Below are 72089 nucleotides of genomic sequence, written 5' to 3' on the forward strand. Positions count from 1 at the left end.
CATCTGTCATCTCATTAGAAGCATGCACCGATGTTGTCAGGCATGTATACAAGAACACAGGGGCCATACAAAGTGCAGCGTACAATTTTGAGTTGCTGCAATTAAATTTTGGCAAAATGGACTAGCCTGCCACATCATTTTTCACTCAGATTTTTGGGGCGTCTTTGAATTCAGGGCTCTGTAGGTTGATCATTTTCATTTCCATCAAGCGATGTGGCATCCTTTCGTTCTTAACACATTACCCAGTCTATATCAGTATAGATATCCAGGAGGATTTCTTTTTCCCATTGAGATCTGATGTGTTTTCAAAGTGTTCCTTTAATTTTTTTGAGCAGTTTATATATATATAATATAAAATCTTCTTTCACACAGTTAAACATACATCAGCAACTTCACATTTTGTTTTTCGCTTTTCCACAATGTATTTGTCAATTTCAGGCTCACACATACAAGTTCCTTGAAATCTGCTCCAGCCCACTAAGCAGCTCACCATTTACAAATGACAGCCCCCCCGACCCCCCGGATGTCCATAACGAATGTCTTAGTTCTTTTCACCCTTGGCTGGGACGGTGCTTTTCCGGAAGAGCCGAGTCACCCCCTTCCGAAAGCGCTGGTCGCGCACACTGTAAATGATGACATTACAGCAGCTGTTTGAGGTCAGAATCCAGAAGGCAAAGAAAGAGAAGTTGCACCACTGGTAACCAATGACGTTACCCACTACAAAGGCTGCAATTGGAGAGAAGGAGGCAGTGAAAGCAAAGGTGAGGATGCCAATGGTTTTGGCCGCCTTGATATCGGAAAAAGAAGGTCTCTGTGCGACACTGTCACCCCGCACTCCCCCTTCTGCCAGCTGCTTGCGTTTCTGGGAGTATCTCCTAATGCTGGTAAAAGAGAGGATGTTGACCACTAGGGTGCCACCCAACAATGTGAAGTCAAAGACAGGAAAGAGCAGCATGATATTTCCATTTGTTGGTGGAGGTCCTCGGCCCCCTGCCACGGGGGCATAGTTACACATGCGGCTGCATTTATTATACTCCACAGTAAATGCATCACTCAGGGTCATGGGAGCCAACGCTATGAGAAAGCTGCCAGCCCACGAGAAGGCAATAAAGAGCAGGGTGCGCCGACGGGTCACCATTGTGTCTTTGTGGAGCGGCTTAAGGATAGCCACACAGCGTTCAATCGTCATAAGGAAAATGGTGTTGATTGAAACAAATGTGCAGCCGGCGAACATGGGGCCAATCAGCTTGCAGGGCTGCCAGGGTCCGCTGAAGCCACCTGCCTGGCTGTCCTCCCCTCTTTGGTACCATAATGGTGGAGAGCTGGTCACCATCAGTGTAATCTCAGTGTAGACAGAGAAGGGCACCACAAGCACACCAACCATCATGTCTGCCAGGGCCAATGACACTGTGAGGAAGAAAACAAAAGATAGTAAACAGTATAGCGCACTAAAAGGGGACATTTACACAAACACACACATTGTTTTATCTTGGTAGAGTAATATATGTATTGCTCTATTTTCCCCTGTTGTATTATTAATATGCAGCCTTAGAATGCCTAATCTCACAGACTTACCACTGTTTATAAGATATTATTTTATATAACTTCTCCCCACCTTCCCTTCTATATCTATAACCTCAGGCAATTAGATGTAGTAAAAAGACAATCAGGAGTTAAGTTACACATAAAGTAATGTATTACTGATAATATTCATAAATAATAACAAAATGCAAAGTACATTTGAATATTGGCAACCATACAACCTGATAAAATGGTGATGTGTAACTCAGGTGGCACACAGACTTGTAGTTACTTAAAATGTCTCTAGTTAAGGCATCATTGGTGCTCAGCTTTCAGCCACATGTTTGTTCAATATGGCTGCTGAGCTGTGCTCTTCATTGTGTTGTCTTCATCATCACAGGTTAGCAAGAGAGATGCTTCTTCATCATATGTTGGTTAGAGAGAGAATGTGGTTAAGCACATACATTTATAAATGTTCTCTCCAATCCCTAGAACCAATAGGACATCATGGTACTTAGAGGCCTCTGAGACAAGCCAATTCCAAACAGCCATACCTCAGACCAATGGGTGAAATAGAACATCTTAACACCTGACCCCCCGAAACAAACCATATGTTAAACATCCTGGCTTCCTTGCAGGGGGTTGAAAGACTTTAGCAGAGAAGTACTCATCAAACTGGTTTAAGACACATCCCCCCAAATCCTGTCGTAAAATTAGTCTGAAACGGGGGGGCAAACACAACTACCTCTCACCAAAGTAACACTAAATTACATTGGTTTGCCTAAATTATAAATAAAGACATATAAAACATTTATCAAGTTATATACAAAATCTCACATCACAACACACATAAAATGAAATATTCAGCATTTTGAAGTACAACCAGCATTACTCTGAACTTCTGATCTTCTAATAGTGATGACCAAAAATGGGCAGGTTTGGTGAAACTAGATAGATAGATAGATATGTAAAGCAGTCCAAAATAGATATCAGGGGACCCTAAAACATGGAGATCCGTCGAAAACCAGAGATCAAAATTTTTGATGAATCTAAAGCTTTTGCTTCTCCCCCATAGACAACAGGTTATGGTGGGGAGGGCGCAAAGCAAAAGACTGAAATATCATATTGCCATAATTATTCAGACCATCTGCTATAATCCTTGAAATTTTTGTATTGATCATCGTTGAGATGTTTCTTTGCCTTGTTTGGAATCCACTTGTAGTCAACTCAACTGAATGGTCATGCTTAGGAAAGGCACACACTTGTCTACAGAAGGTCCCACAGTTGACAATATGTACCAGAGCAAAAATCAAACATAAGGTTGATGGAATTGCCTGAAGAAATTAGAGACAGGATTGTGTCGAGGGACAGATCTGGGAAATGCTAAAAAAATTCCTGCAGCATTGGTTGCCTCCATACTGTAATTCTTAAATGGAAGACATTTGGAGTAAACTTTTTCTAGACCAGGGGCCTCATGTATAACGCCGTGCGTAGAACTCGCACTATAACATGGCGTAAGCACAAAAGCTGAAATGTGCTTACGCACAGAAAAATCCAGATGCAGGAATCTGTGCGTACTCCAACTTCCACGTTCTTCCGCTACATAAATCCCGATCAGCGTGAAAACTAACGCTCGTGCACGCGCATTATGTAACGCATAATGCATAATGCAAATCAATATAAATCGCCCTTAAGCGCAGCCTTCTGTGAAAAGACAATGGGAAAAGCACGGGGGGAAACATAAGAATTTCAGCGAATACCAAGTGGAGGCAAATGAAAAACATACTATTTGTTCAAATAAACCATTGGTATAATCAACAAAATGAAGTTGATCGAGTGACATAGCGTGTTGGAGAAACTTGAAAGCTCACATTCACAAATCGCACAGTGCCGGAAATAAAAAAGAAGTCACATATCAAAGTTGCCGTGAAAAGAAGAGTTGTAGCCCACTGTCTGAGTGTCATATGAAAGTTTATTAGGGTACAGAGAAAAAAGGCACACAGTGAGGAAAAAGCACGAAATGTCAACTTCAATCTCGACATTTCCACTTTAATCACGTAGTTTATTTTGTCCTTAAAGTAGAACATTATAAACTTCATCTTAAAATCGTTTAATTAACCAGTTTCTCAAATCACATCGTAATTAAAGTAGCACGTTAAATGTTTTGTTTTGTAATTGATCTTCTATGTGCTCTATGTGTGTGATCCACTACTTGCTTTTTAAACTGGCTCTCTTCCTCCAAATGGACACAGAGTCAATTACATTCGTAATATTACAGCTCTCTGAATAACTAAAATACTGAGATGTATACGTGATGTCATTTTCATGATGATAGGAGTTAAAGCACGTTATTAAACATGTTTCACTTTGATGAAATAATTTATTGCAGCAGTACAATCAGGAGCGGCTCTAGGCTTGTGGTGGCACTGGGCAGAGGAAGAATCGGTGGCTCCTTCGCCCGCCCGTCAGTAAGGTAGCTTATGCACAGTGGATGGCTGCATAGCCGCCTCGTGCTCATGACACAAGCATTTAACTTTTGCCGAAATTTGTCGCTGTGTTTTTAGCTGTGTTGTTATTTTCTCTTTCTGTTTTATATTCAATATATATTGGTGTAGCCGTCACTGCAGTCAGTGCTTTTCTTTACCCAAGTAACCGATCGCCATACAATCAGCTCTGTAATAGACGTTAAGCCATCTGTAAGCTTAGCGCCGATTCTTCAAAACGTTTAAAGAACATTGAAAAATCTTCGTAGTACATATTTAATTATTCTATCCTTAACGACACTCCAAGTGAAGAATATAGATTATTTAAATGAAGTTAAAGTTTTATCTGTATAATTTAATAAACATATTTTGCTGAATTTCACGTTATAAATGATATTGTTTCTGTTTCTGAACCGCGAGGTCCGTACAGGAAAGGCTTTAAAACATTTTGCAGTGGCTGAAGTACCGCGTGTCCTTAAAGCTGTATACCAATAATTCCCTTTCCGATCAGCTGCTGCTGTGATTCACACTCAGATACAGTGATATAAATACTCTGAGTGGTGCAGTGAGAGAAATATTGAAAAAGATGATCCGCTGTGGCAACTCCTAACAAGAGGAGCTGAAAGAAGAAGAAGAAGTGAGAGTAACAACGCTAAAGCAGTTATGGTCTTTGGAATACTATGGCTGTTCCCTCTACCATTATATTGTTACAAGTTAATTACAATCAGATGCATTACACTAATAAACAATATGTGGTTAGTTTCGGTGTATTTATAAAGCCGCGTCATGAAAATAAGGTGTAACCACACAGGAACAGTAGCACTGCTTTGACGCTGGGTGCCGCCAGTCTGCAAAACCGAGTGGAGAACTTGCGTACGACAAGGTATGAGGTACCGTGGAAAAGTGCGTGGATTTACGCCAAGTGTAGGTTTTATACATCGCGATTTGAACGTGGAAGAGTTCTTACGCAACATTTCTGTGCGTACGCACCGTTTATACATGAGGCCCCTGGCTACCCAGGTGTTGAAGTGTGAAATTTTGTATAAAAGTTGATAAATATTTTGAATGTCTTTATTTGTAACTTAGACAGAGCAATGTAATATTAGTGTTATATCATTGATAAGAACAGCAGTGGTTTGATGTTTAAGCACCCCCCACATTTAAGACTGAGTCAGGACAGTGGATTTAATGACAGGGTCGGGGAAAGTGCCTAGAACCAGTTTGGCAAGTGATTCTCTGCAGGACTCTCTCAATCATCCGCCACATGCTCAACAAATGGTTTTGGGGGCAGGTGTGAAAGGTATTGTGTGCCCCCACTGGTCTGAAGTATGGTTGTTTGGTATTGGTTTGAATAAGGGGCCATTCTGTAGTATAATACTCTATTGGTGTAAGGATTTAGATAAAGGATTTATAAATTCAGTTGCTTTCTCTCTCACACCATCACGATGAAGGAGCATCTCACACACCATGAACCGAAAAAAGACCACACTGAGAAGCATAACTCAGTAGCCATACTGAGTCAAGCATCCTGCCTGTTCTGAAGAAAACTGACTGAAAATGATGACTTAACTAGAGACATTTTAAGTAACTAACAAGTCTGTGTGCCTCCTGCAACTACACATCAGCATTTATCAGGTTGTATGCTTGCCAATATTCAAATGTACTTTGCTTATTGTTATTATTTTATGACTATTATTAATAATACATTATTTAAGTTGTAACTTAACTCCTGTTTGTCCTTTTACTCTATGTAATTGCCTGAGGTTATAGATGTAGAAGGCAAGGTGGGGAGAAGTTATAAAGTACCATACCTAATAAACAGTGGTAAGTCTATGGGATTTGAGGCATTCTGACAAAGGCTACGCATTGAAAAATACAAAATGGGAAAGTAGAATAATATAGAGCTCTACCAACACAAAACACCAAGCAAATTGAGAAATGGGGTTAGAATGGCTTTGGTAACCAAGAAGCCAATAGTCACTCTGATGGAGATGGAGATGGAGACGGTAGAAACTTTTAAAAGGACCACCATCACTGCATCGATACACTAATCTGGGTTTTGTGACAGAGTGGCCAGATGACACAAGAAAGCCCACATAGAGTTTAAAAAAGATACTTAAGGACCCTCAGAGTATGAGAAACTAGGTTCTCTGGACTAGACTGAACTGTTTGGCCTCATTTCTAGACGTCACATTACTTATAACCTATGTAATACCATTCCAACGGTGAACCACGGCAGAATCATACTGTGGGCTTGTTTTTCAGCAGCAGGGTCTGGGAGACCAGTCAGGGTTGATAGAAAGCTGAATGGAGCATAGGACATCGATATTCTTTGTGAAACATCTACTCTAGAGAGCCAAACACCTCAGACTGGGCTGAAGGTTCTCCTTCCAACAAGACAATGGCCCTAAGGACAATGCAAAGCCAACACAGGAGTGGCAAAGGGACATCTTAATGAATGTCCTTGAGTTTCTCAGCCAGAACCCAGACTTAAACCCACTGGAAAGACACGAGAATAGCCATCTGTTGGTGGTCTCCATCTAGTCTGACAGAGCTTGAGAGGATATACAGAGAAGAAAGGCAGAAAGTCCCCAAATCCAGGTATGTGAAGCTTGTCAAGTCTTATCCAGGAAGATAAGAAGAAACCAAATACCACAGGAAGGTCACTGTGGTATTTTACATTTTGTATGTTTGTTAAATTTTACAAAAATGTGTAAAATCTTGTTTTCGCTTTGTCATTCTGAGGTATTGAATGTTCCATGATGGGGGGAAAAAAAAGAATTTAAATGATTTTAGCACAAAGCGGCAACAAAACAAAATGTTTAATATGTGAAGAGGTCTGAATGCATTCTAACGGCTTTAACATAACAACATGTGAAAAAGTAACAGGGTCGGAATACTTATTAATGGCGCTATAGTTAAGCCAGTGATCAGAACCCTGCATAAAACACAACACTGCAGCTTTGTAATTCTGAGGCCTCCAATTGGAGTTCTGCGACCTCTGCCCTCTCAGGGAGGACGAGTAGCTGAGAGGCTGCTGTTTTCCTAATAAATGCTACTAAGTGAGCGAGCGAACCCCCTGTGGAATCTGAACATTTGGTCACCTGGGAGCCTTGAGCTGGTTTGTTTTCACTAAATTGTGAGTGGATTGACTGAAGAAGACATAACAAAAAGGTGACAGAAAGCAAAATATTGTTACCTTTGAGGTAGCCCTGTGGCGTACGGAACTGACGTGTCTGGAGGAAGACGGTGAGCGTGATGACATTTCCAATCACAATAGCAAATGCCAGGCCAGCCATAAACACTATGACCAAAGTCTGATTTAGGACACTACAGCAGCAGAAGGTGCAGTTGGGGGCCATGGAGTTGATGTCCTGCTCATTCCTCTTTCCTCCCATCAGTGTGGCAGGAGTGACATTCTTCTCTGCTATGGGGTCACCCAGCCTCCTGAACCCCCACAATGTAGTCAAGTTACTGAGAACAAAAGACATGGTGAAGATCTGGAATCTCTGGGTGGTGGCTTGTCTTCAATTACAAGGATGGATTTAGTTTGGATCCACTTGCTGAACCCCATGATGAATCTGTGGAATAACAAGAAGGTAGCTGCTGATAAAAGAACAACGAGTAGGCAACCTGTTACGTGAAAGTCAGCGAGATGAAGAGAATGAAAGCCTGTGTTTAGACTTAATTAGATTGACTCATTTAACATTTGGCAGAAAAAGCAATTCCCTGGGAGAAAATTGATTTCCCTGACTGAGATAACAGAGCTACACTTTGCTTAAAATTCCTTAGAAATTGAAGCAAATGTGATTTTATACCCTTCTCTATTCTGGGAAAAATACTCTTCTAGCAGCATTAGTGATGTTGAGTTCCCAGGACTCTTTAAACATTGGATGTCTCACTGTAACTAAGTAAGCACAATGCAGCCCATTCTCAGTTATTTTTGGCATTTTTGTAAAATTCTCTGTACCACTTGAGTAGCTTAATCAATATCATACATCTGTTTTCTAAGCTGGACCTTTCCATTACCATGTTATGTTGAGCCACAGCTTGTCATGGCAGCATTTGGCACAAAGCAGGAACCATCCTGGACATCCTCATGCTCACTCACACAGGATCTTTTTACAATAAGAAATTCATTATCCTTACGTCAGCACTGAGAGATCTCAGGCGGCTGAAGCTCATCTTGGTAACATCGGTCACAAGGCAGGGCACCACCAAATTTAAATGTACATTAATGCAATTTCCTTTCTGAAGCTCATCTAACACAACCTGGCCTTCAGTGGCACATCTCGGACTTCTCTCACAACAAGGCACACAATAGAGCACTCAGAGGATGACCGAGCCCAAGCAACTGACTATAGACCTTCTTCAGGTGCTCCACATGCTTGTCTATTTTTTTAACTTTAAGGTTAACACATTGGTTTGCGAGACATGAATGCTATCCAGTGACCTGAGATGAATAGATAGATAGATACTTTATTAATCCCAAAGAGAAATTCACATAATCCAGCAGCAGTATACTGATACAAAAAAAATATTAAATTAAGGAGTAATAAAAATGCTTGTAAAAACAGACAATAACTTTGAATAATGTTACCGTTTACCTCCCAGGTGGAATTGAAGAGTCGCATAGTGTGGGGGAGGGGGCAATCTCCTCAGTCTGTCAATGGAGCAGGAAAGTGACAGCAGTCTGTCGCTAAAGCTGCTCCTCTGTCTGGAGATGACACTGTTCAGTGGATGCAGTGAATTCTCCATGATTGACAAGAGTTTGCTTAGTGCCCGTTGCTCTGCTACAGATGTTAAACTGTCCAGTTTTATTCCTACAATAGAGCCTGCCTTCCTAACAAGTTTGTCCAGGTGTGAGACGTCCTTCTTCTTTATGCTGCCTCCCCAGCACACCACAGCGTAGAAGAGGGCACTCGCCACAACCGTCTGGTAGAACATCTGCAGCATCTTATTGCAGATGTTGAAGGATGCCAACCTTCTAAGAAAGTATAGTTGGCTCTGACCTTTCTTACACTAGAGCATCAGTATTGGCAGTCCAGTCCAATTTGTCATCCAGCTGCACTCCCAGATATTTATAGGTCTGCACCCTCTGCACATAGTCACCTCTGATGATCACAGGGTCCATGAGGGGCCTGGGCCTCCTAAAATCCACCACCAGTTCCTTGGTTTTGCTGGTGTTCAGGTGTAGGTGGTTTGAGTCACACCATTTAACAAAGTCATTGATTAGCTTCCTATACTCCTCCTGCCCACTCCTGATGCAGCCCACGATAGCAGTGTTGTCAGCGAACTTTTGCACGTGGCAGGACTCCGAGCTGTATTGGAAGTCTGATGTATATAGGCTGAACAGGACCGGAGAAAGTAGAGTCCCCTGTGGCGCTCCTGTGTTGCTGACCACAATGTCAGACCTGCAGTTCCCAAGACACACATATTGAGGTCTGTCTGTAAGATAGTCCACAATCCATGCCACCAGGTGTGAATCTACTCCCATCTCTGTCAGCTTGTCCCTGAGGAGCAGAGGTTGGATGGTGTTGAAGCCGCTAGAGAAGTCCAGAAACATAATTCTTACAGCACCACTGCCTCTGTGCAAGTGGGAGAGGGATCGGTGTAGCATATAGATGATGGCATCCTCCGCTCCCACCTTCTCCTGGTATACTGGACTCCTTTGGTACTGTGCTTCTTTGCAGAATCCTTGGGTACCTCTGGTTTGACTTTGTGTTGAATCCCGAATGAGGCACATTACCTGCATTTGTGAGGGAGCATCAGTTAAGGCACTACGGCCTTGTGGCATGATTCACTGAGGGTGTTACCCAAATTAAAAAATTCAGCTTAATCTATGTAGCCCTCCCTTGTTTTCATGTTTCACTAGTTTTTTATATTTTTATGTCATTTGTGTTATGTTTTTACTGTACTGTATCTTTGAAGCTGTTGTCATTCCTTGTTCCTACTGTGGGTGGAACTTCAGTAGGTGGGGCCATCATGACATCATTGCTGCTGGCTCCTCCCTCTAAGCTTTGTAAGTTGACCAGACTCACCAGAGTGAAGGACTGAGCAGTGGTGTATTGAGTTTGAGTTTGTACTTATGAGTATTGCTGTTTCTTTGGATTTTCTTGTTTTCTGTTACTTATTGTTTTGTTTCATAGATTTTGCATTTGGATATGAGTATTGGAGCTTGTTAGCTTCAGATTGCCTTTTAGCCATATCTTTTTAGTTGTTTGCTTTCTATTGATTGATAAGTTTCTTTGTGGTACTCACCTTTACCTCTTGTGAGACATCTTTGAGTTATATTTTGGGAATTTTAACTTTAAAGCCTGCTCTCTTTTTTGGGTCTGTGTAGGTCAAAGCCAGCACGTAGTAGTTGGGGAATGGCTCATTTAAGGTGAGCCTCTTTTGGGTACGCCAACTTAACAGAGGCCTCACACACCCCTGTGGTCATGTTTGGAGATGTTACTAGTCAAAAATGTCAAGTTTCACCACCAAAGAAACTAAAAGTTGAGCAAACAGCGATCATGAAATGTTTCAAGAGTTGAAGTCAGGAAATGGTGCAGTACAATTCAATTAGCATTTACTAAAATTAGTCAAATCGTAAATCAGAGTCAAAAAGCATGGCAAAAAATATTCATAAGCAGGAATTCAAAAGCAACAAAGAATTAACACAAAGGTCCTTTAGGAGAATCTGCTCCTGAACAAGCAGGCCATACACAATGATGACTGTTGGTACTGTACCTTTGACCTAAGGATGACACACACCGCACAGCTCAGTTCACCTGACCAAGCATTGGCATGACCTTCAAAATGGCACCCATAAGAAAAACAACACGGGAAAGCATTACTTATCTTCAACTTCTTTAAAAATATATTGAACAAAATACAAATACAAAGATTCCTTGCCCTCTAAAAGCCCTAGAACAAGCCTCAGTAACTTTTTGAGGGCAAAGAGGAATTATAAAAAAATCAAAACCAAAAGCCTGATCATGGCAATTTTATTTTGGGGATTTTTACGCATGTACTTTAATGTGTTTTTTTTTTATGATATTGTTATTCAGATGAAGTCATTTTGTGATTTATCACAGTTGCTAATTTGTCACTACCTTTATGTGACCGTGGCAATACTGTTTAGAGCTGCAAAGCCCCCTTCTGGTGACGTGACCCAGACATCCCAGGTTTGAGGTGTTATATTATGATGCTCCACCTATAAAAAATATATTATTATACAAGCATGGGATCAACCCTTCACTAAGATTTCTAAACTTATAATGGCAGATGCACATTGTAAAATAAGCAAATTAGTGTTAGGAACTTTTTTTCTTTCATTGACCACGAATCTGGCTTTGACAATTGGTTGGCTTTGCTCTCCCTGCGTCATTTGATCCTTGCAGATCTTGTTGCTTTTCCTCCCAAATTAAAAGAAAATCACTTTGAGAAGCTGCCCACCATAACTCTCGATCCTTCTGCTCTTAATAACACCTCTCCTCCTTATCTGCAGTTTGACTTATCTTTACAAATCCTTGGGGGCCTGTTGGGCGGCATGGTGGCACAGTGGTTACGCTGCTGCCTCGCAGTTAGGAGAGCCAGGTTCGCTTCCTGGGTCCTCCCTGCGTGGAGTTTGCATGTTCTCCCCGTGTCTGCGTGGGTTTGCTCCCACAGTCCAAAGACATGCTGGTTAGGTGGATTGGCGATTCTAAATTGGCCCTGGTGTGTGCTTGGTGTGTGGGTGTGTTTGTGTGTGTCCTGCGGTGGGTTGGCACCCTGCCCAGGATTGGTTCCTGCCTTGTGCCCTGTATTGGCTGGGATTGGCTCCAACAGATCCCAGTGACCCTGTGTTTGGATTCAGCAGGTTGGAAAATGAATGGATGGATGGATGGGGGCCTGTTGTTTCCTTTCCACTAAGTCAACATCTACACGATAAGCATCTGCAGGAGTCCTTCTTGTCATTTTTGAAGCACTTCACTGTGATCACGTCTCATCTTCCTGAATACCAATTCCAGGTCATGTATGTCCAAACAGTGCATTATGAAGTTCTAAAAGCTGCTAGTGGTGAGATATGCTTTAGCTGGCATAAAAAGTGTTGTTATTCGCAATTGGAGTTATCATTTTCCAGTGTCTAAAACGTAGCACTGACTTTTGAAATTAGCAGTCATTATAGAGGCTGTCCAACAAAGGGATCATTCTACCAATTTAAAGAAGACACCGGGGGATGAAGTTTGTGTGTTCTTAGAAAGTCACATATCCATTTTCTTTCCACCATTAAGAAGTAGTCAACCAGAAGAAGATTTGTGAGCCCATTTATCTGCCCACCTCTGCCGCCTTCCAGACTATTAACCACCTACTGGTGCTCATTCTGCCATCTTTAGATCTAGAAAATGCACCTCACAAGGAGGAAATGTCATCAAAGGTTGCATCCTGTTATCCTGAGCCTATTGTTTGCTAAACCCTTCCAGAACCTTCTGATAAATACGGCTTTTGCACCTGGGGCCTCAGATCATTTTTAGTTTACTGTGTTTTCCCTTACAAGACTTGGCTACAAATGCACGTTCTCACCTTTCCAGGTATCATTTCTGATTGGACTTGTGCCACCTACCGTATATACTCACAGATAAGTCAGGACTTGATTTTATCGTATACTTTCTGGTATTTTATAATGTCAGTCCTATAAGTCGAATGTGGGACACTGACGCTATTGGTACAAAGGATTATGAAATGCTAACGCTCACCTGAGAGAGTAACCACGGAGCACACTGCCTTTTTTTCTACGTGGGTGCGGCAATGCGCTGTATCATCGTGTTCCTAACCTCTCTCTCTTTGTCCCTTTCTCTCTATTGTGCCTACGTAACCACACAGTAATACTGAACTATTCCGAAGCGACATTTGCACTGATTTGTGTTTTTTGCATCTCACACCCTCATACACCTTTATCGTAAGAGCATCCCTTACTTACGACGGAGCGTTCGATCAGAAGAAAATATGAAGCTGGTTTTAAATGAAACGTCGTTGAAGTAGCGAAAGAAATTGGTAACTGCGCTGCTGCAACAAAATTCGATGCGTCTGAGAAACTAAAGTGAGATTGGAGGAGGCAAGAAGATGTAAAAAAAAAATTAAGCGTCTGATTTTATCATGGATTTTCCGGGTTTCCCGACCTGACTTATATGTGAGTATATACAGTAAATGTCCGTCTGCATTGTGTATGAGTGCGTTTCAGGGTGTGAGTCCGTGAGCACAAAAACCCAAACATGAATCACTCAGCTGAACTGAGACTTGGTACAGGAATTATTGCTGCAGAATGGTAGATGATTACAGAATTTGAGCAAATAGCTACTACACACTTTTCTGTATAAAGATAACTACATATGCCGTACTGAAGGTACAATATAAAGTATCGTGATGGTGCATTTTATTTTGTTCCACATAATGAAACACTTGCTACTAAAACCATGGCTTTATATAGTGAAAGTAATGTGCTGGACACAATAGATTATTTCTTAATGTACATACAATATATGTCATTTGACACACTGTGAACAGCTAGACATGTGCAGTGTCATAAATAGGATTTTGTTTCTTTGATTTTTTTTAAAGCTTTTCCTTGGCTATTGAAATCATCAAGACCTCCTCTTTCTGGGGATTTTAAAGGTCAAGGAACTTCATGGTTACTTTTCTTTTTGGTCCTGTTGTGCTTTTCAAGATGTGAATTACAGATATTACAGCTCTCTGAATAATCTAAATACTGAGATGTATACTTGATATCATTTTCATGATAGGAATTAAAGCATGTATTTTAATAAACATGGGAACACAGTGGCGCAGTGATAGTGACGTCCGGCACCCTGTCCAGAGATTGTTCCTGCCTCCTGCAAGATGCTTGCTGTGCCGTACGCGACCTTCGGTGAAATTTATTGCAGCAGTACTGTCTCTTTCAAATGTACTAACCTCCAATTCCTGTCCTTCCTTTTCTTTCTCCAAGTAACCAATCTCCACACATTCAGCTCTTTAATAAAAGCCAAGCCATCTGTAAGCTTTGAACGCCGATTCTTCAAAACTTTTAAGGAACATTGAAATATCTTCATAGTACATGTTTAATTATTCTAACCATCTATCCTTCCCTTGTCATGTCAGCCCCAGCAAGAATACAGCGTGAGGCAGGAACAATCAGTGAACGGGTGCCAGTTCCTTGCTAGCGCTCCAACACCGTGCCCTCACATGTTTGATCATCAATCAATCAATCAACGTTTATTTATATAGCACATATTCATACAAAAAAAAATGTAGCTCAAAGTGCTTTACAAAATGAATAGAGAAATAGAAGACACAATAAAAGATAAACATAAGTCAACATTAATTAACATAGAATAAGAGTAAGGTCCGATGGCCAGGGTGGACAGAATCATTAACAATATACATTATTTAAATTAAGTTAAAGTTTTATCTGTATAATATAATAAACTTATTGTGCTGCATTTCATCCCAAAAATGATATCGTCATCATATGTAAATACGCGCTTTATAAAGTGGCTCAGGTTGTGCAATATTATAACTGTATTGCAAGTTTACAGTTGAGGTGATTGTACTTATAAGTACAAAGCGTTCTACAAGGAGCAATTGATGGACTGATTGAGTGCGTTTATAGTTCTTGGGATGAAACTGTTTCTGAACCGTGACGTCTGTACAGGAAAGGCTCTGAAGCGATTGTCATATGAGACCAGTTCAATAGACAGCATGGCTGAGGCAGCATATGCTAGATGCTGTTTAATCCTCTTTCCAGTCACCTGCTGTAGAGCTGTGATTCACACTCAGATACAGCGATATAAATACTCCAAGTGGTGTAGTGAGAGTAATATGGAAAAAGATGATCTGCTGTGGCAACTCCTCTAACAGGAGTAGCTGAAAGAAAAAGGGCCAGTTAGAGTAACAATGCTAAAGCATCTATGGTATTGAGAATAGTTTGGCTATTCCTTGGACCATTATATTGTTACAGGTTAATTACAATCAGATGCCTTAAACTAATAAACAATATGCGGTTAATTTCAGTGTATATGATAAAGCTGCGTTAGGGATGTGGATCTAAAAAACAAAGGGAAACCACATTGGAATAAAAGCACTGCTTTGACGCTGGGTGCTGCCAGTTTGCAAAACCCAGCGGAGAACTTGTGTACTCCAGGGTTTGAGCTACTGTGAAAATGTGTGTGGCTTTATGCCAAATTTAGGTTTTATACATCACGATTTGATAGAGGAAACGGGAGTACGCAACATTTTCGTGCATACGCACCATTTATACATGAGGCCCCAGATGACACCTGTCGCACACATGCGATTGGGAGACAGCTGAAGGGCCTAAATGATAGTAATTCCACGCCAGACCAGGGGGCAGTGGGGTGCACTGACTGTCTCTCTCAATCTCTTGCAGACTGTTCATGGGAAATCCCGGAGGGTTCTGTCGCCACTGATGACATCACTTCTGGTTCCTGCCCCAACGGCGTCATTTCCTTTACTTGCCTTTAAAGCCACCATCTTACCTCCATAGTGGCAGTTCTGTTTTGGACTTGGATCTGTGAACATCTCTGTTCAAATTCTAACCGATTTTGCAGCCGTGGAACAATTAATATATGAGTGGCTACCCAAAACCTTCATGTTGTCTTTGACTCATTCCTGTGACACACCCTAAAGTCACATCATTTATGACCTCTGACATCGGTGTTAGTAACTGCAACTACTGAACACAACCATTCAAAGTGGCATTGCAGGAGAATGCAAAATTAAGCCATAGTTTCTTCATTTTAACCATGCAAACAAATACCCTCAAAATGGCAAAATAGTCCTCCAAAAAGCATATCATTTTTGAAATACCTGAGGCTAAAGCACGTAATTAAGACACCCTGTGTAAGTTCACATGTAAGTTTTCAGTTTTAATGAAGCCCACTCGTTCTGTAAACTTGTTTTTATTATGTGGTCTCGCTAGGCGTCTGCATTGTCAGCGCCCCTCTGGCCGCCTTAATGAGATGAGTATATATGTTTATTTAGAGAGATTTTGCAATAAAAATGACATTAAATCGCCATTACCTAACAAAATCCACATGTTGTTCAATTCCTCCTGGCTCGTTTGATTCTGTGACGCTCCTTCTCTTCTACTGTCACCCTAATCTAAACAAGTTTACGGGTTTGTGTTTTTAATCCTCGTTTTTAGGTTGATTTTGAAAAGCAGTGTTCTTAATTTTGGTATATCTTCGTCACACGTGTGCTAAGAGACTTTCTCTTTTTGTGCACCCCTCTTCTCACAAATGCTTTACTTTTCTTTTTTACATTCATTGTGCAGTATATGCACAATGGCAGTGGCGATCCTGGCTTATTTGGTGTCCCATGTAAGATCACGCCAGGAGTCCCACACAATCTACATGGCTTAGTGCAACAAATTCTTTCAGAAAAAGAACAACTGCAAAGAGCAGAAATATGTTTCACCTGCTAGACAGCAGTCTCTGAATTGTCTTAAAATAAACAGCAAATGTAGTAAGGTGTTGTACTGCGTTAGCCATTATGGATGCAGTGAGAAGACAGGCAACGTGACCCCTTTTATTGGCTAACTGAACAGATTACAACATGCAGGCTGCCTTCTAAGCTGCATATTGTTCAGTTCGCCAATAAAAGGGGTCATTTTGTTTGACTTCTCATTGCAACAAATAACAATACAACACTGGAATAGGGAAGACATGCGCACACAAGACTGCAAACGACAAAGTGCAAAACTCAACATACCAATAAATAAACTGAACCTGGTTCTGTTGCTCATAACACTTAAGGCCTGACCTCATACAAGCGTGTGTGATGTAAAGCCATCTGCGACGTCAGGAAGGTCTTAAAGAAGTGCGTTTCTTCTCCGCTCTGCTCCTGTCATCGGATGTGTGATGCCAATCCCGAGGGCTTCAGCTACGTTTCTAGTGTTCTGTTGTTTTTATTAATGACTGTCCGCAGCATGAGTGATGTCATGATCTTAGATGATAAGTCCTGCAAGCTTCTCCAGCTCCTGTGCAAATGTTCTGCCAACATGTCTGGCTAAAGACTAAACCAACTCAACATACTAAAAGCATACTCTCCTCATTTTAATTAATTTATGAATGTGTCCATTGACTTATAATTTAGGCTAAACGACAGGCCTTACACTTTATATCATTTGCTGGGTTGCTGTTCATTGACCTGAACAGTGTGTGAGTTAGAGAAGGGGTCTCCATGACAGCCACCCCTCTGTCCTTTTGGGCTCAATTCAAGGTAGCAGTAGTGAGAGGAGGAAGAGGAGTGAAGAAGAGCAAAAAAGGGATCAATGCCTACCATACAGTGTGCCCCCCCAATCATTTGCTACCCTAGGTAGGGGGTGTCTCACAACCCCAAACACTTGACACAACTACAACAAGCACGGTCCCAGGTTCATGGAAACTCTTTTATTTATCAAATAGCTTCTTACATGGCTTCTCCTTTAAATGGATCTTCTTCTTCCTTTTGGAAACACCAATGATTCTTTTTCTGTGTGTTTTATTGTCACCTCCCCACTTTCCAAGTGAACTTTGCCCAACTTCACTCCCGACTCCTTCTAAGGAAGGTGACGTGCTCCTTTTTAACCTGAACCTGGGAGAACTTTTGGGTCATGTAGGACAACTTCCTGGCAGTGGGGGACCGCCCCCTAGCAGTTCCCTCTAACATCACCCCCGGACCCTAATAGGGCTGTCCACCGCAACTATAACTCCCATGCAACCCTGCCATATACAGTATTTTTAGGGCCCTGAAGCTGTTATGGGGGCCTCTTCAATCTCAAATATTTAGAAAAAAAATTATATCCTTAATGTCAATGTTATTATTTTTATGGCTAGCATACATGAAACTTTATCCATCCATCCATCCATCCATTACCTAACCCGTTATATCCTAACTACAGGGTCATGGGGGTCTGCTGGAGCCAATCCCAGCCAACACAGGGTGCAAGGCAGGAAACAAACCCAGAGCAGGGCTTCCGCCCACTGCAGTGAAACTTTATTAGCCTTTTCATTTTTGTTTTAACTATTATTTTGCACTGAATTACACTATATGATTAATATCATTATTTTTAAAACCCCTTCTCATTCAGTGGACATGCAATATTTTTAAGTAATGTGGATTAAAGTCGGGATTAGGGCCCTGAAACTTAAGCGTCATTAATTTTAAAGTAGCTTAGGGAGCCGTAATAGATGGTATCACCACCCAGCATGATGGGGCAGCCATCCTCTGTCCTTCGAGTCGATAAAGACTCCATTAACCAACCCGAGCGGGACGCCTGTCTGTCCACACGGTCTTTCACAGAGTCAATTTGGTGACTCTAAAGTGCCCTAATGTGTGAGTGAAGGTGATGGACTGATCCCCAGCTGAGTCCGTTTCCAGCTCTTCATGACCCTGCACTGATCCAGGCAGGCTGAAAGACTGATAGCTAGAATTAACTGTGCCAGCTTACTGCCCTGTTCTTAAACTATTGTACTTGTTCTTGCAAACTTTTTTAGGCTTTTTTTTCTGGGTGGCCTTCAAATTAACCGTTATACAAGCAATCGAATGAATCAATTGTTCATTTCAGATTGAGAAAAAACGAGTCTAATTCTAAAAGCATTAGCCTATTTCTGTTTGAGCAACTCCTTTTTCTTTGACCGTGTTTTTGCAGACTACATCAAATCAGTGCGTGTCTTTCATTTTCAAACCTCATAATATGATTTAGGGTCAGCACAAAACAGAAACCAACACTGGCATACTGGGGTCAACTACATTTAAGTAGAGCTGGCACTTGCTTGAATCCATAAATGACAAACCCCCTTTGAATGCTTGGCACCAACATCCTCTTCATGAAATGTTGAAGGCAGCAGTCGCATATCCAACTGGTTAATCACGCTGGAGGGGATGGCAAAGATTTTATAAGTACTGTACGTTTGTGCCAGCAAAGGCTGTCTAAGAAGCACTTTGCAGCACTTGACGTTGTTTTTCGGTAAATCAAGTAATTGGACTTACAGTGAATGTGACTTAAATGGCCTGACATTCTCTTGCGAGTTTTCTCCTGTTTAGGTCCTCGTTGAGGTTCCTTTGATTCTTTCAAATGTTGAAAAATGTTTCTCAGTAGTCTGATCTTAATTGTCTCTGAATATCAAATCTAAATGACATTTATAAAGAAAATATGGAAGGATTGAAACCTAATATGACATTCTAAAATCCATTTAATTCAATTTAGGGTGGAAGACAAAAGTATAAGTAATACAACACTAAATAACCATTTCAAACCCCTCCTCTGATCTGTTTTTCTCCTCAGTATCAGTTTGTGCCAAGCAGTTCTAAGCCCATGGAAAAGCCATCTCAGAATCTGGGAGTATTGGACTCATCGGATGGAATGGGCCTCTCCTCAGATTGGACGGCCCAGCACAGACTCTGCTATAGGATGACCACAGCTAGTTGGCTGAGTTCTCCAGGACTGTGACTGTGTCTGACTTTAGACAGATAAATGCACACACACTGGTCTGAACACACACCACAATGACTAAGACAGTCACAGTGAGACAGTACCCAGCCGTATTGCTGGTGGTACAAAGGAGACCCTGTAGCATTTCTTGACACAGCTCTACTGAATAATTCATTGGCTGACATTGTTCATAATGGCCCTGAGATGTGTTTTAATTCTCTCCTTTGCAAGACCTCCAGGGGGTCCAGAGCTTGCCCTTTTAATGATCTTGTTAATTTGGGGGACCTCTCTTGAAGTGATGTTACCACCCCAGCTCACCACAGTATAGAAAATCGCACTGGGCATCGCAGAGTCCGAGAAGATGAGAAGGACGTCACTTCCCACAATAAAGGGACACAATCTCCTAAGGAGGAAGAGCCTGCTCTGCCCTATAGTTCTTCTGTGTTTTGAGACCAGTCCAACCTGTCATTAATGTGGACCCCCAAGTACTTGCAGGAGTGGACCACCTCTACATCCACTCCTTCAGTAGTGACCAGACATAGAGGACATACAGTTGAACCCTGGGTACTTTTAGGCAGCAGGGTTAACCACTGAGCAGACTGGAATAGGAAAATAAATAATGCATATTTAGTTTCATTTACCTTTTAGCCTTATTTTTGACTGCCACATAAGTATTTTAAGAGAAAGGAATGGGTGCAGTGTGTTCAGCAATAAATTATTTAGAACGGAAAATGTGAAAGATCTGTTCTTCTCTTACTGGTCCCTAATGCTGCCACCTTGATTATCAGCCCCTTTGTTCTATTCTGACTAATTTACTGCACTTACAGACAATGTAGGTGTACAGTCATGTCGTGAAGAGCTTCCCCACCAGCTCAGTCTGTGCCCACTCTCAATACTGGCCTTTTACAGGATAGCCAGCCCCTTAGGGTTTAGTGCAGATCTGAGATCCGAGTTTCGTGATGTGTTGTTGCTGTTATCACACAGTCTGATTGTGCTTTTCCGGATATCACTTATTTCTATCTACATTATGCTTTCTTGCCTGGGCACTGCCATTTTTTGGTGCCAATTCATAGCTTGTGCCATCTTGTTTAAACTTTCAGATATAGTTCCAGTTATAGCGGTGGGATATGTGGCGTCATCATGTTGCTGCCCCTTATGATACCAGCATAATCACCTCAGTGCCCTTATTTTGGAATGTGTTTCTTTCTTATTAGCATGAATAGAAGCTGCGTAAAAGGCCCTTGCGAGAATATTTCAGTGTTAGGACCTTGCTTGTGATTTCTTAAAGGCTTCGATAATTCCTATGTTTTGTCTGCTTTTTAAATCATTTGAAGCGTTGGGCACCATGTTTAATAGTTTGTTTTGACTTTCTTATTATTTTTGTTACTTTTCCACAACACCATTTTGTTTTCATTGTTCGGAGGCGGCACCACCATTTTGTGATTTGTTGTCTTTGGCAATGCCTCTCTTTATCATCGTGGAATGGCTGGAAGTTTCATCAGATGACGCCACTGCCATAATTTGGGTTTTTAGCATCCCAACATGAATTTTTTGCATTGTTTTCTTATTTAATATTTTCACCTTTAGTTTTATTTATTTTAATCTTTATTTCTAAGACATTATCCACCCTCATTTTATTGTGATATTCTCCTTTACAGGTACAGTACTTTAATTTTGTGCATTTTTCTGACGTGTTGGTAGCCATATTGTTTTCTAGTAATGTCAGCATTGCTAACAAGTAACACTACCATATAACGTCAATAATATAATAGATAAAAGATGGCACTGTGGTGTGCTCAGGGTCCTAGCTTTCAGATAACCTGTGTGCTTCACATTTTGTTTGATAAAAGAACCATATTGAAGGCTCAGTTTGATTTGAACTTTTTTCTTTTTCTTGTTGACTTTCTCTCTCTTATAGTTGACTGTGGACCCCCAGAGGTTTCTCCAGGAGTGACTTAGCGCGGAGTGGTGGCTCTGAGGGACTTGTACTGGCAATTGGAAGTTTGCCGGTTTGAATCCCGTAAATGCCAATACTTCGTTGGGCCCTTGAGCAAGACCCTTAACCTGCAATTGCTCCATCCTGGGTATGACATTAATTTGCATCCAGCCCTGCATGTGGGCCCTCCAACCTGCAGGGAAAAACCTGGGGGGTGGTGGCAGAATTGGCACTCTAGCCACCATAATAAACCTCCCACCGTTCCACTCCATCTGAACTAGTGTGGTGCTGAGGTGTCACCCATTGCATGGCTGCACTCGAGTCCTAATCTGGGATCCTATATTGGATTGTCATGTGGTGGGTGCAGCAATGCTCTGTATCAGCGTGTGCTCCTAACCTAACCTTATTGACTTAGATGCCAGATAATTTAGATTTTCTGTGTTTGTAGAACATTAGAACATTCTAGATGAGAACAGGCCATTCAGCCCAACAAAGCTCGCCAGCCCTATCCACTTATTTCTTCCAAAAAAACATCAAATCAAGTTTTGAAAGCCCCTAAGGGTTTACTGTCTACCACGCTACTTGGTAGCTTATTCCAAGTGTCTGTGGTTCTCTGTGTAAAGAAAAGCATCCTAATGTTCCGACCTTTCCTTTACTTTACTGTACTCTACCTTTAAATGCTTCCTTTGTTACTCTCTTCCCTCCCAGAGTTGTGATCAAATTTTTGTTTAATTTCTTTTTTAGTCATCTAAAATGGGGGAAGACGTTACCCACAAGGGAAAAATCGAACTTGTGTCCTACGCCTGTCTGTGTCAGGATGAGGTGGTGGTGCACCCCCTAGTGGTTGACAATCGCCATTTCCAAATAATGTCAAGTCCATCATTCACAAGTGGAAAACCTTCAAAACAGATGCCAGCAAATTCACCCCAAGGTCAAACCATGCAATTCTCAGAGAAATTGCAAAAAAAAAACCCAAGAGCTACATCTCGGACTCTAGATGCCTTAGTTAACATGTTTGGGGAACAGCCCGGACACAGACAGGCAGACATCGTTGTAAGTCACCACACATGCTTTATTTACATATACTACTTACAGTGAAGGACACACAACCCCAAAACACCCCCAAAGTCCAGGCCTTCTCTCGCAAAGCCTTTTCAGGTCCACCTCCACTCCTCTCCTCCGAGCTCTGTCCTTCTCCTCACCCGACTTCAGCCATTGCCAGGTGCCTCCCGATGAACTTCTGCTGGCTCTTCCTGGTGTGGTGGGAGTACTGGCTGCTCATCCGGAAGCACTTCGGGTGTCCCTGGTCTTCTTCCACCCAGCACTTCTGGGTGTGGCAGAAGTGCTGAGGGCCTGGGCTCTTCAGGCATCCGGGCGCCCCCTGGTGGTGACCACAGGCCCCTATAGGGCTGAGCTTCCAAGCTCTGTTCCCGTGGTCCCCATACCATCCAAGGCAGCTGCCCTCTTGTGGTCCGGAGGAGGCGTAGTCCCTCTTCTGGTACCTTCTGGGCATCCTGGCTGGGTACCACCCTCAGCCGCTTGCCACACATGTTAAATGTTAAGTTCATGACAGTACCATAAGTGAAAGACTGAACAAGTATGGCTTGTTTGGAAAGATTGCCAAGAAAAAGCTCTCTGAAAAGAACATGGCAGCACGGCTTAGGTTTGCAAAGTTGCATCTGAGCAAACCTCATGAATTCTGGAACAATGTCCTTTGGACAGACGAGACCAAAATGAAGATATTTGGCCTTAATGCACAGTGCCACTTCTGGTGAAAACCAAACACAGCATTTCAACACATACACCTCCAACCAACTGTCAAGCACGTTGATGGAGGGGTGATAATTTGGGCTTGTTTTGCAGCCATAGGGCCTGGGCACATTACAGTCATTGCCTCAACCATGAACTCCTCTGTATACTGAAGTATTCTAGAATCAAATGTGAGACCATTTGTCTGACAGCTAAAGCTTGCTGAAAGTGGCTCATGCAACAGGACAATGATCCTCAAAACACCAGCAAATTTACATTGGAATGGCTGAAAAGGTTGGTGGCATGGTGGCACAGTGGGTAGAGCTGCTGCCTCGCAGCTAGGGGACTCGGGTTCACTTCCTGAGTCCTCCCAGCATGGAGTTTGCATGTTCTCCCCATGCCTGCATCCATTTTGGTTTCATTTTCATTAAATAAATAAATTCACAGTGGAATTTGTTGTGTTTTGTTTTACACCCGAGGTTAGATTTAAATCATGTTAGAACCTTGGTAAGGATTCAGATGTTTTTTTTCTTATGTCTTAATACAGTATGTACAACCATACAACTGTACGAGAGTGTTCTTTCTTTTTCACATGAGTGTACATGGAAGACCACTGTCCTCACTGTATCCTGAATGCCATAGCTGCCCACTGGGTAACACTTTCCTGACTCTGCTCTCCTCCTTATTGTAAGATGCCAACTACACAGTATGGGATAGTCTGATTGGAGATAAGGAACTACTGGGAAAAACAAACCATCTTCATAACAGGAAACAGATATACGTGCCTAAACATTGCCAAATGTTCATAGAAGCTACAGTTCTGTTTAATGACCACACTCCTATGAGTAAATATAAACCCCAAAGATCCCACCCAGTGCAAACACGGCAGCTTGACCTGATACGGATTGGCACCTGGCTGCTTTCGGTTTTTCCCTTTAAAGTTCCTCCTTTATGCTCCCGCAGTGCACTGGCCAGCTTAAAGTAAACCTCTTCAGGGACGGTTTGAGTAATTTCACAAAGAGTTCAAGAAGTTGACTTGGCCTCCAAATTCCCTCAATCTGAGTGGGCATCTATGGGATGTGCTGGAAAAACAAGTCCGATCCATAGAGGCTCCATTTCACAACTTGCAGAACTTAAAGGATCTGCTGCTAATGTCTTAGTGCCAGATATCACAGGACACTTTGATAGGTCTTGTGGCTTTGGGTGCAAGAGGGCGACCTACACAATATTAGGCAGGTGGTTTTAATGTTGTGACTGGTCATAAATCTGTACAGTATATACTGTATATGTTTCATTCTACAGAGAACGATGAGTGAACTCTCTATTCTACTTGAGCTGACTATGACTAGACAAAGAGATTGCTAAGCTTGCATAGACATAAATAAGAAAGACCAAGGCCGGATTAAGACTCCCACAGGCCCTTGGGTGACTTAATGAATAAAGGTCCTTAGCAGAGAGCTGATCATACATTAAACAGTGAGGCACACATGCAGACACTGTGCCATTTAATGTGTGTTGAGACTTGAGTGAGTGAGGAAGAGGGCCGGGGAGGTTTTCCTCTGACCATTAATGTGCTCTGTGATTTCAGGGTGAGTACACAACACCCAGTATTTTAATCGAGTGAGTGAGGGGGGTTTCCATGGGAAATTCACCACATGGGGGGAGTATTGAAAGGGGTGAAAAGGCCCCTTGCCATCACAGGGCTCTGGGCATGCACCGATTAAAGCAGAGGGATGAATTCGATTAAAAAGTAATAAATCATCCTATAAACTGTGGAAGGTTACTGTGAAAGTTCAAAACTTAAAGTACTCAACTTATCACATGATCAAATCCGCACCGTCTTTTTAAGTGAAGCAGACTGTATATGTGTATACATATGTGTAAAACAGGATCTATTGTACATATTATTCTACATATAGAGCAAATATTGAAAAATGCATTAAAATGATTTCTTTTTCAATATGATACAGTAGATAGATAGATAGATAGATAGATAGATAGATAGATTTGAAAGGCACTATAGATAGATAGATAGATAGATAGATAGATAGATAGTGTAACAGATTAAGTGCTTGCTCGCACCCTTGCACCCTCAGACATCACGTCAGACACTAGGTAAAAGTCCAATAATGATATTTATTATATCAATAATGTGCACAAAGCACCCTCCACTCCCAAATACTCCAATAACAATAACAACAATAATAATAATAATAATAATCCTCCACTCTCCCAGACGCTTAGCCACCCTGCCTCCCAACTCAGCTCATTGTCTGGGATTTCCCATAGTCCTTTATACTCCTTGACCCAGAAGTGTTTGTCCCTCAGTCCACGTGACTTTCTATCACTTCCGGGTCAGTTAAAACTTCTCTTTTCTTCAACCTGGAAGTACGTCATTCCTCCCATTCACGTGACCAGGACGCACTTCCAGGTTATAGGGCACATAGCGAGGCTCGTAGACTCCTATAGCGACTCCTTGTGGTCCCCAAGGTATCCAGCAGGGCTGTGTGTAAAAACTACAAAATCCATGAGGCCCTGCTGGAACTCGGGGCACGTCCATGCTGTCGGGAGAGTTCCTCCTGGCGGCCTGGGGTTGAGGGCTGGCAACTCTTGCCGGACATCCATCACAATAGATAGATAGATAGATAGATAGATAGATAGATAGATAGATAGATAGATAGATAGATAGATAGACTTGAAAGGCACTATACTTCACAGCGGAGAAGTAGTGTGTTAAAGAAGTTATGAAAAAGAAAAGGAAACATTTTAAAAATAACATAACCTGAATGTCAATGTAATTGTTTTGTGACTGTTATGAGTGTTGCTGTCATCAAGGATTTGATTATCATTATTACTTTCGATCAGGTTTGTATTTGTAGGATGTGTTGTGTTCAAGTTACATTCCGTGTTTGTCAACCGTTGTAAAGATAACAGCTTTCATTATATATACATACTAGCAGAATACCCGCGCTTCGCAGCGGAGAAGTAGTGTGTTAAAGAAGGTACGAAAAAGAAAAGGAAAAATTTTAAAAATAACGTAACATGATTGTTAATGTACAGTGATCCCTTGCTGTATCGCGCTTTGACTTTCACGGTTTTGCTCTATCGCGGATTTTATATGTAAGCATATGTAAATGTATATTGCGGATTTTTCGCTGATTCGCGGATTTCTGGACAATGGGTCTTTTAATTTATGGTACATGCTTCCTCAGTTTGTTTACCCAGTTGATTTCATACAAGGGACGCTATTGGCGGATGGCTTAGAAGCTACCCAATCAGAGCACGTATTACATATTAACTAAAACTCCTCAATGCTATAAGATATGCCTCCTGCGCGGTGCTCGATTGTTTGCTTGTCTCTGCCTCTATCTCACCCTCTCTCTCACCCTCTCTGACATTCTCTGCGCCTGACGGAGGGGGTGTGAGCAGAGGTGCTGCTTGCACAGAAGCTGTTTGCCTAGTGGATACGGACGCTCCTCTAAGAAATGCCGCTTTATCGAGGTGCGTCCAAAAGCACACTTATTGATTTTTTGATTGTTTGCTTTAATCTCGCTCTCTCTCTCTCTCTCTCTCTGACGTTCTCTGCCTGACGGAGGAGATGTGAGCAGAGGGGCTTTTTGCACAGAGGCTGTTTGCTTAGAAGATACAGGCGCTCCTGTAAAAAATGCTGAAAGGCTACCTTCGCATTGATCCCTTCATTGCCGCTGCTTTATCGCGGTGCTTGCATACTTAAAAGCGCAACAGCCCTATTGATTTTTCATTGTTTACTTTACTCTCTCTCTGACATTCTCCGCTCCTTACGCACTTTGAAGAGGAAGATATGTTTGCATTGTTTTAATTGTGAGAAAGAACTGTCATCTCTGTCTTGTCATGGAGCACAGTTTAAACTTTTGACTAAAGGGTGTTATTTCATGTCTAGAGGGCTCTAATAATGTTAAAAACGTATTTAGAAGGTCGTAAACAGGTTTTCTATGCTCTAACTGCGAAAATATTAGATTTATAAATAAAGAATCCTACTTCGTGGAAATTCATTTATCTGTCTGGAGCGGATTAACCGCGATAAACAAGGGTTTACTGTATAACTGTGCGGAGAATATTTATAAACAGTGTGGGAGAGTTTCTAAGGGCTTAAAATATATAAAAATAATCATACAAACATATGGTTTCTACTTGGATTTTCACCTATCGCGGGGGGGTCTGGAACGCAGCCCCCGCGATCGAGGAGGGATTACTGTAATTGTTTTGTCATTGATATGAGTGTTGTTCTCATATATATATATATATATATATATATATATATATATATATATATATATATATATATATATATATATATATATATATATATACCAGCAGCAGCGAGAAGTAATGTGTTAAAGAAGGAAAGAGAAAGAAAAGGAAACATTTTGAAAATAATGTAACATGATTGTCAATGTAATTGTTTTGTCACTGTTATGAGTGTCGCTGTGATTGATATATATATATATATATATATATATAGCAAAATACCAGCCTTAGCGATGTCATGTGTTAAAGAAGTTATGAAAAGAAAAGGAAACATTTTAAAAATAATGTAACATGATTGTCAAAGTAATTGTTTTGTGTATTTGGCGGCAGCGTCACAAAGTTGTTTTCGCAGCTGCATCAGAAAATGTACCACGACGTCTGACACGCCTCCTTTTTACTGTTTTCTCACAGCTTGGATTGCTGCTGTCATATATATACACACACACACACACATACATACATATATATACATATATATACACATACATATCTTCATATCTACATATCTATATACATATCTACATATATATATATATATATATATATATATACATACCTATCATATATACACACACATACATACATACGCACACACAAATTATATATATGTGTGTATGTATGTATGTGTGTGTCTATATATATATATATATATATATATATATATAATGTAGATAGGGGTGTGTGTGTATATATATATATATATAATCTAGATAGGGGTGTGTGTGTGTATATATATATATATATACACATACATATACTTGTGTGTATGTTTGTATGTGTCTATATGTGTGTGTATAGCTTTGGTCACTGAGTGCAAGGGAAAAATAATAAAATATAGTCTATAAGTTATTAAACAGTAAAACATTAACGTTTTAAGAAGTACAGGTACATTGAGCACTACTGGAGTGGTTTCAGGTAAACTACATTTTAAAGACTGTGTAACACAACAGGTAAGTAACTAACAGCAGCTAAAATGTATATGGATCATCTCTCGGTAGTAGATCCCTTTTGAAAGGCGCTACACGACGGCTGTGGTATAGAAATTACATTTTCTATGTGAACGTTCAAATTTGTGCCTCTGGTAATGTGCCTTACCGGCATTTAAAGAAAATTAGTTTTGTGTCCTCTGCAGTGTTAAGAGAGAAGGCTTTGGTTTGGGATAAAAGGAAAAAAGGTGTAAAGAAAGGAAAGTTGCCTTTTTCTTTTATATAGTATAGAGATGTGTTCGCTGGCGTTATGATCGCCTTTTGGGGACAGTCGGTGGGTCTTGTGTAGACTGGTGAGACGTCCCTGCCATTAATGGCTGTGATGGCACTGTCAGTCCTCCACTCGTGTGCGTGTCTTCATAATCCGAGGTGAGGACCTCATAATCGTAAACGTGCAAAAGAAAGTGTGAATCGCCTTAATATTATTTTTCCATGGTGTAGAAAAGGGGTCCGTGTTTGCACTTGTCTGGGCTATAGCGCAGGGGGAGGATGAAAAAAATTAAAAGTGCTCACTTTGACTTAAGGCAGAAGCGCAGTCAGCGTCTCAAAGGCCAGCACAGCTATGCACGCGCTGGCTGCTCGACTTTTGCTGGGCAGGAGACCACAGTTTTTGCAGACACGTTCATGATATCAAAAGTCTCAGCGCTCTTTGGAGGTCATTCATATATTATATATATAGCAAAATCCCGCGCCTGCAGCGGAGAAGTAGTGTGTTAAAGAAGTAATGAAAAAGAAAAGGAAACATTTTAATAATAACGTAACATGATTGACATTGTCATGAGTGTTGCTGTCATATATATGCCTGCCTAAATAAGTCACCCTCGCTTTGCTCTTACTTTATTTACCGTTCATTTAATCATGGCTATTGGCGGAAAAATTATAAAATGGAAGGAGGATGGCTTTACCAAAACAATTATTGATGGCGAATCGATTATTCATAAAGCTTGAATTGGTGATGTTTTTCTTTGTTAACCTCATATTTTTCAGACTTCTTCTCAAACTAAGGTGGTGCGAGGGTAAAATGAATCGGGATGCGCTGATCAATGTAATCGGTGTACAGTACCAGGAAATCATGCATTGACAAAAGCTCCCTTTGCTTGTAATGCAAAGTGTGATTAAATGCATTATTTTTAACGTTATGGAGCACATGCATCGAAGCTTCTCAGCTGTGCTTGTGCTAAGAGAAGGAAAGATTTTAAAAATAACGTAACACGATTGTCAATGTAACCTTTTGTAAGTAGTGCCTGGAGGATTCAGTGTGGAAAAACTCTAGAGACAGCGTGTGTATTAACTTGTGGATTTTTCTGTGAGTATTTGGTGGCATTGCTTCGGAAGACGGCGTTAGCCGCGGAGCTCAGCTCAGAGCGAAATGAGATGAATGGGAGGGAGATGATGGCGTGACTCCCCACCCGCCTTAACTGTCAATCCCCACAAACACAGTCTCTCAAATTTGCATAAGCACACCCCTTCACCTACAATTTTAACTTAGTTACAAAGTGATCAAAACTCTCGTTTATATCCTCGTCCTCTCATTAAACTTGTATCCCGCATTACCTGTGGGCATGTGAAACGCCAGCGTAGCCTGTCTATGAACTTAATTTAAAGTTTAGGTTTACACCTTGCTTTCTTTCCGAGGTAGCAGCACTCATGAATATGGTAGTATATGTCACTCGCTCGCTTCTTATTGTTTCGCTGCCTTCTCAATTATATAATGCATGTTTTCTTAAGCGCTTTTTGGAGGTCTTCCTGGTTTTCTACGCACTGCGTTGACAGTCAGTTCACGTGATTACATGGGAGGCGTGATGATGTCACATGAAACTCCGCCTCCACGTCTTTGCAGCTCAACTCCATTACAGTTAATGGAGAAAATACCTTCCAGTTATGACCATTAGGCGTAGAATTTGAAATGAAACCTGCCCAACTTTTGTAAGTAAGCTGTAAGGAATGAACCTGCCAAATTTCAGCCTTCTACCTACACGGGAAGTTGGAGAATTAGTGATGAGTCAGTGAGTGAGTGAGTGAGTGAGTGAGGGCTTTGCCTTTTATTAGTATAGATATGTGTGTGTATATATACATATATATATATATATATATATATATATATATATATATATATATATATATATATATATATATATATATATATATATATACACATATATACTGTATAAATACACATATATATATATACACACACACACATCTAGGCTTCTCAGATGTGCTTGTGCTATCCCGTGCAATCTAACGATGTCCACAGCTTTATTTAATGTCAGCTCTGCTACCTTGTCTTTATCGGCACATTTACAGGACAAAAGACGCTGACGGAGAGGTGCGAATGGATTTAACGTGGGCTGGATCTACAAGTTTTTTCGTAGGCTCTGGTAATTCTAGTACTAAATATATTAATTTTTGTTAGCCTGCTAATTCCAATCCGTGGACCTTGGTCCCCATCCTTCCATGGCCATTTCATTCATACATAACCAGTTTGAAGTCACCCATCAATCTAACCTGCACATTATTGTCAGAAACAGAAATGCCCAGAGAAAACCCTGGGAAGGATGAGATGAATGTTCAGTTTCAATTTCCGCAAAGATATTAACCAGGATTTGAACCGAGGTGACTAAAATTACAAGTATAATGTGCTTTCATGTTTCATTAAACACAATGATGAATTTAAATGCCTATAAAATCTATGATTTCTGTCATTTAGGCTTCTACACTTCACATACTGTCTTGTATTTCTGGACCAATTCATATAACAAGGTCTGATTTAGAAATTTCTAATAGTGCCAAAGGCCAGTGGTTCTCAAACTGTGGGGCGGGCCCCCCTAGGGGTGCATGAAGTAACAAAAAAGGGGGCGCGAAGATGTGAAAAAAAAGAAAACAAAAATCAAAAATATAAAAAATACATCTATTGAAACCAAAACAAATTAAGTTAAACTGCATTTTGATACTAGAAAAATAAATATAGAGTAAGATAAATGTCGATAAAAGTTAATTAGGTATAATAAAATATGCATCTATGATATATCATTAATTAAAAAAGAACAAATTTGTATTAGTGGGCTCCTTTCAAAAAAACGTTAGGGGGTGCGCGGTTAAAACTGTTATGAAATCTCGGGTTGCAAATACGTAAAGGTTGAGAACCCACGCCATAGGCACAGAGCCCTTATTTTCATCCTAAGAGGCCATTGATGGCAAGCGTATAATGATCAATGTGCTGCCCACTGACTGACACAGACAGAGAGGTGCACAATGGGTCTAAACAGATGAGATGGGACCTCGGTAACCAAAGGGTCGGTTTTCAGAAGAGCGGGGACCTTTCTGTAGTGTTGAAAAAGCATCCCTAGCAAGTCATTTCTGTACTTCCACTGGGACAGTCATCTGGAAAGATGCACTTGGCAGCTGTTTGACCGTCGCCACAGCCAACAACAACAACAACATTTATTTATATAGCACATTTTCATACAAAAAAATGTAGCTCAAAGTGCTTTACAAAATGAAGAATAGAAAAATAGAAGACACAATAAAAAATAAAAATAAGTCAACATTAATTAACATAGAATAAGAGTAAGGTCCGATGGCCAGGGTGGACAGAAAAAACAAAAAAAAAACTCCAGACGGCTGGAGAAAAAAAATAAAATCTGCAGGGATTCCAGACCATGAGACCGCCCAGTCCCCTCTGGCCAGTTGAACGAAAGCCTGTCTGCTGCCTATGCATTGGCACAAGATCAGATGCCCTGAGCTCCTTCTGCCCCAAGCTCTTGAAGGCCTGAAAAGCATAATGGTGGCCTCTCTTGTCTCCTACTTGCCTCTCTCCCTGCCTCTTTTCTCAGTTCTTCTATTTACGTCTTCCTTCTTTAGAAAGCAAATCTGGCTTCTGCTATTCTCATTGTAAAGTTTTCTGCACCTTTGAAAAGCGTTCCTAGTAACACAAATTCATTTTGCTTTTTGTTTTTTTTTTTTGAAGCACAATTGACACTAATAGTCCCTCTGCCTTAAACACTTAGCCTGTCTGTTCCCTCGTTCGTCTGACTGCCAACTCCTAAACTCATATAGTCAGTCCAGTCGCTGGGCGCTCAGTTTATCCAAAATACTGTCAGTCAGTCAGTCATTTTCCAACCCGCTATATCGTAACACAGGATCATGGGGTTTGCTGTATTGCTTGTTTTATCTTTAATTCCTTTCAAATCTGTATTCGCTCCACAGTGGGACTGTTTACTATCTCTGTTCATATCTCAACATATTCAATGTATGGGCTTCATGTGGCTTGGGCATATTGGAATTGCACACCTTCACAAGTGCTTTATAAAGATACAGAATCAAACTGTAGTTAAACATGCAGCACATCAATCTGCTGAATATTGAAGCCTGCACAGGAGCTCCGTGCAGTAAGAAGAAAGCAGATTTTGTTTCCCCGTCATTATATGTTCACTGCCACGATGCCTGCTTTGGCACCCATCAAATAAAGTATGGCCGAACTGATTAATTTTCCAGAGCAGTACAATAATTGGATCAGTAGAATGTATTGACTTTTAAATAGAAGTCAGCCCATATTTGTCCTTATCCTGGATCTGCCCATGAGGAGCCAGCCAAGGATGTAAGTCAGGGACCAACCCTGGAAGGGATTACAGTCCATCAGCACTGCAGGCACCAACAAGTATCACAAACATTTTTAGAGGATGGCAAGAAGACAGAGGATGTTTGGAAAAGCCACATGGACACGGGGAGAATGTGTCGACTCCACAAGGAGCGGAAGACCTCAGTCATAGTCACTGTGCCACCTTGTATCATGTAATACGCTGGTGGCAATTCAGTGGCTTTGAATTTACTGTCTGGGTCAGTCAGCATGCACCACATGTGAAATGATAGCTCATGCTCAGGTACTTTATTCAAAAATAAATGCAGAATAAAAAAGATTGAGTGAATGGTGTTTTTGTGGTTGTGATGCCATGACTTATTGTTAGCTCACTTAAGTATGATCAGTCAATCAATGGCACTTTAGTATAGCTCTGTTCATATTGAGCGCTACCATAAAGACATCACACTCCCCCATGTAAATCTATCAAGTCTGTTTACTATTGTTTATGTCTGGACATCCCAGAGTTATGACCCCCTCGCCTGCCACACTCCCCTTATGGTTTACCATGCAGATGTCTTTTTAAATTCCTTTTCAATAACCACTTACCTGCATGTTGCGCTTGTCCCAATCTCTGGGTGAAGTGAATAGCTGTCTTCAAAATAAATCCCTTAATCGGCGCTCGTCCGGATGTCTAACACTCCAGTTTTTTAGCTAATCCAGCATCCTCAGGGGACTGGTGCTCACGACAGCTAACTTGTAATCAACTCCAGGCAGGATTGAAGAGTATCTCATGCAGCTCTCCGGCGTCCCAGCGATCCGTCTGAGTCTCGTCGTCTTTGTCACACACTCCCTCACTCACACACACACGCCTTCTCAGCCGCCTGCCTTTTGTCACCAGTATCTCCCTCCCTCCCTCCCACTCAACTCCCCTCCCCTCTCCTCCTTGTCACTACATATTCCTCTCAGTTTCTTTTTTGATTCCTTCTCATTGCCTCTGCATTCTTTCACACACCCCACACTCCGAGTTTCCCTGAGGTTGTAGCCCACCCAATTTTCCTCATACCTTTAGATTCCCATTTTTCTTTTATTTTCTCTCAAATTGATTGTCTATGTTAGGCCTATAAAATGAACCACCCTTGTAATTTGAGGGCAATATTTCTCCTCTTCTTACTTTAAAAAAGTCAGCGCATATGGGCATCTTGACCTTTGCTCTGAAGATGAAAAATAAAAATTCAAAGTCATGAGGAGTTGGAGCCTTTCAAGCACAAGGCAGGAACCAAGAGTGTCTATTTACAAACACCACTCAACTTGTCATGTTGTAGCGGGGCCACATAGTTAGTGTTTAAATGTCAGTTCTGAGTGCGTCTCGTTTCATTGTCCCGTTTGCTGTTTGTATGTGTATCAGTTAATGCCGTCCCCGTAAAGGAGGACGGATGATGGAAGGAGACCACAGCCGCAAACCTGGAAAACACCTGTTCTTAATTAATCAATCACCGCTGTCACAGACTATTTAAGAAATCAGGAGAGAGGAGAAAAAGAGAGGAAAGAGGGAGGAGAAGGAAAAAAGACCGTTTTGTTTCAACCACTTCAACTTGCTTGCTGTTTCTTCACATCGCACCTTTCACCAGTTTGCTTTTCATTTTCCGGACTGTCTTTCAACCTGCATCTGCCGGGGTCGATTCACCATCCACCATACGCCGAGGAATCACGGTGAGGTTGCTCCAATCGCCGGGAAAATCAAACACCACAATTGCCGCTAGTTCAGTCATCCGTATTCAGGACATTTTTTATATTCGGACTCAAGTTCACAATCATTCTGTTTATCGGTCATTTTGTTGTTCGTGTTGTGTGTTATATGTTACAGGGACAAGGGAGGGTTTTTGTATTTATATTTGGTGCTGTCTTGTTGTTGCTGGGGTGGAGGGATATTTATATTTATATCTGTTTTGTGGCATGTCTTGTTTCATTTAATACATTTAATCCGTTTAATTTTACATCCTGCTTTTGTGTACTTGCATTTATACCGTCGATTGTGGGGAAAAGTTTAATTGTGTAGAAGTACGGCTTGATAGTTAGATTTCTCAGTAAATTATCCAGGCCACAGGTCTTGGGAGGTGTAGCTGCCGGCTGGGTAAAGGGGTCGGCCGTTACAATGTGTAACTTTGCAAAGTCCACATAGATAGCAACCATCCCTGGGATTTATACTTCATGACACTCGACTTCATAAAGCAGCAGTGTAGCGGGGCTACATAGTAGTAATAGTGTTTGTGTTCGTACCACGTGCGTCTTGTTTCCATCGTCCCGTTTACTGTTTGTGTATGTCAGTGAATGCCGTCCCCCGATGATGGAAGGAGATCGCAGCCCCAAACCTAGAAAACACCGGTTTTCAATTAATCAATTACATTCGTCACAGGACTATAAAAACAATCAAGAGAAGAGGAAGAGAGGGGAGAGAAGTAGATTTTTTGATATACGACCATGAACCACCTGTACCTGCTGTATTTCACATTGTGCATTTCCATCCAGTTCGTTTTTCATTCCGCCGGACACCCTCATCATCGAGAGACCCCGGGGTCGGATCATTTTCCACCACCGCCGAGGATACACGGTAAGGCTGTTCCATTTTTTTCCGGGAATTACAAACACTTCATTTATTGGTTAACCAGTCATCTGCAGTCAGGACAATTGTTACTCGGACTCAAGTTCACGACCGTTCATTTCCATATTTCATTCATTCTTTTTTGGTATTTGTGTTGTTTGTTATATGTTACAAGGGCAAGGGAGGGGTAGTTATATTCATCTAAGGATTTGTCACGGTGTTGCTTTGGTGGAGGGATATTTATAATTTAATTAGCTTGTCTGTTTCATTTAATACAATTTATCAGTTTAAGTTTACATATCTGCTTTTCTTTTGTGTTTTTTTACACCGTCGATTGTGGGGGAAAGGTTTAATTTGTTAAAGGTACGGCTTGATTAAGATTTAACCTCAGCAATTAATCCAGGCCACAGGTCTTGGAGGTGTAGCTGCCGGCCAGGTAAGGGGAGGCCGTTACAGCAGTGTTAGCCACTGCACAAACATGGTGCTCACCATAAAATCAGTCAGTCCTTATTATTGTCTTTTGTAATATCAAAACTCCAATGCAGCGTAATTACAGAAACTTCACAAATGTGCAGGCATATGAAGCGACCTCAACATCTTCATACATCATTGGGACCAACAGAAGTCCTTCTTCCTCACCCATATTGTTTCCTGCCTTGGGCCATGTGGACTGATCTTTGAATGTTCAACCTAATCTGTTCCCAGATATCATCCAGCCATCTTCTTTTCTGTCATCCACTTTTCTTCACAAAATCGACTCCTCCAAACAACAGTGCTTTTAGTTATCTATTGTTGCCTGTCCTCCATACATGCTCACACAGCCTCATTTTACTTGCTTTGATGATATCTACAATCATTCTTCTTCTTGTCAGGTCTTCTTTGTTCTTTTTGTTGCCTGTCATATCCCTGTAAGTTATTCTCATTATTATAAAATGCGATCATTTTGCCAATATTTGCCTTCTTTAGAGTCCATGATTTGCATGAGTAAATCAATGTATTGCCTCATGTGTGCGCATGGGCCACCGTTTAAGACAGGGGTGTCGGACTCCAGTCCTGGTGGGCCACAGCGACCGCAGGTTTTCATTTTAACCATCTTCCTAATTAATGACATCAGTGTTTAGTCAAGTGCAGAATCTGTGGTGCAGCACAGCAAAGCAAGAATGAACTTCTGTTGCCTTAGGTTTAATTAACTTGGCTCAGGCCCCTTAGTTGTTTCTTTTCCTTAACTAGTAGCCAAACAATAATGAGACACAAAACAAGCTGCCACATGACCAGCTCACCTGGTGCCCATCACACAATATCTGAAAATAAAGAATGATGAAGATCTAAGTCAGATCTCTGAGGTCACCAAAACATTCTGATGGCGTTCTTAGAAACAACAGATATCAACAGTTTTGGAAATGTCTGCTGTGGCAGAATAAGAGCAGCAACAGGCCACTGAATTAAATAACGGACTTAATTAACAGCAAGAATCATCTTCTCATTAAGAAACTGGTTGGAGTGGAATTGGTTGGAGTTTGAAGCCCTGATTTAGCTGGTCATCTGTCGGCTCGTTGAACATCTCATTTCTGTTTGGCTGTCATTTAATGAAGAAAAGAATCAATTCAGAGGACTGAATCCGTAAAAACAGGACTATTGAAATGAAGGGAAAAGAAGTTAATTAGCAGTGAAAACTGTTCACCGATTAGGAAAAGGGTTACAACGAAAACCTGCAGTCACTGCAGCCCTCCAGGCCTGGAATTTGACACCCTTGGTTTAAGATCTCACGTGATGGTAATTCTCTCCAGGGGATGGGGCTGTGTGATAATACTCTCTCTTTTCCTCCCTCTGCAGACCAGAAGACTGATAGCTCTCCTCCAACGATGTCACTTCCAGTGTCCGCCCACCTGGACATCTTGGACGTTCTGAATGGGACTCTGGTCTGAGAAGACTTGTTTGCTTACGTTCTCATGTGCTTTATTTTAGTCTAACCAATTTTCAATTACACAGGGTTTGCCCGCGGGTGGCCCAACATTCTCACTGTCTTCTTTGGTCTTATTAAAGTATAAATTACAGAGGCATCCCGTATTCTCAGTCTAGTTGCCATACTGACACTCCTACTCTTGCATACCATGCTCAGTTTTACTAGAAGGCATCACTCGCTATCGAAATTTCTTTATCCCCATCATTATCAATGTTATCAAGCTCCGCAGATATACAAACTGGTCAATACTTCTGATTTCCTCCCTACCTAGATACACATGCACATTGCTATTATTACCCCACGCTTCAGTCTTCTGCCAAGTTGACATAAAGTCCAAAGTCTTTGCCTTCCTAATGCACCTTTTTCAGTTGTATTTGGAAATTATTCTCTTCTGCATCCAGATAAATAATATCATCTATAAATTGGAGATGTTTAATGTGCATTTGCCATGCTGCCACGCATTTATGTTCTTGCACGTCTAGTTTTTCTATAATCTTTTCTGGGATTTCCACTAATAATAGCAGGGACATTGGATCTCCTCATCTTCTGCCTGTCATGGCTCTTACCATTCAGTCAGGCCTTTGCTTGTCTTGACAGCCATTTCAAATTACCTGATCAGTTTCTCTGATGTTTCCATACATGCCATAATCCTTCATGCCATACCGAGCCAAATGCTTCTTTAAAGCCAGAGAAGCAGTGGTACAAGTGTTTTTGATGTACTAAGCATTTCTTCAGCAATCAACCAAAACATGATTATTTGTTGAATGGTGTTCCTGTCCCACCAGAATCCTCCCTGTTCCTCTCTTATAGTCTCTCCTGCAGAATGTTCAGCATTATTTTACCTAAATATTGAGTTGGTACTGATTTTTTTTTAATTCACATAATTCATCAGATCTACTTTCATTTCTTCCTTTGTCTAATCTCACCACGATGGATGAGTTATCTCCTTGTTTCCCATATTTTGCTGTGACTGTTCCCCTCTTCCTCAATTACTTGGGGACCTCCTGCTTTGATCAATTGATTTCAGCTTCTTGATTGCCCTTTCAAATGCCGTCATCAATATCAGATGATCCTTAGGAGGTTCTAAATCTGTAATTCCATTTTGGACAGATCATCTCTTCACCCTGTGCTCTGTGACACCATCCTAAGTGAGTGACTTCTAATTGAATGTGGTCCTCCAGCTTTTCACCTCCTCTGTAGTTTGATTCTCCATTTCGTGCTTTCCCCACTCCTATGGATTCTCCAGTTTGCTTGATCATGCTTGAGATTTTATACTCCATGATTATTTCGCTGTATACAGTATATGAGGGGCGTTCAATAATTTATCTACCTCAGTAGGAAAGAGGAGAGTTTTCAAAAAATGTTTGTTTTATTTTTCAGTATAGTACCCTGATAGCTCCATACACTTCATCAACTTTTCTTCAATGATTTTAACACCTTTGAAAAAAATCTTTTGACCTTCAAACCAGGATGTCACAGCTGCCTTGATGTCTTCATCACTTGAAAACTGCTGTCCATGGAGAGATTTCTTCAAAACTCAGAACAGGAAATAATCTAAGGGAGCCAGGTCAGGACTGTAGGGTGGATGGTTCAGCTGCTGGAAACCACATTCTCACATGACACGCCTGTGATTAACGTGACATATTAACCGGCGCATTGTCTTGAAGAAGCAGCACGCCTGCTGTGAGTTTTCCTCTTCTTTTCTCCTTGATTGACCCCTGTAAAGTGATCATTGTGTTGGTGTAACTCTTTCCAGTTATAGTTGTCTTGTGTGGCAAGAAGTCCTTCAATATCCCAGAAGACAATTGCAATGACTTTGGCTGCAGATTTTTCTGTCCTGAAGTTTTTTGGGGTGTTTCCACTGCATTGACTCCATATTGGACTCAGGATCTCTGAGATAGAACCAAGTCTCCTCTCCATTAACTAAATGATGAAAAAAAACACTTGGTCTTCATGGGGCATCTCCAAGTTCTTCTGACAGCACTGGAGCCTCGTGGCCTTTTGACATGGCGTCAGCATTCTTGGAATCCACCTTGCACTGACCTTTGACAAGACCAACTTTTCATGAACTATTTTCCAACCTGTACTTGCTGAGATGCCCATTTCTTCAGCTGTTCAGGAGCCCTTAATTCGTCTGTCTGCCAAAATCAAACCCTCAACTTTTTTGGACATTTCTGTGGAAGTTGCTTACACAGGCTGTCCAGTGTGAGGATAATCTTCAATGGGCTCTCTACCCTACTTAAACTGCTTGCTCCAAAATTTGACTTTGTAGAATGATGAGGCAGACTCACCATAAACTGCAGTCATGCGTTTATTGATCTCCTTTGGCTTTTTCCCATCTTTTGTGAGAAATGTTATCTCTAAACGTTGCTCCAAATCTAGCATTTTCTTACTTGATTCGCTCGAGGACTCTCCTGACATCCTGTTTCTTGGAATGTTAGACTCACACTGAGCCACAACTGTGCATGAGTAACCTTGAGACAGATCACAACTGCCCAGACTTGTTTCAACAGGCTTGCTACTTTCTTTCATACTCAAGTAGATAAATTATTGAGCACCCCTCATAACAGGTAAGAGAAATAAGGGTCTATAATGCACTGAACAGGTGACGTCCAGCCCATTCACTTACCAAACTGCTCAGTCCACTGCAAGATTGTAGAGAGGCAGAGACTGCACATGATTGGAATGTGGACAATCGATGTCAAATTAAAGTCTTTGGGGTCAAATTTACATGGACACAAGGGGAATGGTCAAACTCCACACTGATTCAGCCACAGGACTCAGAAGCTGTGAGGTTCAGTGCTAAGCATTGCACATTGACCTCAATTCCACAAGCCATTACTGAGATGGCAAAACCCGCAAAATACAAACTATTGATGGCTGAGCCTACAGTGCACTGCATGGAATTTCCTTTTGGTGGAATAAATGAACTTGTTCTGTCCAAAGCCACATTAACCTTAGCTGGCTTAAATATGTAACACGCTGATCTCCAACTTTCAGGTGCTACTCGACATTCAGTTTCTCGTGTATGGGTGTGCACTGAAGGAAAGCCGTGACTGCAAGGTTTGGATTAAACCTACAAAAAAGTCATATTAATCAAAACTCAAAGCTGTACATCCATTGTTAGAACCCGTTTTGTTTTACTGCATTAGGACTCAGAGACTATCCCAACTGGGTGGGATTCTGGAGGACACTGATTCACCCTGCAATCTAATTTAGACAAGTGGGTTGAACTCCAAAACATCAAGGAGTGATAGATGATGAAAAGAAAATCCATCAGTTCCTAAATGTGCTACATCCAACTTGGGGATTTCAGCACAAGACAGACAGCAGCACATTCATGTCAACGCAGAATCAGATTCACTCGTGTTGGGCCAACCAACCTAACCTGCTGGTCTTTAGCACAAGAAAAGAAAGTGGAGCAGCCAGGAAAACTTGAGCATGGTAGAGCTTTGACCAGGCTGAACATTGAACCCAGGTCATGAGGCAATGGTGCATATGCTGTGCTGCTGTTTTTAATTATTAATTGATAAGTCTTCATTTTTTTCACACAACAAGTTTATATAGAACATGGAAGAACACAAAATTCAAGTTGACATGCTATTGGTCTTCTGAACACCCAATTTTCTTTAACAAGCTTGGAAGGCAACCCAAACTGAACCCAAGTCCCTGGAGTTTCAAGGCTGCAGTGTGATAATTGTACCACTGTGCCTACAATCACAAGGTTCTTTACAAAGCCTGCCAGAATACTAAATAAAATAACAAGACAATTGAAATGCAGGAGAAGTCACAAGGAAATAGTGAGACTGGCTAGAGCTCATTAATGTCTTGGCATCAAATCAGAATATGAAAAAAAGAAAAGATTACACATTCAAATGTGCATAACCCCTTGTTAGCAAAAGAATGCGTGGATTTATGAACATACCGTACAAGACGTTATTAAGTGTTAGGAATTTATTTACAGAACAGCAGAGTTGGCATCTGTGTGGTAGGCAGAAGCGCGCCTGTTCTGAAATGATAATAAAAGACGGTGATTCGATTTAAAGGGCACTGTGGTAACTGGGGCAATGAGTCAAATCTCTTAACGTATGGGCACAATGGGCATTGGCCGGGGGCCCCAGAGGCATACAGGTCCAAGATGTTTTTGATGCCTATGTATGCTTCTGTTTTGCTATCATAACAGGGTCCCCAGCGCACTACTTTGCCCAGGGGGCCTATGATGCTGTTAAGACGGCCCTTTAGATGGAATCGGGTGTGATGGCAGCGCTGGGATTTGAACCTGAAGGACTGACACGAGTGGAATCACGTCATGCAAAACTCCATTTGTGGTAAAGGCATACAAAGAATTGAATAAAACACACAGGATAACATCAAATGCCCTTTCTTTCATCCTGCTTACTGATGTTGTGCCCTTTGGATGGCTCTTCTTATGTGTCATCCCTGCATTGCTGGTCCTGCCTCTTCTTAAATCACGTCATGGCAGTGGCTTCAGTGTGTAAAAAGTAGAACCCTTCCCCTCTAATGGACTTTTTACACATTTTACATTATTTGTGAATTGAAACTTGCTTTTGATATTACAGTTTTTCTCAGTCACTTACACACTATTACCAAACTAAAAATCCAAAATCATACTGCCATCTACCAAAATACAAACTCGTTTCCTGAAGCTATAAACACTATTCGCCGTTTTTTGGACACATCATTCAGATTATTTCAACTTTTTGTGCAAAACTCTACACACAAATCTCTTCATGTAATTCTCTATGTGCTCATTTAGGAAGCACAGCTGGAACACATTTAGCATACATTTCTCCAGATGCAAACACTATAAGTCAAAATTGTTTACAATACCAGTTATAGCCTTAGGATAGATAGATAAAAGTGCCATGGGTCAGTTAACTTGTTTTGGAACAATAGACCAACTACCACAATAAGAAAGAGGAAGAGGAAGAAAACACAGGAGGGGAGGTGGCAGAGGGCGAGGAAAAATAGGAGTAAGGAAACACATGGTTTCAAATGAGATTTGTGACACTCTTGTTGATCATGTCCTTGTGCATGGGATGTTGAAGGCAGAAGCTGGTCAAAGAGTGCGATCAAACTTGAGCCACTTCACATTAGCTTCTATAATACAAAACTTCAGAGAGAAAAATAGGTAGGTCATTTATATACTGCTCACTGTTACGTAATGTTGGTCTGTTGGACTGTATGCTGTCTGAAATGCATTGAATTACTGCACCATTTCACATAGTTACTGCATGTTCATATTGTAAAATATACAACTAGTACTTGCAGTATTTTGTTTTCCAGAACTCTGAGATGACCACCTGGTGGAGACAGAAGAACCCTATTTTCTGAATAGCAAGAGAGGGTGATGATCAATATGGTGTTAGCCAACAACACGATTTGCTTGCAGGAGATACAACAGAGGGTTACTGAGGACCAAGAAGTCAAAATGGATTGATACAGTCAGCATTTCCACAATTGATTGCATTCTTCAAAAAGACAGGCCAATGATGAAACAGGCCTATTGTGTTCCTTTCGAAAGAAACTCCAAAGGAGTTAAAAACCAATACCTGTAATACATGCAGGCATGATTTTTTTCTTTTATTTAATTTTATTGCAATCATTCCATAGAAATCAATCAATTTTTACAAAAAGTAGGATTGAGAACAAGTCGACCCCCACTCCTGGGCATGATTTTTTCATACTGTGTTAAGTATTTGAGCATAGTTACAGTGTGTATAATAGTACTGTACAGCTCTATATACTGTAGTGTAGAACAAGCTGTATTTATGGCCTCCTTTTTATGTACTTAAGCCAGCATTTCTCAACCTTTAAGTATTTTAAACCCAAGTTTTCATAATACTTTTAATCATGCCCCCCTAACGTTTTCTTGAAAGGAGCCCACTAATACCAATTTGCTCTTTTTTAATTAATGATATATCATAGATGCATATTTTATTATACCTACTTAACTTTTATCGCCATTTATCTAACTCTATATTTATTTTTCTAGTATCAGAATGTAGTTTAAGTTAATTTGTTTTGGTTTCAATAGATGTATTTTTCATATTTTTGATTCTTGTTTTCTTTTTTTTCACATCTTTGCGCCTAGCCCCTAGGGGGGCCCGCCCCACAGGTTGAGAACCACTGACTTAGGCAATGTGTTTCAGAGTAGTCATTTACTGCAGTGTGTGTCATCTTTTGTGCCACTCCGAGGTTGATTGAGGTGACCGTGCATTCACCTGCAAATGTGAGCGGGTCAGTCAATGGCTTCATTCACACCTAAGATTAGGAGGAGGACAGCACCTGCACCAAATCAGGGCTATAAACAACAACAACAACAACAACATTTATTTATATAGCACATTTTCATACAAACAGTAGCTCAAAGTGCTTTACATAATAAAGATTAGAAAAATAAAAGACACAATAAGAAAACAAAATAAGTCAACATTAATTAACATAGAATAAGAGTAAGGTCCAATGGCCAGGGGGGACAGAAAAAACAAAAAAAAAACTCTAGACAGCTGGAGAAAAAAAAATAAATAAAAAAAAATAATAAAGGGAGCCTGCACAGAAGAAAGAGGAGACAACTGAATAAAAAAAAGAAAAAATTGAAGGGGGAGACAGTCCAGAGTGTAGCTGGAGAAGCAAACCATTGAGAGCAAACTAGTTCCTGTCTGTAAGTATTTAAGTTGTTAAACTTATTATTAAACAAACAATATTTCACAAAAGCCAGTTCCCAGGTGACAATAAATATTTAACAAATAGTGAAAGAAGGAAATAGAATGAAACAATCGACTCTGCACAATGGACAATTACAATAAAGTGCAAACACAATCCAATACCACAGGTTCAGATGATGATGGTGGATGGAATGGACAACCCACTGAATGAAATGTAAAGTTTTGTCCTACCAGGTTCCAGTTGTTGTGTGAAGATTTGGTGTGATTGGGAGTGCTCCCCAGACTCAGAAGTATCCAACCAAGACAAAATCAGTGAAACAGGCAGGCATAGGACAAGCACATCCATCCAATAGAGAGTGTGACATGGAACAAAAGATGCACAGGTGATCGTGTGTTTTCACCTTCTTGTTAAAGAGACAGACTAATAATTGTTCTTCACAGCAATGTCTGCCCCACTTCAAAGCTGCCCAATGATGTAATATTACTGTGGCTGCTGGGAATTGTAGGCCATTTAAGTACAGCTGCTACAACATGCTGTATCAGTTGAATCAATCATTCAGTTTTTATTTTATGTATGGTAATAAAGGCTCAGAAACATACTTATCAGGCAAATCTTGATGTTACACTATACAGAGAAAGAAATATTTAAGTGGGCCAGTAACATTTAATAACAGATGTGAAATGCACTGGAAACAAGCAAGCTCCTTGCTTCATTGCAGATAGCGCCCTCATGGCTGAATGGACTGGAGCCGCTGAATTTGTATTTTCACACTTTGCATTTTTTGCCCTTATCATTAATACGAATGGTTTTAAGATGATACTTTCTTAGTTGTTTTCGGGTCAGATGACACATATTGGTTGTTCGCTCTTCTGAATGTCACACTCTGATATAAAAAGAACAATGTAATGGTATAATTTACTTCTGACTAACTACAACGAGGACTGTTTCATTTATGTTAGGTAGAATGCCCAGAGTGGCCTGGAACCCCTGCAGATTTTATTTTTTTTCTCCAGCCGTCTGGAGTTTTTTTTCTGTTTTTTCTGTCCACCCTGACCTTACTCCTTTTCTATGTTAACTAATGTTCACTTATTTTAATTTCTTATTTTGTCTTTTATTTTTCTTTTCTTCATTATGTAAAGCACTTTGAGCTACTTTTTGTATGAAAATGTGCTATATAAATAAATGTTGTTGCTGTTGAATTTGAATTCTTGGCTGGTATTATGATTCTATTGTGATTTGAAGCTATTGTAATATGTCAGACCTAGGCTATGCTTACAAAATCTGCAGTAAAGAAATCACTTGGAAACTTTACATACGCTATAAACCACTGTTGATTTTCTCTTCAACCACAAATCCTTGTGCTATGTATAAAAAAGGGAAAATTATATGTCAACCACTCTGAACACTTCTTGTTTTTCTTTTATTCTGTACAATTTGGCTCAAATTATGGACAACCAATACTTTTTATTCTAATGAATTGTGCCAACGTAGCTAACAACAAATTCATCATCACTTTCTTACCATCTTTTCTGCATGATCACCCTCAGGGTCTCTGAGAGATGATGTCTTTGTCCACTGAAATAAGCACAAAGCAGTCACTCATGTCAGCCATTTTTTGGACTGTAGGACATAACCTGTGCCCCTGCAGAAGAAGATGGGGAAGGAAACTCAAATCAGGATGCAAGGAGTATGAGGTGACATGCTATCTGCTGTGCAGCTTTGCAGCCTGCTCTGTAAGCAGTAGGAATAAACATTATTTTCTTCCTCCACTGGCGTAACATGACACAAGTTATTTTTTATGATTTATGTCAACAGTACAGACCGTCCTAAGGTTACACAGTACTCGACTTGTGTAAACCCGTACTTATGCTGAAAGTCAATAAAAATCGCCCTGCTGCCAAATATTCTTTACAACACTATATGTGCCGTATCTCAAACTCAATGCTGTGAAGTGATATGTGCAACTGAGTGGCGTCCATGCCCAGCACGCCAGCTCTTTTATACGTTCAGACATTGCTAACTTCTGAGTGCTCCAAAGTTCTTGAATTTGGAGAACTTAATTTCATAAACACAGATGTCAGAAATAAATAAAAATGCTGCTATTAAAATTCTGTTTTTTTACTAAAACACAACTAGTGAGCTATAGTGCATTAACAGTAAATTACTAAAGCTTACAGCATTATGGTAAACACAGTATAAAAAGAGCCGTCCCAATTTGACTAACAACAACAAAACATGACAAATTATAATCTGTCATGACTGAGAGTTGAAAATGAAGTAAGGAAAACCAAAGAGCATCCTGGAGAAGATCAACCTCTGGGGTGTTCATAATTAGCCATAAGAGACAAAGTCACAGTTGCTCTGACCAGAGCCCACTGGCTGTCCCGTCCTTCTGGGGCATCTTGAGTACTCAAGGGGATAGTAGAAGAAGAAGATGAAATCTTTTCACCATTGACTCCAATGCTCTTTTATCTCAGGAGTCTCTTTCATGGACAGGAGAACAGCTTGGAAGTAAAGCTGGTGAATCAGGTGCCACAGCAGGATACTGAGAAGAGAAACAGAACAGAGGAGGGTCAGTAGTGGTTCATAACTATTGTGATGTTTCTATTTTGATACAAATGACTAAGAAATCGAGGTGCAATATGAATTGCTGATCAGAAACTCTAATCAGGGTATTTCGGCCTAAAGTAAGGAAACCTCAGTCTGCATTTAAAAGCAGAAACTGAGCACCTCGAGATCATACAAAGTATAGGGTGTTCTCCAGTAATAATGCAGAACTAAGTTATTGAGCTATAAAATAAACGATTCCGATAACACATCTGTCCAGGACTGACAGTAGTGATGATATTTTATAGGCTCAGATAATATTACAAACATATGGAGGGATCTCTGTATGCAAAGTTCATGACACAGATCTCATTGATATGAACATCAAAAACGAAATTGTAACTCAAAAAATACAAAAAGTATAGAAAAGTCTGCAATGGACTTATTTATAGGGCAAGGTGCCAGAGTATTCTGTGAACCTTTAGGTAACTAAGCATGGACAGATGTTGATGCAATACAATGTGTTCGTGATGGCTTCTGGGTAGCTTGAATATGCACAACGCAGTGCTCTGCTGTTAGTCTGGTTGAAGTCAAGGTTAAGTGAACATGGATGCTCCGCACATACCGTAGTGAGATTTCTTTGGACAGAGGGAGTGAAACCTGCTGAAATTCGCTAAAGGATGAAGTGAACACAGCATGACTCCATGAGAAGTTTATGAATAGGTAGAATGGTTTAAAGTGTGAAGAATAAGTGCAACCAACGGCGCTTGATTTGGTCACCCATGAACATCGCTCACAAGCCCACATTGACATGACGGATGCCTTGATCAGAGAAATCAGATGGATTACGTTGTCTGCTATTGCTGCACATTTGGATATGGATCTGCACTTGGCACAGTGCACATGGTGGGCACCCAAAAGGCTTACTGATCTGAACAAGCCAACATCCTTCTGTACATTTAAGGAGGTTTCATTTCCTCTGGCCAAAGAAATCTCACTAAGGGGCGTTGTACAACAATGGTACAATTCTGCAGCAGAACATCCATGTTCATTCAACTTTTGCTTCAAATGCACTGCACATGGTCAAACTACCCATATGAAAACGCAAACGTATTGTATTAAATCTGCTTCTGTCCATTGCAGTATGAAATTGTCTTTACTTTTTGATTTAACATGTTGAAATAAATTGTAAACACGTTTTAGAGACTGTCTTATGATTCTCATGACAATAGTAGGCCAGAACTAGTAGGCTAAATGTTCAAGTGCTGCATGGTACATGAAGCTCATTTCAGTTCTTTTTTCACTAAAAACCATACTGAATATACAAAATATAACTCATGTCATGTGTTGTGTATTGAAAATATGTTTTTATGAATTCTATAATGCACAAATGTGTAGCAATCCACCGTTTGGACTTGGGATAGGTCTGGGAACCTGAGAAGACCCTGTGAACCTTACAGTTTTGGTAGTAAAATATCTCAATATGGGGCAAGATCTGTACAAATGCTTTGTAGATTAAGAAAAGAAATTTGACCTGTAGAGCATGAGCACCTTTTGAATATTTTGCACCAAATAGGTTTGAACAGCAAACATACTCAAATTATTAGAAACTTACATTGGCAGCAAATAGCAACAGTCAGAGCGGAGAATGGAAAACCACCTGAAGTGCACTCTTAAAAATAAAGGTGCCAGAGTGGTTCTTGAGGGAACCATTTTTGGTTCTCTAAAGGATTATCCACACAAAGGTTCCAGAAAGAACTTTCATTTATTTAGGTCAGTAACAGGCTCCATAAATAACCATGAATAAGTAACAGCATATTTATAAAATACCAACGGTTTCCTGATTTTAAAAGTACTCTCACAGTGTAAAATGAAACAAGCTAAGTTTAGGTCTTCATCACCTGCCCGTATTCTGCTACGTGGCCTACTATACATTAAAGATTTCCATGTTGTCCACTGTGGTCCCAGCCTGGCCGGGACGCCCAGGAGGACGAGAGGAGGGCTTGTGCCTCCTCCAGACCGCGAGGGGGCGTCTGTCCTGGTTCTGTTGGGGGCCACGGGTGGAGGGCTTGGAAGCCCAGCCCTGTAGGGGCCCATGGTCACCGCCAGGCGGCACCCCGATGCCGGTTTATCCCGTACGGTCCTCGGCTGGGGCTGGAGCCCGGCCGGGATGCTTTGGAGGACCAGAGGAGGGCAAGTGCCTCCTCCAGACCGAGTGGGGGCGTCTGTCCTGGTTATGCAGGGGGCCTCGGGTACAGGGCTTGGAAGCCCAGTCCTGTAGGGACCCGTGGCCATCGCCAGGCGGCGCCCCAGTGCCTGTTTATCCTGGGAGCCTGGCACTTCCGCCACACCAGGAAGTGCCGGGGGGGAGGCGACCGGGGAGACACGGACGGCTTCCGAGTGCGCAGCCGGCACTTCCGCCACACAGGGGTGTGGCCACCACTAAGTGCCGGGAAGCAGCTGGAACCCGTCCGGGTCCCATAAAAGGGGCTGCCTCCCTCCAGTCAGCGGTGGACGTCGGGAGGCAGTGTTGGCGAAGCTTGAGAGAGGACAGGAGGCGGCCAGGAAGGCACAAGAGACTGTGGGCCTGGACATTGGGGAAATCGGTGCGAGAGCCATTTGTATATAATAGTCGTGTAAATAAAAGTGTGTTGGGTGCAAAAATGTTGTCCGTCTGTCTGTGCCGGGGCCAGCGTTCACACCACATATTAGGAAACTTTTCAAAGCCTAAAATTTTTTGAAAAAGTATATGCAAGGAACCCTTCCCAGAATTAAGTGATTCTTTGTCAAGCAACAACTCGATCACACAGCCCAGTGAAGTGCCATTTAAGAACCTTTATATTTAAGAGTGTAGAAATAAAAAGAAGAAATACGGCAAGGATGCACTTAGCCAGCACTTCTGTTTAACATTTATTCAGAGACAGTTATACAAGAATCAATACTGGATAGAACAAAAGCAATACAAATATATGGGTTACTTCTAAACAACATACGATATGCAGACAATACTGTGATGTTATCCAGCACTGAAGATGAGCTATAGGAGCTGATGACGCGGTGGCAGATGTAAGTTCTCAAACGAGTCTGAACTTCAACGTGCAGAAAACAAAGGTCATGGCTGTAAGTGAAAATCAAACAAGTTCACGAATACAAATATCTGGAAAGGATGGCTGGCGACCACTTTGACACTAAGGTAGAAGTAAGTGCTTCAATAGAATTGGCACATTGTGCGTTTATAAAAGTGAAAATGTCCTCTGTAATAGACATCCATCCATCCATTATCCAACCAACTATATCCTAACTACAGGGACACGGGGGTCTGCTGGAGCCAATCCCAGCCAAAACAGGGCACAAGGCAGGAAACAAACCCCGGGCAGGATGCCAGCCCACCACAGGGCACACACACACACACACACACACACACCAAGCACACACTTGGGACAATTTAGAATCGCCAATGTAATAGACAATTAAATCTAAAATTGAGGCTTTGAGCTGTAAAATGTTAAGCTTTGTCAACACTTGTTCACAGTTGCAAATCATGCACTGGCACCCTAAGCAGATTAAACGCATTTGAGATGTGGACTTACAGGAGCATTGTACGTATGTCGTGGACAGATAGAATCACTAATGGAGAAGTTGACCTTAGAGGTGGAAAATATAATAAAAAGAAGAAAACTGAAATACTTAGGACACAGAAAAACACAAAACGATATTATAATACATTATAGAAGGTGCAAGTGTAGAAGAACATCACAGATTGGTAATACAAAAAACTAAAAAAATTGAGAAAATTTACCAGGGAACACCTGACACACACAGAGCGAGACATCATGCGATTAGCCAGACTCAGTCTCTCTGCAGTTGTGGTATTCTGTTTTGGTGGTGTAAGAAGCATTTTGTTTTAGTTCTTGGTGACTCTTTATGAAATGCGAGCTCTGTATGTACTTTGAGACCTCAATCTTACTACGCAGTGCTTGTCTAAAGGGGCCACTCTCTCTGCCACACAGCCAGTAAGCCTAATGTCCAGTTCTGGTCAGCACAGACAGTTCTTAAATGTAAAGTGAAAGAAACTGGCTTTTGAGTGTTCAGGTCACACCACAACGGGACCAAAGTGTGGCTCAGGTATGGCAGGTACAGATCAGCCTTTCAGGTGTTTTATTACCGTTTGCTTTGTGTTTTTAATATCCACAATGTGTACCACCAAAAGTGTATACTAATACAATACAAACACAGTGCAACATCACAAGAAGAATGTACAAATGTTGAGCAGTTTCTGTTACTGGGTTATGGGTAGCTGGAGCATTCCCAGGAATGCTGAGCAGGAGGCAGGAGACAGCTCTGTGAGAGATGCCACTTAATTGCAGGGCATCATGGCATGCAGACCCACGCAGTTATCATGTAGAGTCACCAATTAATTTCACCTGCACGTCTTAGGTGTGTGCGAGGAAAACCAGAGAACCCACACTGACATCGGAAGAATTAAAAAGTCCACGCGGTCAGGGACCAGACTAGGATTTGAACCCACAACTTCGCAAGTGTAAGGTAGCAGCGTTCACAGCTCCTCCACTGAGCCATCTCTGCTTACATAGCGTTATCTCTGTTTATACTGATATCACGCACACTACGCTCTCCATCGGGGTTTTGTTTCTGGTTTATAGTTCTTTCAGGGAGATATTTTTCTATTTTGTAATAACCAATTTCCTTTATTCTGGTTTTATTTTTAAAACTGCCTCTTTACTGAGCTGCAAAGCTTGTTTACACAGTAGATTATATTTTGTATGCTGATTACGGCCAATTGCAAGTTTTTCTGAAAGAAGATATAATATGGCGTTCTGAATTGCCTGAGAGATCACTGCAGCCCGCAGGGTATTACCACATCATTCGTAACTCATTCCACAAACAAGCAATTTCACTGCAGATAATAAAAGTGTTTGAGCGCTTTGATTGGACACATGTATGTTTATGCAGCTGCAGTCCTTTGGAAATGAATTTTCATTTGCAAAAATTATCCAAGTTTTTTTTTCTGAAGTCTTCATCCTGCTTCAGTTACCAGCAAACAAACAAGCAAAATCTCACGTAGGGTTGATGTGTAAATGAGACAAACATCAATGTCATTTATCCATCCATCCATCCATTATCCAACCCTCTATATCCTAACTACAGGGTCACGGGGATCTGCTGGAGCCAATCCCAGCCAACATAGGGCACAAGGCAGGAAACAAACCCCGGGCAGGGCGCCAGCCCACCGCAGATATCATCAATCTATCTATCTATCATATAGTGCCTTTCATATCTATCTATCTATCTATCTATCTATCTATCTATCTATCTATCTATCTATCATATAGTGCCTTTCAAATCTATCTATCTATCTATCTATCTATCTATCTATCTATCTATCTATCTATCTATCTATCTATCTATCTATCATATATAGTGCCTTTCAAATCTATCTATCTATCTATCTATCTATCTATCTATCTATCTATCTATCTATCTATCTATCTATCTATATATAGTGCCTTTCATATCTATCTATCTATCTATCTATCTATCTATCTATCTATCTATCTATCTATCATATAGTGCCTTTCAAATCTATCTATCTATCTATCTATCTATCTATCTATCTATCTATCTATCTATCTATCTATCTATCTATCTATCTATCTATCTATCTATCTGTTATATAGTGCCTTTCATATGTTTTTTTTTTTTGCATTTTATTGATTTTATTAAACTCAGGGGCGGCACGGTGGCGCAGTGGTAGCGCTGCTGCCTCGCAGTTAGTTGACCCAGGTCCGCTTCCCAGGTTCTCCCTGCGTGGAGTTTGCATGTTCTCTCCATGTCTGTGTTGATTAATCCTGCCTTGCGCCCTGTGTTAACTGGGATTGGCTCCAGGAGAGCCCCGTGACCCTGTCTTAGGATATAGCCGGTTGGAAGATGACTGACATTAAAAAGTCAGCAGTAAAAGTGCACAGCATATGCGATGCAGTGTGGTTATTACGCAATACAACATAAAAGACAAAATGCAATAATGAGTGAAAATGGGGACATGGCCTCTGTCAGACCATTGAGTGCCTCTCCCTTCATTCATCTCTCCTCTCTTTGGACTTTGAACCCAGCTTTCTTCATACCGTGATGTTTCAATCATTTCTTTCTTTCATAGCCCATGAAATGTTGTTTATCTGGGCAGGAGAACATTTCTTTTTGAATAGCCACTATCATATATTTTTTGGCTTAATGAATAACTGGCATTCACTTTTCTCCCATTCAGCCTGTACATGCTTTTTTTTTCTTTATTTTTTAAGAGTTACCTTATTAGTGAAATTTTATTTAAGTCTGCCTATACTGCTTGTGATCTTTTGTTTGTCCTTCTTTTCACAGCTTTTTTCTTTTTTAAACTTTTAAAAGCATATTAAAAAGACTGCTTTAGGGGGAAAATGATTAATGTGAGCATAATGTTAGCTATGAGTGAACATTAGCGGTCTTAAGACACAGAGCCCTCTTAACGTAGGGGCACAAAGGGCACTGGCCATGGCCCACAATGTCTCTGATGCCTACATATGTTTCTGTTTTGCAATCAAAACATGGACTCCAGCGCATTACTTTGATTGGGGGCCTATGATGTTGGTAAGACGGCCCTGTATTAAGTTACAGACAGTCACATATGTAGACAAAGACATTATGAACCATGAACAAGAGCTGACAACGATGAATATTTGTTCACCTTGGTTACTCCAAACTCAACTGCCTTCTTCCAATTCTGTTTTTACCCCGTGTCTTTGTAGTGAGCAGTGCAGTGACGTCTGCACTTTGCACTGAAAATGAGCAATTGTAGCGTCCCAAGTTAAAAATCCATTTTTGCTGTAATTCAGGAGGCTAAGCTGATGAACATCACTTCTAACATTCAAGCCCTTAAAGATTACTTGGAGGATCAACACCAAACTACTAAACTGGTGTGAGAAGTGGGATACCGTTCAGCACAGATGTAACCGAAGCAAAGTGTGAGACTATGGCATGCCATCATCTATATGCTACACCGATTCCTTTCCCACTTGGACAGAGGCAGTGGTGCTGTAAGAATTATGTTTTTGGACTTCTCTAGCGCCTTCAACACCATCCAAACTCTGCTCCTTAGGGATAAGCTGACTGAGATGGGAGTAGATTCACACCTGGTGGCATGGATTGTAGACTATCTTACAGACAGACCTTAATATGTGCATCTTGGGAACTGCAGGTCTGACATTGTGGTCAGCAATACAGGGGCGCCGCAGGGGACTGTACTTTCTCCAGTCCTGTTCAATCTATATACATCAGACTTCCAATATGACTCGGAGTCCTGCCACATGCAAAAGTTCGCTGATGACACTGCTATTGTGGGCTGCATCAGGAGTGGGCAGGAGGAGGAGTACAGGAAGCTAATCAAAGACTTTGTTAAATGGTGCGACTCAAACCACTTACATCTTAACACCAGCAAAACCAAGGAGCTGGTGGTGGATTTTAGGAGGACCAGGCCCCTCATGGACCCTGTGATCATCAGAGGTGACTGCGTGCAGAGAGTGCAGACCTATAAATACCTGGGAGTGCAGCTGGATGACAAATTGGACTGGACTGCCAATACTGATGCCCTATGTAAGAAAGGTCAGAGCAGACAATACTTTCTGAGAAGGTTGGCATCCTTCAACATCTGCAGTAAGATGCTGCAGATGTTCTAAAAGACGATTGTGGCGAGTGCCCTCTTCTACGTGGTGGTGTGCTGGGGAGGCAGCATAAAGATGAAAGACGCCTCACGCCTGGAAAAACTTGTTAAGAAGGCAGGCTCTATTGTAGGAATAAAGCTTGACAGTTTAACATCTGTAGCAGATCGACAGGCACTAAGCAAACTCCTGTCAATCATGGAGAATCCACTGCATCCACTTAATAGTGTCATCTCTAGGCAGAGGAGTAGCTTCAGTGACAGACTGCTGTCACCATCCTGCTCCACTGACAGACTGAGGAGATCGTTCCTCCTCCACACTATGCGACTCTTCAATTCCACCCGGGGGAGTAAATTCTAACATTATTTATAGTTATTGTCTGCTTTTTTATTTTTATTTTTTTCATTTTTCATTTTTATTACTATTTAATTTAATATTGTTTCTTTGTATCAGTATACTGCTGCTGGATTATGTGAATTTCCCCTTGGGATTAATAAAGTATCTATCTATCTATCTATCTATCTATCTATCTATCTATCTATCTATCTATCTATCTATCATTGAGCAGAACAGTGAGGTTCCACCCCACAGGAGTGTCCTTTACTTCCAACTACACTTTTGTTAATCCAGCGCATTTGGATTCATGGTTCTTGTGTTTCGTTTGAACATCTTTATGTCATCATCACTATTGTTTTTTGAATCCTATTAAATATCATCTGATTTTAAGGCCCACTGCAGTGCCTTCAAAAACAAAGTTTAATGTTTTCCTCAAGGTGGAAACTCCACTGACATGCACATTATGTCATTAAGTGACTCACTACTGGCCTGGCATGTGATTAGGTCCCTCATGATGGACTGATATCCCATCTAGCACTGAGTCCAGGTTTTGGCCCTTTTTCAGGTACAGAAAATAGTTGGATTGGTCTTGAAGAAAATAGTGAAGTATAGCTTGCCATCTTGTCATGGATTGAAACAGGACATTCATTTTATACTGAAACAATAGAAAGTGATCCAACACTAAGTGAGTATCTATCTCAATAATAGGACAAGTGTCTGTGTGTTTGTATGGTTCTCGTATGTCTGTCATTCCAAAATATGGTGCATCACAAACATTTTTAATAATAAAATGCATTGCATTTGCCATTCTAACAGATCCTGCATCAGAAACTTTAACACTCCTTTTATGAATCCTACACCAAATGGCATATAACAGAGACATCCATGTTGAATAGAGCACTTCAAACGTGAATGCTGAGGCCTACGTTTATTACTTAGATTGCCGTAGATGTATTGGACAGCTAGTCTGGGAAAAAAAACGACATTCACATCTGCGCAGGGGAAGTTCCAGCTAGGGAAGCTGGGAAGCATTTAGGTTTTAGAATGGCATGACCTCTGGCAGGCTTAATGTAAGCATTTTACATTGGTGTTAGAAATGGAGAAAGTGAAGCTGACTGAAAATGTGAACCTGCTAGAGCAAGCCGTCACTACTTTAGGCAGAAGAACAGCAAAGCTAAGAAAGATCTTTCTCCTGTTCTGGTTATGATGGAGCCAGGATCTTATTCCTCGCCCTAATGTCTTTCCTTTTTATTTGTATAATTTTTTTTCAATCTATTTATTTACATTATTGTCCCTTTTGTAATTTATGTTTCTAAACCTGCTTTTGTCTTCTCGCTTTTTATATTCTAGTCTTTAATGCATATTTTGTGCAGTCATTTTTATGCATTGATTAGGTTAGCCAGTTCTGTTAATTATTGTATTTATGATATTCTTGTTCTTTATATGTTGATCCTAAGGGGTAGGGACCCCCAGATACTGGAGTGTGGCTCATTATATTCATCAGATATCTTGACTTTGACTCATTTTGGTTTTCTGACTTTAGTTCAGCATTTCTGCATTGGTTAATAGAATATGCTCAACTTCTTGGCTGTCAGTCCTCTGGCCATGTCCTTTTTGACACTGATTTCTACTTTACGTTTTGGGCTCGGCTTAAAATGCTTACTCTCTTACTCACAGGCATTGACCTTAGCTTGTTTTTCTGATTTCTTCTCCTGCACCTTAATCTAAAGCCATCTGTAACTGTTTCTTCCAGTGCATTGTCAATACAATTTCTGGTCCAGGACAGTCAGAATGACGTTGTAGCCTTGAGTCCAGTTTTTTTTTTTTAGTAAAATAATTTCACTTTCAGGACAGAAGGGATAAAAAATAGATACAAGAAACAATCAAATGCACAATGGTCAAGAATCCACATTTCCCCCTCACTTGTGGCGGACATTGTGAATGACTGAGTAAAAGACTGAAAGCCGCAGAGCTGAGTCCCAACAGTCCACAGCCTTGTGACAAATTCACAACCACTTCATCCTTCCTCTTCACATTCCCCTAACGTGAATGTGGATTTCCTCAACATTTTATGATTAATGGGTTATTGACTGGAATTTGTTTCTCTTTGAGATAAAACACCCATCTTTGGGAAAATGAAGATTACACAGATATGCACTGCTAGAAAATATATAAATATATACATTTAAGAACCACATCATCCTACAAAATTGCATCTTTCCTGACACCATTCGTCCCACTCTGTGCAATTTCAACTGCCGTTTGATTTTCAGCACATCAATAGACAAGCGAACATTAGGTGAATAATGAAGAGAGAACTGAGGGAAAACCGGCAATTGTTGATTTTCTATTTAAATACGCACCATGGCAATCCAGCGCAATCGAATTCATGCTCCAGTGGTTATTGGCTACCTTTTATTTGCATGGCTTATATCAACTAATTCATTGTTTGTTAGTGTGGTATGAGTGGCCTGCCTCACATTGGGACATTCATCTCCCTCACGTCATTAAGTTCTCTCTGCCATGCATGATGCCTGGCAGTGGCTTAACCAGCTTTAACATTGTCTTAAAACACAATGTCCACTGTTCGCTGAAGCTTTCAGAACTGTTATCAATTTGTAGGATGTAATATGGGCAGTAAACATAAAACTGCGCCAAAGTACTTATATCGAAAAGGCTTCAGGCTGCACCTCTGAAAAAAAACGAGTGGCTTAGTGGTTAAGCTATTGGACTGCAAACCACAAGACTGCTGGCTCAGTCGTCTTCTAAATGCGTCATTTAATAAAGGTACTGACTGTAGTTCTGTACACATGAAACGACCCCACACTGCTGGCCCGTTCCCACGTTTCTGTTCTGAATGAGAAGGGCGATTTGTAGGAAATGAAATCCCAGTTAGCAGTGCAGTGGTCTTTAATGAGATGCTCAGGCAAAGTGTGTAACCCGTCTCATCCTAATACACCTTCCTTGACTTCACCAGTTATTATCAGCAACCTACAAGATCAGGACACATTGCAACTTGCGATTCTTTCAGTAGGATCAAATGTGGGTCATGCAGGTAGGAAGTGACTGGGCAGCCATGGCCTTTAAGTTCAATGCCCCTTCATGCCAGGCCACATTGTCTCCTCTAATTTTCTAAATCAGAGTTCTCACTCACAGTAATTAGTGCTGCTGTCCTACAACTACTCATCATCTGATGAAGATGCTGAGAAATTTATCCACACTTTTGTTTTTTAAGTCGACTAGATTGCTGTAACTACCTAAAAAAGACATCCATTGGTTGCATTTAGTGCAGAATACAGCAGCCAGAGTCAAAACTAGAAAGAGAAAATCTCAGCTCCAGTTTTAGCGTTGTTGCACTGCTTACCTGTGTCAGTACTACTAACAGTATATAAAGCTTTACATACGCCTACTCCTTCCTATATTTTGGAGTGCCGGACCCCCCTGCCTCCAACATTCAAAATCATAACCTTAGGCTTCTACGGGTGGTCTCTCTGCTTATTATTCCAAAGAAGTGGTGCTGTAATGCACCAAAAACCTGGAATACTTTACCAATAGAGAAATGGCAGGCTGACACCATGGGTCATTTTAAAAATCTCCTAAAAAACCCACTTTTTAAATGTGGCTTTTTTGTAGCTACATTTTAGTTCTATTCCTAAAAGACTATAGATGTTGTGAGATCTTCAGACTGACACTGGCAATTCTTAAAACACACACGTTTTATGTCCCCCAATGCACAAGTCCCACACAAACACTGGGCTTCCTGCACCAAACACCCTTACTCGGGCCTTTCAATGTCCGTGGGCTGCCTCTCTTCCGTCCGCTGGAGCTTCATCCTACTCCAGCACCCGACTCCAGCCCCTCGACTGTAGGAAGCGGCCCCCTTTATAGTCACCTAGATGTGCTCCAGGTGCTCGCTGATGTTCTTCCAGCGGCACTTCCTGGTGTGGCGGAAGTGCCGCATGAGCACCCGGAAGCACTCCGGGCATCGCTGGAAGGTCCTTCCTCCACCTTCCCAGGTGTGGTGGAAGTGCAGATCTCCCGGGCTTTATGAGGCTTAGGGGCCCCCCGGCGGTAGCCACGGGCCCCCGTGGGTTTGAGCTTCTCTGCTACTTCCTCGTGGTCCCCTTGCTATCCAAGGCGGTTGCCCCTACGTGGCCCGAGGATGTATAGACCGCCTCCCAAACCTTCCAGGCATCCTGGCTGGGTCTGGACCCCAGCCTCCTGCCACAGTGTATAGGATTATCACATTCTTCAGTCTCTACGTTTTTCTGCTTTCTTTTTCATTTTTTCTGTGGTGCCATTTTGCTCCACCACCACCCCCTGATCAAGGCATCGTGCAGCCACCTGTGATGCTGGAGTGAAGGCAGGTGCCCCCTAAGCCATCCACAAGACCTGCTGCATTGAATCATTTGGGATGAATCCTGGAAACAATGAGGAATGACGTAAGAGCATTTATGTTAGGTAGAAAAAGCAACGAGGTCTGGGTGGTCTTTTGGCCTGCAGATTTCATTTTTTCTGTCCTCCTCGGCTGTCTGATCTTATCATCAGACTCATCTTTAGAGACATAGAACACAATATCTTATATATAAATGTCTACGTCTGCCCAGAAGTGCGAGGCTACAACATGAAGCTCAAAGAGCCGGCAAGGCAGCCCCAACTTAACGAGTCGGAAGAAGAAAGAAGTACGAGGCTACAGCGTGAAGCTGAGAGAAAGCAACTCTGTCGCCAAAGTGAAACCACCTACGAAAGACAAGCTTGCTTAGCGACATATACACAAACGAGGCGAGCACATCCGCAAAATGAAACCGCCAACTCTGCATTTGAATTTTTTTTCTGACGATTTCAATTGTTTCAAGGAGCCCAGGCTTTTAAAAGCACGGGCTTACACAGCTAGTTATACATAATGACTTCACTTTACTACTAATTATATATTTATGTTATATGAGCTCCGTTGCTCAATGCTGGAATGACAGGTCAAAGGACAAAAGATAAAGTTGGGACACTAACCGGGTTGTCCCTTTTAATACTTTAATCCAAAACAAAAATTACATCTTTAGGGGATGAAGTGATTAGCCTCTCAACTCTAAAGTAACTATTCTATAAAGTAAGAAGCTCTTGGCTCTCAAAATAAGGGTCATTCACTGGAGCTCCATCTGGCGGGTCGCTCTTAGTGGAAATGACGCCTCCTTCTGGGCAGCTGGGGCTTCTTATAGTGCACAAGCCAGAAGGGGCGGAGCTAAGTGCTCTTACTGGGCGGTTCCTCAATGCTGAGGGGAGCAAAGCAGCAGAAAATGTTAGCGGCAGCGCCCCCTCTCGCCCCAGAGGGTTATCATGCACCTCGATCGAGCCCGAGATGAGATTTACATTTACATTTATTTGCTTGCCAGACACTTTCATCCAAAGTTACTTCCAAAACAGAAAAGGAAATCCTCTAACGTGCATGAATGACAGCTGGCATTGATTTATTTTCTATTACTTATTCATTATTATTCTTACCTAATTTCATTTTCTTGTAACTATTTCTTTTAAACACTTTGTGCTACATTCTGTAAATTAAAATACTCTGTAGAAATAAATGTTGTTGTTGTTTGCTGTATTTCTTGCACATTACCGTTAACCAGTGAAGACAGGCTGCCAAAAGCAAGAGGCTCTTTTTCCAAACACAACTGTGCCTGCCAATGAAATTGCTGATGTGTACAGTATCTGATGGCAGCGCCCTGTGAAAGTGATGTGCCAAGAGGCTGAACACGCTTTCTAATTGACAAAGTATTGCCTGCCTTCAAAGACCAGGCTGAAATCGGGTCATAGGGTTGATAACCGAAATCTCAAGACCCACCGGCTTGTGATGAACTGCAAAAAAAAAAAAATGAAAATGACACCACCCTGGAAAGACACGCAGTGCCAGGCAGCTGAGCTTCTTTTGTTGATTCGGGGCCAACGTAGTGCAATTTACTGATCTTGAAATCTTTATCACAGTCAATTGTGAGATGAATGCTGTGGTTTCAGATTTTGCTCAAGACAGCAGTTCCTGTAATTAAACTCAGTCAAACCAAAGCATCTTTGCAGTTAAATTTTGTGTAGCCAATATATCGGTTCAATAACTGATAAAAAATAATAAGAAATATTCAGCCTCAGGTAGCTTGAATGTCTGCTGTGACTTTCTTATGAAATATTTATTTTGTCAATAAATTAATTTTAAATGAAAAATTAAATTAAAAGCTTTCTTTTCAAAAGGCTGAACACTGTTAAGGCCTGGCGACATTTTTTGTGATATGCTTGGAGAAGCAGTGACTTTGACCTTTAAATTATTGATGGGATTGCAGGATTAATAATGTTTGAGTGGATAACTGGATTAAGACACATCCCGGGTGCTAGAGTCACTTATCTGATGGAAAACAATGTATGGCGTAGTGCATAACAAGAGATCTGAAAAATGCCCGGGGCAGAGAAGGACACGTGTGAGGATGGAAATTCTGCTTTGTTCTCAGATTCTCTCGTAATTACACAGTTGAAGATGATAACTGAATTTCTATCCGCATACTTCCTGATTCTCTTAGGGGTCTCTGCTCTCCATCTCTACTGTCTACCTAATTTATTCACTTGACAAATACAAACACCTTCACTCCATACTGTGCTTCTCTATTTTATTTTTCTTGTCACTTTTATTCTAAGAGAAAATTCCTCACCAAGGCGAAAGGAAAGTACCAAATTCCATTAAGACTGTGTGTACGTGCTGTAGTGCAGTGCCTACAAGAGCCACAAAAAAGTTTTAATTGAAACACAAACCACAGAAATAAAAAAGCTAAAAGCTGGATGGCCCATTGGGGTGCACATCTCTAACCCCCGAATGCTTATCTCATTGCAGTGTATTTTGTATACCCCCCTTCTCAGCAGACTGACTCCACTGACCTCCACTTTCTTAATTTTACTTGTGGGTTGATGACCCATTTGGACATGATGTGCTCGGTAATTACATGCAGGAAATGAAGCACTGTGGGTCTGAAGACATTTGCTTCTATGAGACGACTCACTTAAGGATTGTTCTTTCCCTTTTTCCTCTTTTCTTATCATGATTTAGCCATGTGTGGCCACCCTTAGGGGGGGAGTGGTTGGGTTACACCAGCTCCTCAGACCTGACACAGACAGACACCAGGCACAAGTTCAGCAACACACATGGGTTTTATTTTAATGTGGGAAACATTTCCCCAGTTTCCCTCCAATGCCCAGCATAGTACAGCAAGCACCAATACATACAGCACTTTCTTTTCTCCTTCTTTCCCTCTCTTTTTCTCTCTTCATCTCTCGATCACCTCCACTTTTTCCGCAAGTTTTGTCCTCTTCCTCCTGACTCTGGCTTGTCCTTGTGAGGCAGGCAGCTCCTTTTATCTTCCATCCAGGAGTACTTCTGGTCTTCCATACACATGAGAGAAAAACCTCAGGATTAGGGCTCCCCATTCCCTACATCACCCCCTAGTGGCACCTAACCCAAACAGGGCAGAGTTGAGGAACTCCATGTCCCATGCCACCCTGTTGGAATCTGAGGCACCACTGCAATCCAGGAGGGCTGCCATATTGCCCTGAGCACACTCTCTCCCCTGGTTCTTCCATTCTGAGAGCGTCCTGGACAGGTATGACTGCCCTCACACATCTCTCTATTATATAAAAAAATCCTGGGACGAGATGAGACTTTTTCAGAGAGATAATTTCAAGTCCCGCAAGATGAGACTGTGCTAAGAGATTTAATCACGTCTGGGGCCAGAAATAAAAGACAAAGAGTAGAAGACAAAGGAGAATGTTGTAAAAAGGTTAAAAAATGTTGGTGCGATAATGCATTCAGAGCAGATAAGAGATAATCAAAGTACAGTGGAACCTGCTATTTGCCCCATAGGATTGTATGTAAATACAATTAATCCGTTCCAGACGGTATGAACTGTATGTAAATATATTTTCTTTAAAGATTTTTAAGCACAAAAATAGTTAATTATACAATAGAATGCACAGCGTAATAGTAAACTAAATGTAAAAACATTGAATAACACTGAGACAAACACCCAGGCTCCCTGCTCAGCTGCACGCGAGCCTGCCTGTCTGCGCTCTCTCTCTCTCTCTCTCGCTCAAACCACTTCGGTCACACACCACCATGCCCCTTCACTTAGCCGTGAGTGCAGTGATTATTTATTAAAACTGGCCTTTTTGACGGGAGCTATGGACACACTATACCACAGGAAAAAGCTGGGTTGAGAGGAGGTTACAGTTTTGAGGGAGAGTCCCTCTGTGTGATGCACCGAGAACAATGTACAGTACAGGGAGAGACTGAACACGTGCGGAAATCATCAACGCGTACGAACCGGAAGGGAAACTGGCTTGTTCGTCACCCGAGAGTGTGGTCGTGAACAGATGCAAAAGTTTGGCGAACTGTTGGTCGTAACCCGATTTGTATGTGTTCAGAGACGTTTGTGACCCGAGGTTCCACTGTACTAAAATTCGAAAGTCTCAAAAAAATTATAGTAAAGATCGCATTAGCGCATACAAATGGAAATTATTACTCAGTGAAATAATGGAACAGCGAAAAGAGATTGAATATATGGATATAGGTCATATGACAGAAGTATGTAGATATTGTTGCTTTAAAGTTTAAGTCGGAGACTTGTAGATTGTCTAATTCGTGTTGCCATCAGGGAAAAGTAGTGGTTCCTTCCCAATGAAGTAGCATATACACGAGAAATAAAAGATTTGTTATTTGGTGAAAGTGAAATCCACAAACACTACAGGCAAAATATCCGAATCTACAATTATATGTTCGCGTTCACATCATTCAATGCTCAAAACGTAAATTTACACGATTCAGGACCATACACTATGAGAATCTGTGGTCCCACGATTAAAACTACTAAAAGTTTAACTTCAAAGAAACCATAATTCGGTCAGGTTTATATTTATGATCACAGAGAAGCAATGCAACATAGAATCGAAAGAGTTAAATGATCGGATGTATTAAAAATTCAACAGCCAATAATGGATACAAATCCATACGTCAAAAAGTATTGCACTTTACACGAAAATGTATCTGAAAAACATGGACAAAGAAGTTTTCTTGGCTTTCTATACGAATCCGAAAGATCAAGCTCGCATATATCATAAACCAAAATGTGACTATTTGTCAGCGATAACAGTTTCGAAAGACAGAGATAGCAAAGACCACGTTGATATTCATGTTTATCTAAAAGCACAGCATGATTTGTCACAAGTGGCAGATCGGGAAAATGACTAGCATATAGCACCTGTACAGGGGTTGGCGAGCGAAGCGAGCAGGGGGCTGAGCCCCCTAGTATATTATATGATTGTTTATTTGCTAATTTTGTTTGAGGCCTAGGCTACTGGAACAATATTTTTTGATGAGAGGTGAAGCTGACTGCAAAGACTACACAATATGCATACGTGTGAAATGGGTTTTTGTGTCTATCCCTACTGCAGCAGCAGCCACAATGAACCCCAATTATCTATTACATAACTAACATCATCTGAGAAAGCAAAACATTCCTCATTGTGGTCCAATATTGATTACATATGCAGTATATACACATAAACAGCTTGATTTCTTGAAAGACCAGAAATTGTTGTAAAGGTATATATACAGGTACAGTACTGTGTATACGTCCAACTATAATACACTTTCTCTTTTGAAAAACGTATTCATGTGCCTCTCCATACTATGATCATGCAGAAGAATTAAGTAATAATACTGGCTTACCTTCTGTCCGAATAAATTTGAGTCCAATTCTGGCAGTCATTGGAAACAACACACGAACAACACCTGGGCAGGGTGCTCATCCTTCGCAGGGCGGACACACACACATACACATACATACACATTAGGACCAATTTATTGACACTAATTCACAGACCCTGTGTGTCTCTAGAGTATGAGAAGGCACTGGAGCAAATTCCTGAAGACATGAGGATGCTCATCCTTTGGGTCAATCAATATGGAGATCCGTCCCTCAGGTCATCTCTCTATCAAGTGACACCTTGCAGGCAGCCACTCTTTTAAAACCCAGGGACTGCAAGGGGAAGAGTCAGTGGACCAAACTGGGTGTTTTCTGGGAACTGTGGAAGAAGAAAATGACAAGACAGTTAGTGGCAGCGCCCCCTCTCTGCCTGGGGTGTTACCACAAACCCGGGAAGAGCTTGGATGGTGATCTTCAGATGCGTGTGCATGACTATATATATATATATATGATTATTTCTATAATTATTTTCAGAATGTCAGATATTTTCAGCTTGAATTGCAAAACAAAGAGAAAAATGAAAACAAAAATAAAAATAAATTTAAAAAAATTAAATAAATTAAAAATACAAAAGCAGCAGGCTTAGTACTTTGCCAGTTTGCTGACTGTTTTGTCAGACTTCTGTTGTTCACTAGAGTGAACATAGATACGACATATTGCACGATGTTTGCATCACTTCATTTCCCAATGACCTACGACATTCTGCTCAGGCATGTAAGACTTCACTGAATGTCTTTATCAGTGTGTTATTTTTACAAGGTATTTCTCATTGCTGCGTGAAGTAACCGGTAACAAAGTGCAAAAAACCAAGTAAGCTGAGTTGCTTTTTAGCCGTGATGTGCTGTCCATGAGGCTTTTCAGATGATGGTTTTCTTGGCCAGTACATCTCAACCTCAGCCTTCTGAGTGCAAAGAAAGCCAGCAGCTCGTCATGGCATCAGAGCTCATGAGCCGCTTGGATTTTGCTTTCAGAGTTAAGTGCCCTTTGCTGTAGCCTATGGAATGGGGCTTGGCTAAGTGCCGGCACAACTCATAAATGGGCCCGGGTTCAAGTAAAACTCAAAAGTCTCTGACTAACTTGTTTGTCAACAAGCCAGTACACCCAAGAAGAACAGGAAAATGTATATGTTTGATAATATACTGAACATGGTACTTATTAATTTACTACAGTGGCTTGCAAAAATATTCAGCCCCCTTGAACTTTTCCACATTTTGTCTCATTACAGCCACAAACATGAATCAATTTTATTGGAATTCCATGTGAAAGACCAATACAAAGTGGTGTACATGTGAGAAGTGGAACGAAAATCATACATGATTCCAAACAATTTTTACAAATAACTGAAAAGTGGGGTGTGCGTAATTATTCAGCCCCGAGTCAATACTTTGTAGAACCACCTTTTGCTGCAATTACAGCTGCCAGTCTTTTAGGGGATGTCTCTACCAGCTTTGCACATCTAGAGACTTAAATCCTTGCCCATTCTTCTTCGCAAAACAGCTCCAGCTCAGTCAGATTAGATGGACAGCGTTTGTGAAAAGCATTTTTCAGATCTTGCCACAGATTCTCGATTGGATTTAGATCTGGACTTTGACTGGGCCATTCTAACACATGGATACGTTTTGTTTTAAACCATTCCATTGTTGCCCTTGCTTTATGTTTAGGGTCGTTGTCCTGCTGGAAGGTGAACCTCCGCCCCAGTTTCAAGTCTTTTGCAGACTCCAAGAGGTTTTCTTCCAAGATTGCCCTGTGTTTGGCTCCATCCATCTTCCCATCAACTCTGACCAGCTTCCCTGTCCCTGCTGCAGAGAAGCACCCCCAGAACATGATGCTGCCACCACCATATTTGACAGTGGGGATGGTGTGTTCAGAGTGATGCGCAGTGTTAGTTTTCCACCACACATAGCGTTTTGCATTTTGGCCAAAAAGTTCCATTTTGGTCTCATCTGACCAGAGTACCTTCTTCCACATGTTTGCTGTGTCCCCCACATGGCTTGTGGCAAACTGCAAACGGGACTTCTTATGGTTTTCTGTTAACAATGGCTTTCTTCTTGCCTCTCTTCCATAAAGGCCAACTTTGTGCAGTGCACGACTAATACTGTAGTTGTCCTATGGACAGATTCCCCCACCTGAGCTGTAGATCTCTGCAGCTCGTCCAGAGTCACCATGGGCCTCTTGGCTGCATTTCTGATCAGCGCTCTCCTTGTTCGGCCTGTGAGTTTAGGTGGATGGCCTTGTCTTGGTAGGTTTACAGTTGTGCCATACTCCTTCCATTTCTGAATGATCACTTGAACAGTGCTCCGTGGGATGTTCAAGGCTTTGGAAATCTTTTTGTAGCCTAAGCCTGCTTTAAATTTCTCAATAACTTTATCCCTGACCTGTCTGGTGTGTTCTTTGGACTTCATGGTGTTGTTGCTCCCAATATTCTCTTAGACAACCTCTGAGGCCGTCACAGAGCAGCTGTATTTGTACTGACATTAGATAACACACAGGTGCACTCTATTTAGTCATTAGCACTCATCAGGCAATATCTATGGGCAACTGACTGCACTCAGACCAAAGGGGGCTGAATAATTACGCACACCCCACTTTGCAGTTATTTATTTGTAAAAAATGTTTGGAATCATGTATGATTTTCGTTCCACTTCTCAAGTGTACACCACTTTGTATTGGTCTTTTACATGGAATTCCAATGAAACTGATTCATGTTTGTGGCTGTAATGTGACAAAATGTGGAAAAGTTCAAGGGGGGCGAATACTTTTGCAAGCCACTGTAGATGTTTAAAGAATTTAGGCTTACCTTACAACTTGGAATGGACTAACCACAGCCTAGGCCAGCGGTTCTCAAACTTTTTCTAGCTACAGTGCGCCTGTATAATATTTCTACACACATTCAGAAGTGTCAACCCCTTTGTATGCTTCTCAGTCACTAAAACTGGAATCTACTGTATAATGCAATCACTGGCCATTTATGAAGAACTGTGACTAAGAAGACAAATTGCTTTCTTCTTCACGTGCTTCATGTTCTGACAGCCCGTATTCCACCTGCTCTGTTGTTCATTGGAGACGAGTAAACTGCATGTGACTAGCGGTGGACAGGTGATACCAGGGATAACAGTCATGGGGTTAAAGAGGACACGATCAGCCAGTGTAGAGGCAGGAATATGTCTGTGAAAAACAGTGAACAAATATTTTTTCATGCACGTTAAATAATTTTGGATCTCCTATAGCCCATGAGGCCCTGGGCTGCAACCCAGAGAAATATTATCTCAACCAAAAAGGCTGCTGCGCACCCCTAGCACCCCCTTTCTTGTGTCCTTGTCTCAGGCTGACGGTTTGTGTATTGGTGGTTTTTACAGTTTTGTTTTTTGGGGAGTATTATTATTATTATTGTTAATATCACTGCATAATACAATACACTATTTTTTTGTATAGCCCAAAATCACACAAGGAATGCTGCGATGGGCTTTAACAGGCCCTGCCTTTTGACAGCCCTCCAGCCTTGACTCTCTAAGAAGACAAGGAAAATCTTCCAAAAAAAAACCCTTGTAGGGGAAAAATGGAAGAAACCTTGGGAAAGGCAGTTCAAAGAGAGACCCCCTTCCTGATAGGTTGGGCGTGTAGTGGGTGTCAAAAAAAGGGGTAATTACAATACAATATACAGAACAGAACACAAGTAATCCTCAATACAATATAATAGTGCAATAGAAATATTACAAGTAAAGAGCAGATAATATCACTTCATTGGATTTGGATTTGTTACCTCAGCCAATAAGATGCCTCCTCCTATTGGCTATTCCACAGCTGAGTCAGTACTGAGCCAGCCAATCCGATGAAAGGACCCCTCTATCCGATGATTCCTGCGATCCTCCATCAGCAAGCATAATTGGCTGACATCTTTATTGAGGTTGATTGGCACAAGAATAGGTTACAATTGTCTCTGTATGTTTTGTAACAATTTGAGAACAGATCATTTATGTCAGGGACATGCAGTACTTAGGACGACTCAACAACTGAACTGGCCATCTTGTTTTTAAGTCCAAGCCCTAATTTAAGTCTTTCTGTCACAGACACACAACTCACAGAAAACATCATTTAAATTCATTAATTTTTACATATAACTTATTACTCAGCAAACTTTGGCATCCCAGTGGAAGTTATCAGACTTTGATTTCCTTGGAATATTCCTCCAGTAGTCACCCGCCACTGAGACTCTTGAAGTGTAAAGTGAAACAGCAGCCACTTTAATTAATCCTTAGTGTTTTCTGTGTGTGTCACTTTGCCAATGCATTGTGTAGTCTGTCGCGCCTCAGTGCTTCATCTGACTGCAGGGAACAGGAGATGGAATTGCTGCTAGCATCCAGTATTCTTTTAAAAATATGTGTTTAGTTTGCAGTCATCCTGTGGGTCATGTCACTCCGTCTCATTCTGACCTAATTATAAATAGTAGAAATGCCCTAGTTTCATTTCCAGCAGGGGAGTTTTCATGTCCTCCTGTTGTTCATAGTGGTTCACTCACCAACCCTGAAGGTTTTGATTTGCCAACCACTCAAAACTCACATCCAAAAAACTAGGCCACAAGGCCCAGAATCAAAATAACCCTTACCCCTGACCTGCGCGGCAGCATTTTCCGCTTTGTATTTGTAATTTACATTCACATTGAACTATTAGCAGATGCTTTTATCCAAAATGGCTGACAAAACAGGTTAATATAATCAGTTTGGGGGCCTGCTTGGGAAGAAGATGTTACGGTACAAGGTTACAATTTGATCACTACAGTTTTTGAACCCATTAAGGCAGTCAGAATTTAGAATGAAGGTGGGCAGCTTGTTCCACAAACCTGGAGTTACACGTGAAAAGAGTCTGCATTGAGATTTGATGCCAGGCAAAGGGGCAACACTCTCGGAAGACCTGAGTGGTCGAGAAGGAGCATAAGACCTCACAAGTGTCTCCATATACATAACAACAACAGCATTTATTTATATAGCACATTTTCGTACAAATAATGCAGCTCAAAGTGCTTTACATGATGAAGAAAAGAGAAATAAAAGACAAAGTAAGAATTAGAATAAAACAACACTAATTAGGACTAGAATAAGTGTAAGGTCCGATGGCCAGGGGGGACAGAAAAAACAAAAGAAAAACTCCAGACGGCTGGAGAGAAAAAATAAAATCTGCAGGGGTACCAGGCCACGAGACCGCCCAGTCCCCTCTCGGCATAGATGCTGACCCACTGACTACCCTGTAAGCAAACATCAAGAATAAAAAGGGAAACTGCTGTTTCATGTAATTTAACTTTCACACTTGCATTGCAGCTAGTTGTAGTTTAGTTTAAATCCACAAAAAAATAAAATAAAATAAAGTCTAAGCTGGAACATGAAATGCAGAGAATGTTGAGTTTAACTGTAAAGAACAAGTGGCCCTAAAGAGACATCCCTCTGCGTTACAATCCTTCCTATAATACCTCCTTTAAAATGGAGATACTGTGTCCCTTCCCAGTGGAACAGCAGGCACCTGGTGGGCTGCGGTCTTAAGTCCATACCTGCTTATGCAGCAGACAGCTTCTTATTAAGGTTCTCCTTACCCATTAATACCCCAAATACAATACCTTGTCTGGTGCCATGTACAGAGCAGATACCTACAACACTAAGACTTGTACCAGAGCCCAGAACTCTTTTCAGATTGCCAGGCATTGACAACGCTTAGACTTTTGGTCCTTCATCACTTCTTTACACATTTAGTGAAAATCCAGAAAATCCAATACCTGCACCCCCATTCATTCCTGTTGCTGACTGACTGCTACAACTATTGGCATTTTTTTCCAGTACTAGCTGTGCTGCCCATCTAAGATGGGTTGAAATCTGAATAATCAATGTAGACCTCAGTGTAATGCTTGCGGTGCACCAACTAGTGAAATGTTTTTTGTAATGCATGTAGTAATAAAATGTATTGCATTTGTCATTCCAACAGATGGTGTATCACATTTGCAGCACTAAAGTGCATTAGTACAAATGTTTGCGATGCCCCACCTGTTGAAATGACAACACAATGTATATATAATATATAATGTATCCGTTATATACCATTTGGTATTGGATACATAAAACTAGAGTTAATGTTTGTGATGCCCCATCTGTTGAAATGACAGAGGCATAGCAACTGGACAGATGCACAAACACCTTATTAAAGTGGACAGCAGTTGGCCGAGCCAGACTTGTATATCTTACTAATGCCAAAAGAGGGCGCTCTAACAAATGAGAGTGCTGCAGCCTTGAGCAACACATTGATGGGAATGAGTGAAGCACAACCTGGTGGAGAAGAGCCACTGAATGTGCTAGGCTGGACATATTCTAGTGTACCTTTAATGAATCCTGGTCAACAAAGAGAAAGGAAACTCTGCTTTGGCATCCCTGTGCAAGAATGCTGCCATTTACAATTTACAGGGGTGGGCAACAACAACAACAACAACAACAACATTTATTTATATAGCACATTTTCATACAAACAGTAGCTCAAAGTGCTTTACATATTAAAGTAAAGTAAAGCAGAAGTAGGTTTACAGTTGTTTGTATGGAAAAAGACATTCAGGTTATGATTATTACAATAGCTGTATTAACTCAATAGCATTATTAACTCAAAAAGAATGTCAAAATAGCACAGTGCAGTTTTGTACCATCTCGTAATTGCTCAACTTGCCAGCCTCACATACTCACAACTGTAAACTTATTGATGCCCATGCCTGTAAATTTATCCTTCTCCGACCTTTTATGGCATTTGAGAGCCAAGTGTGTTTATTGTACTTAAATGAGATGTCTAAACGTCACACCTGCAGTAAGACACAAGAAGAGCACACGTGGTGAGTGACAACACCGAGGGGTGCAGATTAATTACTGAACATCAAGGTATCCATTCAAGCAAAAGAAGAGCAATGAAGACATGGCAGGATGAATTCACGTCCAAGCTGACGACAGCTGCAATTTTAGCTTCATTTGTCATGTATTAAATTCATATGAATGAGCACGAAACAGAGCCGCTTATAGTAAAAGCATTAAAAAATCAAAAATAACAAATCTTTCCAACATACTGCATACCTGCTTTTCAAGATGTGTCATCTTAAAAATATTCAGGATTTTCTCAGCCTTCCATTAGAAGACCAGAATAAACATTTATCTTTCCTCCCCCAGCCCAGTGTATGTCATTCATTTCTGGATTACTGGCAGTAAAAGGTGGGACCGTCTCTAAGAGGGAGGCCCAGTTCATCACTCATGTCTCACACCGCCACACTCGCTCATTTTAAACCCCATGCATTCAGCCGAGCATTACTGAGTGAGCTGCCAGTCCATTGTTGGGCACTCTTACATGACAACATCTATCCCTCCACCCATCTCTCTCTATATATATAAAATCCAACATCTGCCTGTCTGTCTGCATGTCTGTCCGCTTTTCACGAGAGAACTACTTAACAGAT

General features: G+C 41.1%; 1 protein-coding gene across 1 annotated transcript; it reads right to left on the bottom strand.

The window, feature by feature from the left end:
- Window positions 1-291: 291 nt before the first annotated feature.
- On the bottom strand, window positions 292-33811 carry LOC120534952 (trace amine-associated receptor 7f-like). Its single transcript, XM_039762462.1, has 3 exons — window positions 33605-33811; window positions 7204-7585; window positions 292-1407 (listed from the first exon to the last, which is right to left on the bottom strand). The coding sequence occupies exons 2-3, from the start codon at window positions 7493-7495 to the stop codon at window positions 542-544; spliced, it is 1158 nt and encodes a 385-aa protein (XP_039618396.1). The 5' UTR covers window positions 7496-7585; window positions 33605-33811; the 3' UTR covers window positions 292-541.
- Between the last annotated feature and the right edge of the window lie 38278 nt (window positions 33812-72089).

This window comes from Polypterus senegalus, chromosome 9, assembly GCF_016835505.1.
Source record: "Polypterus senegalus isolate Bchr_013 chromosome 9, ASM1683550v1, whole genome shotgun sequence".
In the NCBI taxonomy this organism is placed as follows: domain Eukaryota; kingdom Metazoa; phylum Chordata; class Cladistia; order Polypteriformes; family Polypteridae; genus Polypterus; species Polypterus senegalus.

Bases quoted from the DNA above. Each gene is read 5' to 3' on its own strand.
- LOC120534952 (XM_039762462.1), bottom strand. From the start codon at position 7,495: ATGTCTTTTGTTCTCAGTAACTTGACTACATTGTGGGGGTTCAGGAGG. The intron at 1,408-7,203 runs GTAACAATATTT...TCTTCCTCACAG, and splicing joins GCCACAGGGCTACCTCAAAG to TGTCATTGGCCCTGGCAGAC.